This window comes from Giraffa tippelskirchi, chromosome 3, assembly GCF_054371585.1.
Source record: "Giraffa tippelskirchi isolate mGirTip1 chromosome 3, T2T-mGirTip1v1.2.pri, whole genome shotgun sequence".
Classification (NCBI taxonomy): Eukaryota; Metazoa; Chordata; class Mammalia; order Artiodactyla; family Giraffidae; genus Giraffa; species Giraffa tippelskirchi.
This window is the reverse complement of record NC_137277.1, coordinates 106806459-106878547: the sequence shown is the minus strand read 5'-3', so window position 1 is coordinate 106878547 and position 72089 is coordinate 106806459.

Sequence of the window (72089 nt, the reverse complement as noted above, 5' to 3'; positions counted from 1 at the left end):
CGACTGACTAAATCACAAGAGAATATTTTCCAATGCTGCTTTATTCCCCAAAACATCAAAATGTTACTGTATGACCTCTATGATTTTTTTTCTAAGGGGAATCTGTACATAATATGCCAACAAAGTCTTGTGTTCAATTTTGTGGGGCAGGGGGAGGGGGACAGCAGTAGATGGTTAGGGAAGATACCTTGAATGAGACTTAACTTTTAAGGACATATGATGAGTGTTTGGAGTAATATGATATATGCCTATTTTTGTTTAGAAGCTTCAAAAATTTGCTGGCCAACATCAAAATGATCAGACACCAAGATGAATGAAGCCAGGTTGAAGATATATTGCCTTAAAAATATTTAATCTACCCAGCTTTTAAATGATCACAGATGGGTAGAATTGTGATTTGGTATTGGCATACAGGTTACAAATTAAGGAATCTTAAAAATAATTTTTCCTTTTAAAATACATGTAATTAATACCATAGCCCATTGGTGGCACTAATCTAGACAGAGTTTTAAGACTCCTAGAATATAAACTCGTGCATCATAACAGATCCATATGGTGCTTTATAATGTTAAGAGCACTATGACAGACACTGTTTTAACTCTACCATAATCTGATAAAATGGGCACTGTTGTCCTTATTTTGCAGATTAAACGAATAAGGCACAGAAAGGAAAGGTGATTTGCCCAAAGTTTTACAGATGGTATATGGAGGAGCTCCGAGTAGAATCCAGGAGGTGTGTCAACTTTGATCTAGCTTCCCAGGTGGCACTAGTGGTAAAAAACCCACCTGCCAATGCAGGAGATTTAAGAGATGTGGGTTTGATCCCTGGGTCTGGAAGATCCCCTGGAGGAGGGCATGGAAACCCACTCCAGTATTCTTGCCTGGAGAATCCATGGACAGAGGAACCCAGCAGGCTACAGTCCGTAGGGTCACAAAAAGTCAGACAAGACTGAAGTGACTTAGCACGCATGCACTGTTTACTATATCATGGTCTACGACTCAATTCTTACGGGAACTGAGGGGGGAAATCTGCATGTGAAAAAGCAATGCTACTCTCAACATGTTGAAAGAAAAGATCTGAGTGTATAAATTTCAGAGATCAAAGTTTAGAAAGAATTTTAGAAATTAGTCCAGCCCTACATTTTTCTACTGAAGAAACCCCAAATGGCTGAGACTCAAAATAGCTTCATCTTCGTTCCATTCCATTGATTTGTAACACTTATCTTATAGGAGTACTAAGTCAAGTGAAAGAATCTCTCAAATATTTATAAAGCTCTGAATAATCAAGCTAGCAGTTTTGAATGCAATTTTTCAACAGGCATTTTTTTTTAATTAAAAGTGATCACATTTTATTCCTCTACTGGGTTCTGAGTCCAAGTGGCAACGCTGCCTCAAACCACAGATCCCACACTGCACTGAGGTGTCCCAGGATCACACAGGAAACTTACAAGGGTTATACTGGGTATTTTCAATTTCAGAGGGAAACATGGTCATAATTAACATCTGTTAACACCATGAGAACTGCTAGATCGAGGTAGTTCATAGTTTAAACATTAGATTGTGCTACATTCCTTTCAATGATAGCTTATTATTATAAAGCTGAGGTTTTGGCATGTGCTATAATCAAAAGGAATTGTGGCAACATAATCAATGTGAATTGCAAGTGAGGGTAGTGACATCTAACCTGATTCTGAGATTGAAGATGCCATATAATACCCACATCACATTAGCAAGCAACTGTGTCTGCGTAAGAATGAACTAAAATAGCTTATCTTTCACTATATTTGCATTCTTTTAAAAAATGGATAGTAGGTTGTAGCGAGGTGGATGAGCCTAGAAGTCTGTTATGCAGAATGAAATAAGTCAGAAAGAGAAAAACAAATATTAACGCATATATATGGAACCTAGAAAAATGGTACAGATGAACCTATTTGCAGGACAGGAATAGAGATGCAGACATAGAGAATGGATGGACATGTGGACACAGCGGCAGGAGGGGAGGGTGGGTGAAGGAGAGGGTGGGATGAATTGAGAGAGTAGCCCTGACATAAATACAGTACCATATGTAAAACAGATAGCTAGCAGGAAGCAGCTGTATAACACAGGGAGCTCAGCTCCCTGGAGGGGTGGGATGGGGCAGGGGTGGTGGGAGGGAGGCTCTAGAAGGAGGGTATATGTGTGTGTGTGTGTATATATATATATATATATATATATATATGCTGCTGCTAAGTCGCTTCAGTCGTGTCCGACTCTGTGCGACCCCATAGACGGCAGCCCACCAGGCTCCGCCGCCCCTGGGATTCTCCAGGCAAGAGTACTGGAGTGGGTTGCCATTTCCTTCTCCAGTGCACGAAAGGGAAAAGTGAAAGTGAAGTCGCTCAGTCGTGTCCGACTCTTAGCGACCCCACGGACTGTAGCCTACCAAGCTCCTCCATCCATGGGATTTTCCAGGCAAGAGTACTGGAGTGGGGTGCCATTGCCTTCTCCGATATATATATATATACACACACACACATACATACATATATATACTTGAGCTGATTTATGCTGTTGTACAGCAAAAACCAACAACATCATAAAGCAATTATCTTCCAAATTAAAAATTTTAAAATGGGTAGTATGTTGTTAGGGCATAAAATCAAGTTGTTTTGACACAACTACTCAAATAAAAAGATTTCTTCTGGTTGCTTCGGGGGTGATGTTAAAAAAAAAAAAATTCTGAGATGCTAAGGATGCCATGAACCAAATATTTGGGAATCTTTATCCCAGCTTCATTCTTTACCAGGTATGCCACCTTGAGCTCCACCTATATGTACCTCCACATCTTCATCTGTAAAATGGAGGTTATAATGGGACATGCCCTGGTGAGTAACTGTGCACATTAGTAAGTCAGTACATGCAAACCAAGTAGAAAAGAGTCAGGCATAGAACAAATGTTCTAATTTTCAGCCATTCTGCCTATAAAATAAGGCCTTAACCCAAAGCAGTCTGGTTGCAGCATCTACCTGATGTTGCTCTTAAATGCAGATGGCAAGAGCTTGGGGACCTGAGTGTGTGAGGCCCATGAGCTAGAGAATTTTCCCCCTCTATTACTTCTTTTTCCCCTGCTTTATAGGAGAGGAAATGTGCCAGAAATTTTTGGAAAAGTTTCAGCTAGTGTTGAATGTTCTCTTGGTCACAATTTCAGAAAAGGTAAGGAACTTAATGTCCCACACATATCATGAGGAGCTCTTTATGTGGCCCATCTGTTCCATAAACAGAGCTGAAAACTTTAGACCCTGTAGCTAGAATGGCAGAGTGTCTGTATTGATCATTCCTTGGAGGAAATGAACTTTTAAACAATTACTAGTCCCATACTCAAAAGTTAACTCTAGCTTTCTTTTCTTTGGACCTGTAAAGCTATACTACAGCTATATTTTGGAAATGTCACACCTCTTAAGTTGTCTTTTATATGATTTCCCCATGTAATTATTAGAAGTATATTTTAATTTTCCTTAATTTGTTTTTCTTCTAATAATTACCCTGTATCTATTCTTTACCCTGAAAGCAACATAATGACTTCCAGGTAACAAAAATTTCTGTCTCAAATATTACACAAAATAAGAAAGGATGTTCTGTCCAGAACTATGTAAATTAATTATGGCAATTCATATTATAAATCATGATTTTACAAGTTATTCCATGGCATTCTAAAACATAATATAATGATAAGTAAAAGGCAGAATGTGTTATTTGGTCACTAAGTTACATCCGACTCTGTGTGACCCCATGGGCTGCAGTCTGATAGGCTCCTCTGTCCATGGTATGTCGCAGACAAGAACACTGGCATTCCCAGGCGAAAACACTGGAGTGGGCTGCCATTGCCTCATCCAGAGGATCTTCCCAACCCTGAGATCAAACCCCCATCTCCTGAATTGGCAGGAGGAGTCTTTACTGTTGAGTCATGAGGGAAGTCCAAAAATCAGAATACAAAATTTAATATCAGTATGATCCCAGTTTTATGAAAATAGGATTAAATATATTTGTATATATACAGGAAAGTGAAAGGAAAAACAGTAAATATAGTTTTAATATTATCTGGTCAACCCCGAATATTCCTTGGAAGGACTGATGCTGAAACTGAAACTTCAATATTTTGGCCACCTGATGTGAAGAGATGACTCATTGGAAAAGACCCTGTTGCTGGGAAAGATTGAGGGCAGGAGGAGAAGGGGACGACAGAGGGTGAGATGGTTGGATGGCATCACTGACTCAATGGACATGAGTTTGAGCAAACTTCAGGCGATAGTGAATGACAGGGAAGCCTAGTGTGCTGCATTCCATGGTATCACAAAGAGTCATTCATGACTTAGCAACTGAACAACAACAATGTGGATATTTAAGAACTTTTTTCCTACATTTTGGTTTAGATATAATTATTTTGACTGAAGGAAACATGATCTACAACTGATATGGCCTAAATAGTAATATTTCATCATCACAGGTGTCTGGAGATCTGTGATTCAAGTGGTTGGTTGAGCAGCTCAATCATGTAAGTGCTCAGATCAGTATTTCTGGATTCTGTTGGCCTGTCCCTCACAAAGCAAGTTGGTTGCAGCAGTTTTAGTGCCATATTTTCAGATGACAATGTTCAAAGCATGAAGAAAGGCAATATGCAGCCCCTCTTACGCAGTCCTCTATTTTCATCAGAGAAGCAAATATTTCCCCAAAGCCTGTCAGCCCCTATATCACATTGGCTCAAACTGAGTCACATGTCCTTCCCTGGACATAAGATTACTGCATGTGTCACAGAGAAATTATGATTCATCCCTGGGAGCTAGGCATGTAGCCACTGGGAAAAAGTCAAGGTTATGTTGCCAAGGAGGATGAGGAGAACTGCTGTAGGATAGGCAATTAATCATAGATCCTACATGTTTTAATGTATTTCCCAAATAGCCTATGGTGGTCAAGTGATTTATCCAAAAATCATAATATATCAACAGAATATTATAAAATAAACACAAAGTCAAGAAGTATCAATTTCATTTTAAAATGACTTATCATAGTATAAGAGAAATAGGAAATAGGAAAACGTAGATATTTTTCATTTTTCTACAGGCATGCTAGCAGACTAGATGGGGAAAATTCTGCTATCCTATGTGGGACACTTACCTAATATCTATGATCAGATTCCTTCTTATAAATAACTGCAATAACTTAAACATCTCGAGAGTTGACAAAAGCTGGTCCCAAACCAAGAAATACTCTCAAAAACTCTGAAGGAAAAGGGTTTCTTTCCAAATACTAACGTGCCAGGAAAAAAATCTCTCAGGCTATTTAAGATAGCTCACTGGGCTGCTGAAGCCAAAAAGATTAGTAAAATGTTGGGTATCATCAGAAAACACTGTACATTTCCTGTAAAATGACTCAGTATCTTGGAATAGAATAGTGCATGGAGTTTAGGAATGAGTACTGCATTTAGAGGTAATTGACAAATAAGTGTTGGGATAATTAATTGCTTGCTGTTGTTGTTTAGCCACTCAGCTATGTCTGACTCTTTGCAACCCCATGGACTGCAGCATGCCAGGCTTCCCTGTCCTTCACCATCTCCCGGAGCTTGATCAAACTCAAACTCAAACTCATTGAGATGGTGATGCCATCCAACCATCTTGTCCTCTATTTTCCCCTTCTCCTCCTGACCTCAATCTTTCCTAGCATCAGGGTCTTTTCCAGTGAGTTGGCTGTTCACATCAGGTGGCCAAAGTATTGGAGCTAAAGTTTCAGCATTAGTCCTTCCAATGAATATCCAGGGTCGATTTCCTTTGGGATTGACTGGTTTGATCTCCTTCATGTTCAAAGGACTCTCAAAAGTCTTCTCCAGCACCACAGTTTGAAAGCATTGATTATTTGGTGCTCACTCCAGTATTCTTGCCTGGAGAATCTCCATGGACAGCCTGGTGGGCTAAGCAAAGAGTTGGACATGACTGAACAACTAAGCACACAAACTAAGCACAGAATAACCCACAGCCTTGAACTGGCATGGCTCACAACTTTTAAGTACTAGCTAAGAGGCTGGCTTTCATGTTGGTCTCCATGACCAAAGAGGAAACCAATCTCAGAGATGCAGCTAAAACTGTCAGATGATTCTGCAAAGCAAAGGTAGAAGTTAGAGAAGACTCTACAGTCAATGATGAAAAAGCACCTAAGGCAGATGTTGTCAGGAGGAGCGAGTTCCAAAATGGAATGCGATGGTAAATAAAAAATTGGAAAAGACCAATTATGTAGTGGGAAGAAACCATAAGACTGTATGAAAATTGGACAGACATTACTTTTCTAGTTTGTAGTGTTTCTTAAGGTGTAGGTTCCTGGCTTTCCTCCTGCATTTGAGAGCATCAACAGAAGTATCTGTACCACAGGAAGGAGGATTCAGGATTCAGATAATTTTATGAGTGGGTGATGCACCACTGGGGGTGGTTTAAATCATATTCTTCATTGTGTTTATTATAATTTAAAAACAACCTTTCTTAGGGTCATTATTGTTAATATTTGTTCACTTAATATGCTATGCTGTGAGGCTAGTGCAGTGATAAAGCAAAGTCCTTGGGCATGGGCAGGATCAAGGATGTGTAAACCAGCATGTAACCAGTGTAAACCAGCATGTAAACCAGCACATGTAACCCAGCATGTGCTGCGTGGTACAGTCGTGCCCCCTTGGTACGACCCCATGGACTGTAGCCCCCCAGGCTCCTCTGTCATGGGATTTTTCAGGCAAGAATACTGGAGTGGGTTACCATTTTTTCTCCAGGGGACCTTCCTGGCCCAGGGATCAAGCCAGCCTCTCCTGTTTCTCTTGTATTGCAGGTAGATTTTTTACGAGCCACTGGGAAAGCCACAGGATCAGGAATGAAGTGGACACAATTGGACCCAATGTGGCATTTGTTTGCTCTGTCCATAAGTTTGCATGGGGAAGACGTTCAAAAAACAAATAGGGTGTTATTAGAATTCCGTCCTTGGAGAAGGCAATGGCACCCCACTCCAGTACTCTTGCCTGGAAAATCCCATGGACGGAGGAGCCTGGTGCTGCAGTCCATGGGGTCACTAAGAGTCGGTCATGACTGAGCGACTTCACTTTCACTTTTCACTTTCATGCCTTCGAGAAGGAAATGGCAACCCACTCCAGTGTTCTTGCCTGGAGAATCCCAGGGACAGGGGAGCCTGGTGGGCTGCCGTCTGTGGGGTCGCACAGAGTCGGACACGACTGAAGCAACTTAGCAGCAGCAGCAGCAGAATTCCATCCTAGTCTCTAAATGTTCTTGTTGTTGTTCAGTCGCTAAGTCGTGTCTGACTCTTTGCGACCCCACGGACTGCAGCACACCAGGCTTCTTTGTCCTTCACTATCTCCTAGAGTTTGCTCAAACCTATGTCCATTGAGTTGGTGATACCATCCAACCATCTCATCCTCTGTCACCCCCTCCTCCTCTTGCCCTCAATCTTTCCCAGCATCAGGGTCTTCATGACCACAGCTAAAAAGGCAAGAAATGTTTATAATAAGACAGCCTACTCTCCTACTCCAGTATTCTTGCCTGGAGAATTCTAAGAACAGGGGAGCCTGGCGGGCTGCTGTCCATGGGGTCACGGAGAGTCCAACATGACTGAGTGACTAGTACACACACACATACACACACACACACTCTTCTTAGAAGCTCTGTTATTTAGACAGTAATTTATTGAGAATTCTTTATAAACAAAGCAAACTCTGTACTGTTTGAGGAGGTACAAATGAAAAAGGAAGAACATGTTTTTGTCCTGTACTATCTAATGAGAAGTGCAAGCTCACTAAGCTATTAAAAAAGGCTTAGTAGCATATCAAGGAAATCAGTATCTCTAAAATTGTCAGTAGTGATAGAAAGTATATGTACATGTGATCATTTAATTTCTTAAGAAGTTCATCATGTAAGTCCATGTGCTTGGGTTTAACAAAAATATAACCTAGAACAAAGTACATGCTCTGCAAACTTCTCAGGAAAATGTGGTAGAATAAATCAACTGGTTTATAAAGTAGGCATTTGTGTACTACTTCTCATATAAAACATCAACCAGAGTTAATCGTTTTATTCTATTTGAACATTGAAGCATAAAAACAATAAAATTAATGGCATGTGAATGATAAGGCTTCATGACGAGGTTACTGCCAAATTGTCCCAACAGATGTTAGTAAGTTTTAATAATGTTGGAATTTCGGTAATAATTTATTTGGCTGATTGGAGATTGTGTATAGTAACATTAAACTGATAATATTAATTACATACTTTAATTATTTCTAGGCTCTCATAGCTTTTGTTGTTACCTGGAATACCATGAAAATTCAAGATAATAATTAAATGTGAGCTTTGTTATGCTCCTTAGGGCAGGAAGTTTGTGCAGAGTGTGCTTACAAATGATAATTACAATTAACAGTACAAATCATGAATTATGCTAAAATCAGTTAAAACCACAATGATTGTCTTCTATATAAAATTCCTCAGTATAGGAAATAATAAAATAAGCCCTAGTCATTGAGTTAATTAGCCACCATTCTGATTAATTCTGGTGAGGATTTAAAGCTATAAGGAATAAGAAAATGTATGCAATAGAAAAGGCAAGGAGCATGATAATAAGTATTTTGCCAAATAAGATCTGAGAAACATATCTCATGTAGCTATATAACTGTGGGTGGGTTATAGAAAAATATTCAGAGCTTAGGAGAGTGCAGGGAGATAAAATTATTTCACCCCCCCATTCCATTACAAAAAATGTCAAACACACAAAAAATGTTCAAATATACAGAAAATTTGAAAGATGTATAGCAAATACCTATATATCTACATCTAGGTTTTAGTTCATCATATCAAATAGCATGATTTTTACTTGAAAGAATCATTAGAAAATATTAGAGAAAAGAGGAAAAGTCACTCAAGGTGGCAGTTAAAAAATTGACACAATAAATGTATCATTTATAAAAATAAGAAAAAAATTCAAATAAGATGCCATTTGAACTATTATCAAAATATTAAAATGTCACAAAATCAACAAGAAAGCACGGGATATATATGAAAGGAAATATTTATATTTTACTGACACATAATATAAGGCTTGTTGAACAAATAGAAAAGCATATACTTGCTTTTCAGAAAAAAAATCACTCAATATTATAAAGACTCAAATTCACCTTAAAAGAATGTTGAAATTATTTGTCAGTTCAGTTCAGTTCAGTTGCTCAGTGGTATCAGACTCTTTGCAACCCCATGGACTGCAGAATGCCAGGCTTCCCTGTCCATTACCAACTCCCGGAGCTTACTTAAACTCATGTCCATCAAGTTGGTGACGCTTTCCAACCATCTCATCCTCTGAAATTATTTGTAATCTTTGTTTAAAACTGAATTATTTTTACAAAAATTAATTTTAAATTTATTCAGTTCAGTCACTCAGTCGTGTCCGACTCTTTGCGACCCCATGAATCGCAGCACGCCAGGCCTCTCTGTCCATCGCCAACTCCCGGAGTCTACCCAAACCCATGTCCATCGAATCGGTGATGCCATCCAACCATCTCATCCTCTGTCATCCCCTTCTCGTCCTGCCCCCAATCCTACCCAGCATTAGGGTCTTTTCCAATGAGTCAACTCTTCGCATCAGGTGGCCAAAGTATTGGAGTTTCAGCTTCAACATCAGTCCTTCCAGTGAACACTCAGGATTGATCTCCTTTAGGATGGACTGGTTGGATCTCCTTGCAGTCCAAGGGACTCTCAAGAGTCTTCTCCAACACCACAGTTCAAAAGCATCAATTCTTCGGCACTCAGCTTTCTTCACCGTCCAACTCTCACATCCATACATGACTACTGGAAAAACCATAGCCTTGACTAGACGGACTTTTGTTGGCAAAGTAATGTCTCTGCTTTTAAATATGCTATCTAGGTTGGTCATAACCTTCCTTCCAAGGAGTAAGCGTCTTTTAATTTCATGGTTGCAATCACCATCAGCAGTGATTTTGGAGCCCCAAAAAATAAAGTCTGCCAGTGTTTCCACTGTTTCCCCATCTATTTCCCATGAAGTGATGGGACCAGATGCCATGATCTTAGTTTAAATTTATTAGAAAGACTAAATTAATGAAGAGGAATAGACAGGCAGATCAATGAAAGAGAATGGAATACTCAGAAATATATTCATGAAAAAATGGAAATTTTCCTATATGTTAAAATGGATTTTCAAAACAGTTGGGAAGAGATTCACTATTTAATAAATAATGGTTCAAATGTTTAGGCATTTGAACAAAATGTAATGTTTGCTTCTTACTTCATAACAAATTCCAGACATATTAAAAATCTGAACATGTTCTAAAAGTGTAAAATATCTATGGAAAAATTAACTCTGTTTTGGTAATCTTGAACTCTGAAAGATATTTCTTCAGATGGCAAGAAATAAGCTAAGAAGTAAAACAGGGATCAAGGTTATCCCCAAGAAAAGGAAATGCAAAAAAGCAAAATGGCTGTCTGAGGAGGGCTTACAAATAGCTGTGAAAAGAAGAGAAGTGAAAAGCAAAGAAGAAAAGGAAAAATATACCCATTTGAATGCAGAGTTCCAAAGAATAGCAAAGAGAGATAAGAAAGCCTTCCTCAGCGATCAGTGCAAAGAAATAGAGGAAAACAATAAAATGGGAAAAGCTAGAGATCTCTTCAAGAAAATTAGAGATACCAAGGGAACATTTAATGCAAAGATGGGCACAGTAAAGGACAGATGGTATGGACCTAACAGAAGCAGAAGATATTAAGAAGAGGTGGCAAGAATACATAAAAGAGCTGTACAAAATAGATCTTCACAACCCAGATAATCACGATGGTGTGATCACTCACCTAGAGCCAGACATCCTAGAATGTGAAGTCAAGTGGGCCTTAAGAAGCATCACTAAGAACAAAGCTAGTGGAGGTGATGGAATTCCAGTTGTGCGATTTCAAATCCTGAAAGATGATGCTGTGAAAGTGCTGCACTCAATATGTCAGCAAATTTGGAAAACTCAGCAGTGGCCACAGGACCGGAAAATGTCAGTTTTCATTCCAATCCCAAAGAAAGGCAATGCCAAAGAATGTTCAAACTACCACACAATTGCACTCATCTCACACGCTAGTAAACTCAAAATTCTCCAAGCCAGGCTTCAGCAATACATGAACCGTGAACTTCCAGATGTTCAAGGTGGACTTAGAAAAGGCAGAGGAACGAGAGATCAAATTGCCAACATTCGGTGGATCATTGAAAAAGCAAGAGTTCCAGAAAAACATCTACTTCTGCTTTATTGACTATGCCAAAGCCTTTGACTGTGTCGATCACAATAACCTGTGGAAAATTCTGAAAGCAATGAGAATACCAGACCACCTGACCTGCCTCCTGAGAAATCTGTATGCAGATCAAGAAGCAACAGTTAGAACTGGACATGGAACAACAGACTGGTTCCAAATAGGAAAAGGAGTACATCAAGGCTGCATATTGTCACTCTGCTTATTTAACTTATGTGCAGAGTACATCATGAGAAATGCTGGGCTGGATGAAGCACAAGCTGGAATCAAGATTGCCAGGAGAAATATCAATAACCTCAGATATACAGATGGCACTGCCCTTACGGCAGAAAGTGAAGAACTAAAAAGCCTTTTGATGAAAGTGAAAGAGGAGAGTGAAAAAGTTGGCTTAAAACTCAACATTCAGAAAACTAAGATCATGGCATCTGGTCCCATCACTTCATGGCAAATAGATGGGGAAACAGTGGAAACACTGGCAGACTTTGTTATTTTGGGCTCCAAAATCACTGCAGATGGTGACTGCAGCCACAAAATTAAAAGAGGCTTGCTCCTTGGAAGAAAAGTTATGACCAGCCTAGACAGCATATTAAAAAGCAGAGACATTACTTTGCTGACAAAGGTCTGTCTAGTCAAAGCTATGGTTTTTTCGGTAGTCATGTATGGATGTGAGAGTTGTACTATAAAGAAAGCTGAGTGCCGAAGATTTGATGCTTATGAACTGTGGTGTTGGAGAAGACTCTTGAGAGTCCCTTGGTCTACAAGGAGATCCAACCAGTCCATCCTAAAGAGGATCCGTCCTGAGTGTTCATTGGAAGGACCAATGTTGAAGCTGAAACTCCAATCCTTTGGCCACCTGATGCAAAGAGCTTACTCATTTGAAAAGAGCTTGATTCTGGAAAGGATTGAAGATGGGAGGAGAAGGGACGACAGGTTGAGATGGTTGGATAGCATCACCGACTCAAGGGACATTAGTTTGAGTAAGCTCTAGGAGTTAGTAATGGACAGGGAGGCCTGGTGTGCTGCGGTCCATGGGGTCACAAAGAGTCAGACACGACTGAGCGACTAAACTGAACTGAACTGAAGAAATAAATGATAAGTAAAACTTAGATAAGTTTGACTAATAAAATTTACAATTCTTTACATTTAGCACAAAATAGTATAAAGTAAAACAATAATATAATAGCCTGGAGAAATATAGTTGCCACAAAATGACTCTTAAAGAGTTACTTTAATAAGCAAAAACTTCCAATAAATCAATAACAAGAAGACAAATCACCCTTAGGAAGTTGGAGAAAGGATATGAGAATGCAGACCACATGGTAAGAAGTGCAAGTCACCAAAAACATTATTAAAATTTCACAGTCTTGCTCATAAATAAAGATAATAAGATACATTGCTTTAAGTCTTTTAAGCAAGTAAGTTCAATCTAAATTGTACAACAGTTAAAAATCAGGAAAATTTATATGTGCTGATGTGGAAAGCTGCCCCAAATATAATTGCAAAGGGAAAGAGCAAGTCATAGGACAGCATGTGTAGTGTAGGATTGCTTCTGCAAAGAAAAAAGTGCATAGATCCATACCTATGCATGTCAGTATATGGATACAAAGTGTATTGGGGTGCATACACCACACTCTTTATAGAGTTTGCTGCTCTGGATTGAGATTAGTTAAAGAGTAGGAGGGGAAGTTCATAAGGACCGACAATTCATCCTTTTGAATTTATTAAATTTAGCTTTTTATTTGGCTCAAGTGGTAAAGAATATGCCTGCAATGTGGGAGACCTGGGTATGATCCCTGGGTTGGAAAGATCCCCTGGAGAAGGGAAAGGCTACCCACTCCAGTATTGTGGCCTGGAGAATTCCATGGACAGAGAAGCCTGGCAGTCTACAGTCCATAGGGTCGCAAAGAGTTGGACACGACTGAGCGACTAAGAATAAAGCTTTTTATTATCTTGAGAATTACATATTTGAGTTTTTTAAACAATGAGCATTTGTTTTATAATGTAAGAATTTTTAATGTTCTGAAACATTTCAAGAAAAAGGAAAAATAAACATAAAATAATCATTGAAAAGCAAATCAATTCTAAAGCTTTTATAGTAAGAGGAAACTAACCATCACCATCATGGAACAATGCTTATGGTGTCTTAATGTGTTTGAGTTAACTGTGTAGTGACCTGCACATAATTTTCATTCCTTTGGGTGGGTCCAGTCATTTTCAGCTAATAATTTTGTTATCTTCATAAAGTCCTCATTTAAGGCACATGTCGGGCATTATTACAGATAGGTATCTGGAACCAGAGAACCCCACCTGCCAATTGTGGTTGAGACTTTGTTGCTCAAGAGGGCAGGACAGAAGCGTCCCCCTGCAGCAGGACACGTCCATAAGCCTCATCTGCCCCTGGGTGCACCACACCTTCAACTTACTGCAGGTGTTTTTTTAGACACTACAACTGATATTCATAAGAGTTACCCTTTGTTGTGTACTTACTGCATCAAATACTGCCCTAAACTCTATCACTAATTTGAATCATACTAACCACCCCAGAAGATTATTATGCTCTTTATTCTTTTTCAGTGTGCAGATAAGGAAACAAGTTAGAGAGGCTCACTAACTCCCTCAAGGATGCATATCTAGAATGAAGTTCATATTTTAATCCAGGGCTTCCTAATTCTAATGTTCAGACTTTGCCACTATGTTCTTCTTAGGGTAGTGGAGTATTCAGTGATTTTTTTGTTTTTTTGCGGCAGGGAGATAAGAAAACAACTATTGATACATGAACTTCTCTGATGACTAGAAAGGGCACTGGCAAACTGGCACAAAGCTTAACTTTCTACTCAATTTTCAAAGCTCCTGTGGCCTGGCAGGATGGTCTTTACCAATGCACAATGGCTAGCAAGGGCAGCAGGAGTACCAGAGATAAACTTTTTCGGATGCTAAGACAAAAAATGGGGTCAGTATTCTGACCCATATGCTAAGTAACTGAACACCAGGGCCTGCCCTAGTCTTATCCCCATTGGTTGGGAAGTGCTTCTTTGAATACAGAGGAGAGCAGAGGCTATCTTGGAACAAGATACCCTTGGATGAAATTTCAAGTCTTGAAAACTCTGGGCTGCTGGGTAAAGACTTACCCTAATGGAAATGATTGTACCGTGGGTTACAGACGCAAGCAGTCCTGCTTCTGATATGAATGATACCCACTGATACAGCTGATTGAGTCCCAGGATTAGGGCTCTTTTGTCTGGGTCCTTAGATGCTCAGCAGGTCTTGAGTTTGCTGACAACAGTCAAGAGGAGGTGGGTGGGATTCGCTCTGTTGCAGCTGGTCTAAAGAATTGGCTACCATGTTCTTCAACCTCAAGAAAGTGTGTGGGAGTCACATTCCATGGGCAGTTGGCAGCACACAAGGCTATCCCTTTGCATACATGTCGGCATCCTAGGGGAATTCTTGAAATACTGAAGAGGAAATATCCATATACAAGGGAGACTGGGATTTCTGTTCATCTAAACTAGAGGATGGGCTTCCCAGGCAGCTCAGTGGTAAAGAATCTGCCTGCCAGTGCAGGAGATGCACGTTCGATCCCTGGGTAGGGAAAATCCCATGGAAGAGGAAATGCCAAGCCACTGCAGTATTCTTGCCTGGAGAATCTTGTGGACAGAGGAGCCTGGTGGGCTACAGTCCATGGGGCTGCATAGAGTTGGACATGATTGAACCACTGAGCATGCACACACGCAAACTGGAGGATACTGAGTGATGTTCTAGGGCAAATTACTCACAAATCATACTGTGAAATAGCATACCCCAGATATATTCCTCATGGGATTTATGAAGGGACAAAATTTGCCTTACATTGGGATCCCCCTACTGTAAATTTCAAGGAGAAAAAATGGTATCTGGTGTCTAGGAACTGTGATCATCAACTTAATCTCCAAGCAGTAAAATGGCTTTGTGATTTGGCTCGAATTCCAGAATATTGATCACAATCAAAACATCACACATAAAGCAAACCTATGTGGAATTTAACCTGAGTCTGGCAGGCACTGGCCTGTGAGCAGTGAGTAAATGATGCCCACTGCCCAGCATACAATATGGCTTAACGGAGCTATGGAAAAGTGGCAAGTAATTAAAACCTATTTCTATTAATAACAGTTAGGCATGAAATGCCCCCACAGAGAGGATATTTTCTGGACAGTTGACCACAAAAGCTCAGAGACCTCTTTCACTAAACAACAAGCTGATATACTCCAGTATATTCTCCAATAAATTTCTTCCTTCTTAGCCGTCTCCACTCAATCCCAACCTGAAAGTTTTATGTGGCAATCCCTGATTCAAAGCATCCTCCTGCAAGCAAGTCACTAAAACAAAGACTTGTGGGACCTGGGAGGAGGGGCTAAGGGACATCTGAAGACTTTGCTTCCTGATGGCAGGATTGAACCTGTTCCCCACGGCTGGAGACGCACTGTAACCTGTTGTGCTCCACACCTTCACAAGCACGAAGAATAAGGCCAGTTTGTTTTCCGAGTTGACTAATGTTGATAGCAGCCATCCCAAATATGGAAAGGATTTACTTACTCAGCTCACTTCCTAGTATTACCAGGCACTGAAACTTGCAATTGACCTTGATGCAAGTTTTAAGTGGTGGTATATTTAACCTTTGTCTTCCACCTTTCACTTTCTTCCAGCCCCAATCCTCATTACAAACAATATGATGTGATTCCACTGTGTGCTGAACACCTATTTTTTGTGATAAGTGCAATGATAAATATACCCACTCCACTGAAAGTGTCCCATTGTGAAAATTAGGTCACGCTTGGTGTATCTGTGTCATAAATACAAATGCTACCTGGGCACTGTTTTTAGGCAATATTACCTTTTTTACTTTTGCTTGTGTAAGTCTTCATAAAGTCTTGATGGCTTTCTGCCCTTATCTCCCCCTCAACAGTGTCATGTTGAGGGATACATCCCCCAAACTGGAATTACTGAGCACTACTCTGTTTCTTTCAAGACTGTCAGGGCTTCCAATGCTATGAAACTGTCTCATCTTCTCCCATCTTCCACTTCACCCCCAGAGTCTTTCCTTCTACCCCACAGCATCCTCCTCTCCCTGCCATCTTCCCTTGACATCTTGCACCTCCCTGCCTCTAACCACAGCATGAAGCCTGGACTGTCATAGAAGCCTCACTCCAGCTTCCTGCCCCATGCAGCCACCATGGGAAATTCAGCTTCTTTTTACTCTATTTTCTCACGAAAAATTGACTTCTAACCTTTCTTGGTGGTAGGAGAAGCAAGGCACTCAAAGAGAGTTGTGGAAAGGAAGTAAGCCCTATTCAAGTTAGTAATTATTTTCCTCTGATATTTATGTGGGATTTTAGGTGTTCTTTTTCTGTTGATGTCTTTGCTGTCTTTTCCTTTTGGGTTTGGGCTACCTTATTAGTGACTTTGTAACGATTATTAGGTTGTAGTTTTTCTCAGAATATTTGCCTTTTTATTAGTTTACCCTAAACCACATCATATGATAGGAGTACAAGATTTTGTCCTATATAAATGTTTTCACATTAGCTTTGTCTCTGGATTGTTTTGGTTTAGAAAGAATTGTAATTCCGTCTCCTTTAGAAATCTCTCTCCCAACATTGCCCCTTCTATTTGCTGCATCCCATGGTTGCTAGCTACACGATTAGGCCACATAATGCAAATCATTCCCTTAATGGCTATAGATTTCACATGGAGAACTCAAACATATGTTTCCCATTTTTCTCCCTTTTATGCTGCATACTTGTGCTGAATAGTTTTATTGGTAATGGGGGAAATGCCAGAATATTTACAAGATTATAGTCACGGGAGTGTGCTGTTATTTGGGCTATGTCTGGATGATGCCAACATAATCAATCAAAACGGAAACATTTGGTCAAATAAGCACTTTTTAAATGATTAGCATAATTCTAATAGCTTTGACTATTTAACCAGCCTCAGAGTTATTATGATGTGATACAGAATAGCCCAGCATTGTAAAAACCTCTTTCTTATAAGTGAAGAAATATTGTTAGAATTTTACGTAGTTGCACCATCCCTCAGGAAAACAGGATTCTACGTCTCTGCCACAAGGATTCTGGAACATGAGAAGGTTGCTTAGCCACGCTGTGAATCAGCTTCCTCCTTCCTAAAATAAGTGTTCCTTAATCTTATTTCTTTTTGGACACCTTTGAAAATATAATGAAATCTATCAACTCCCCCCTATAAATACACATAAGAAACTTGCAAACAACTTCAATAATATAATAACTTCAAACTAAAAACAGGGCTTTGCTAAGAACTCTTAGGACAGCTGGTCTTGAGTTAGACTTGTTCAGTTTAGAATTTTACGACATCATGAACTTTCTCTTTTGTAATGCTGAGGGACTCGTATCTCCCCGGCCAATCCTCCAACACAAGCTCCCCCAGTGCCTTTTACGTGGGAGTTGTGGATATGCTTAAGCATGATGTCTGCTGCCACACCAGCAATGCTTTTGTATACACTGGCTTCTTTTGGTGAGGGGAACATTTTTAAGAGGCAAGATATATTTTAGTCCTCCCTCACAACCAGCCAGGAGTGACTGACAAGCACCACCTTCTGGAGGAAACGTGTAGTAAATGTCAGAGAAGATGATCCCTGATGGGGCTATGCTGTTCTTGGATGTTTCTGTGTTACACCATACACTGACCCCATGCACTGCAGCCCACCAGGCGTCTCCGCTCCTGTGATTTCCCAGGTAAGAATACTGGAGCGGATAGCCATTCCCTTCTCCAGGGGATCTTTCCAACCAAGGGATCAAACCTGGATCTCCTGCATTGCAGGCAGATTCTTTACCATCTGAGTCACCAGGGAAGCCACCAGGAAGTTCTTGGGTTCACAGGGCCAAATCTCTCCCTGCTTTCAGCCTCAGTCTTCCCCCACATTTCTTAAGCAATCTCATTTCCATTTATTCTAACCAAGGATGAATCTATCTTTGGCTTTTGGGAGACTTGAAAAGGCTTTTTAAGTCTAAAAATTAATTCTGTTAAGTGGAAAAGTTCTACTTTTCATTAGAGACCTCAAAGAAACAAAATTCAGATCATTTTAAGACACCGGGCTGTAGATTCATTAGAAGCTTTTGTCATGTGACTTAAATATGACTTATTAAAATGTTGGGAATACCAGACCATCTGACCTGTCTCTTGAGAAACCTGCATGCAGGTCAGGAAGCAACAGTTAGAACTGGACATGGAACAACAGACTGGTTCCAAATAGGAAAAGGAGTACGTCAAGGCTGTATATTGTCACCCTGCTTATTTAACTTATATGCAGACTACATCATGAGAAATGCTGGGCTGGAAGAAACACAAGCTGGAGTCAAGATTGCCGGGAGAAATATCAATAACCTCAGATATGCGGATGACACCACCCTTATGGCAGAAAGTGAAGAAGAGCTAAAGAGCCTCTTGATGAAGGTGAAGGAGGAGAGTGAAAAAGTTGGCTTAAAGCTCAACGTTCAGAAAACTAAGATCATGGCATCTGGTCCCATCACTCCATGGGAAATAGATGGGGAAACAGTGGAAACAGTGTCAGACTTTACTTTTTTGGGCTCCAGAATCACTGCAGATGGTGACTGCAGCCATGAAATTAAAAGACGCTTACTCCTTGGAAGGAAGGTATGGCCAACCTAGATAGCATGTTTAAAAGCAGAGACATTGCCAACAAAAGTCCGTCTAGTCAAGCCTATGGTTTTTCCAGTGGTCATGTATGGATGTGAGAGTTGGACGGTGAAGAAAGCTGAGCGCCGCAGAATTGATGCTTTTGAACTGTGGTGTTGGAGAAGACTCTTGAGAGTCCCTTGGACTGCAAGGAGATCCAATCAATCCATCCTAAAGGAGATCAATCCTGGGTGTTCACTGGAAGGTCTGATGTTGAAGCTGAAGCTCCAATACTTTGGCCACCTCATGTGAAGGGTTGACTCATTGGAAAAGACCCTAATGCTGGGTAGGATTGGGAGTGGGAGGAGAAGGGGACGACAGAGGATGAGATGGTTGGAGGGCATCACCGACTCGATGAACATGGGTTTGGGTAGACTCCGGGAGTTGGTGATGGACAGAGAGGCCTGGCGTGCTGCAATTCATGGGGTCGCAGAGAGTCGGACACGACTGAGTGACTGAACTGAACTGAACTGAACTGAACTGAAGTGGTTTAAAGTACTAACCCAGAGTGAATAGGGAAGGTACTCAGAAAAGAACCCATGCTCTTGGTAGACGTAACAATGAAAAAATAATGCTCCATTCTAGCCTCATACAAAATGAAGTGTCAAAAGATTATTTGGTTTTAAAAAATATACCTTAAATGTGCAAAATACATTTTTTGTTAAGTAGTTAAACCGGCTTTTTCAAAAGTATGGTAACTTTTTATACATGCTTTGTATTTAATTGTAAAATGTAAAATTTTAAAATAATAGAATTGCCTCAAAATTGAACTATTCATTAATATCTTCATTATAATTCACAAAACTTAATTTTTTCCATGATTTTCACAGAACCCCTTTTTACCTCCAACTTTTTTCTCTAGTCCACTGGGGACAGACCAATGCTGATACGGAAACATTTGTTCTATAGGAATTCTAAAGACATTCTAAAAGATTTGCTCCACTGCCAAATTGAAAGACCCTCTATCCTATTTAAATCCTTTAAAATTGGTTTTTATTTTTTAATTTTTTAAATTAATTTATTTTAATTGGAGGCTAATTACTTTACAATACTGTAGTGGGTTTCGCCATACATTGACATGAATCAGCCATGGGTGTACATGTGTCCCCCATCCTGAACCCCCCTCCCACCTCCTTCCCCATCCCATCCCTCAGGGTCATCCCAGTGCACCAGCCCTGAGCGCCCTGTCTCACACATCGAACCTGGATTGGCGATGGTGTTTCACATATGATAATATACATGTTTCAGTGCTATTCTCTCAAATCACCCGACTCTTGCCTTCCCCCACAGAGTCCGAAAGACTGTTCTTTACATCTGTGTCTCTTTTGCTGTCTCGCATATAGGGTCATCATTACCATCTTTCTATAAAATTTGTTTTTAATCTAGAAAAACAAGAATGATTATGTTTCCAGAGAAATGGTTCTTTTCTTCACAAAAAACACAAATTCTTAAAAACTCATTTGTGATGCATCTTAGAAGGCTTTTGAGAGTTGAGTCAGCTAGTAGAATATTCCTTTAGTCTGATCATATCCCAGAGCTGGGTTGGTTTTCCAGGGACAGAAATTGAGTACAATCAAGTTTACTGTGGAGGAGTTATAGAAATGAATGCTTGGAAATATATAGACTCGGAACACATTATTATGTTTCTCCTGGCATTTTTAATGAAAAAGTAGGTATTGACTGTTTACCTCCAGACAAAATTTCTGTCCTGTACCTAAAAATTCTCAGTCTGCCAAGTGCTATGCTTCTCCCCAGGGACTATTATTCATTCTATAGAATTTATTTTTTTAACTTACTTTCCAGATGGACATGCACATTGTTTCATTAAAGCCAAATGTGGTTTATGAAATTTGAGTATAATAATTAATCATGCCAGTGAGATTAACTTGGGTGAGGCAGACTGAAGGTATTTTCAGAGAAATCAGTAATAGAAATGGGGGGGTACTTACTATATTTCTGGCACTTCTTATGTACAAATATATCACAACTATAATCTTACTCAGTAAATATTATTCACTTTTAAAAAAATCATCTCATGGAGAGGTGAAACCTGAGAGCTATGAAATGGTAGAATATGAATCCAAGTGTGTCTGCTCTAGAGGTCACATACTTTCTGCAACACTGCCTCTTGAAGTTAAGCATTCCAACCTGACAATCTTTCTGGCTTCCAAGTTGCATAGGTTCCCCACACCTGATAACTGAAAAGTAGAGAATTATTAAGATTCTACATTGTTCATCCATGGACAATATTTCATCTTTAAATAATATGCCTGTTGGTAGCTGGCAAATACTTTTTACTCAGTACTATTTGTCAGCCACCTCAGATTTTTATAATTTTTTTAGCTGAAAAGTCTTAAGTGCCAACACACAGCAAGATATAGCCCATCATATCCTTAGAAGTCCATTTATAACTAATTCTTTGAAAGTACAATGACAAAAAGAGAATCGTAAGTGCAGCTAAACTGACAGGGTCTCATGATGAGACAAGAACAAGAATAATCCAAGACAAAGAACTGGTTCAAAATAATGAAACCAATGATAGAGATATTTCAAACCACTTTAGAGAAAGGAGGAAAGCCTTACATACACTGGAAAGATGAACTCCAGCAGAAAGAGATCCCTATCCCGCTTCTGTCATCACGTGAACATCTGGGAAAAGGTGATCGTTACTTCAGGGCAAATGATGGAGGTTGTATTGTTTTAAAAAATAGAGACTCGGCTAAAGAGAAGGAAGTCTGCAGCCTGCCAACAACCAGTGCCCAGAAAAGGAACAGATGTAAACACAGAAAACTGTTCAAATTTGCCAGCAGAACCTATCAGCCCATCAGCCAGCAGTCAAAGTCCAGAAAATAACCAGAAATACTTTCCTATAAACAAAGAGAATTGAGAAAGAGATGAGAAACTAACAGCCACATTTTGAAACTGCTGAAAAATGAGAGGATGTGCTAGACACTCACGCAGACCAAAGACACACGTGTCACAGAGGCAGTGTGGTGAGTAATGCAGAGGTGGGCCAAGGCGAAGTGCCCCCTCTCTGAGGTCTGGGACCAAACAGACCTGAAGGGAAGGGCATGTGAAATGAATGGGCACGGATGCCAGAATCATTCACACACTTCGTCACAAACAATGAGGAAATTTTACAAAATTGCATCCCTGGGAATGGCTTAAAAAACTTCAGCATGTCTGTTTCTGGCGTAAGAATGCAGAATGTTCACAAACTAAAAAACAAAATTATTTTTGTTGGGAGATTTCATGTTGTAACATTGTAGGTTTCAGTTTCCAAGTTCATTACTCAAGGACCACTTTTCTTCTGCTAAGGTATTTTGCTTTGGTTCTATCTACATAGATAGAATTGGAATCTGTTGGAATCACCTGGATTCCTACAGAACCTCGGTTAGCTGAGAAAAAAATTGATAAGTTTTTATTTTTATTTTTATTTTTTTACTCATTTAAAACTCAAAAGAAGAATTCTCTAATAGAGTTAAATGGAAGCATTAGAGAGCACTTTAAAAAGATGTTATAAAAATATAACTCAAAACTGGGCCTCTCTGTGACCCATCTCAGCATGTGTCATACACAAATGAAACATCCAGAAAGATACTGAAAAGCAATTTAAAGTGAAGTCTCGTGAAGAGGCAGCAAAGAGGTCTGCGTTCACAAGACATAACACAACTTCCTAAAAATTCTCTTTCCCAGAAGTGCTCATGGCAGAATTGATGCCCTGAGTAGTTTTCTCCACACATGTTCAATCTTTCTGTCTCCTAGCTGAACTGATGTTGGCTCTTCCCTCTCCAGTTCTCCCTCTGTCTCTCCTCCACCTACCCTCCCTCACACACATTTACACCCAGAAAAGAAGAGCAATTACTCTTTGTAATGAAAGGATATGTGACTTCTTGTGGAAATAAGTTTCACTCTTTCAGCTCTGTCACTTGTACATCTGTCTTTCATACCAGATTAGAACACCAGAAAGCCAAGAACCACCATGACCTCTTCCATGGGGGGAGGGATGTTATAAATATGCATTTATTAGTGATTTTTTTGTCTTTGTCATATAAAAAAGATTTAACCAAATGCTTAGCGAGATCTTTATACTTTTTCCCCAATACTATTTAAATCACCAACTTAAATAGCTTTCATTGAGTCAAATTTTTAGAAAACAGATACGCTTGATCCATACAGATTCAACTCTTTGGCTTTTTTTCTTTTTAAAATTTTTGTTGGAACACTTCTCTGATGGCTCAGTGGATAAAGAATCTGTCTGCAATGCAGGAGACACCGGAGATGAGAGTTTGATCCCTGGGTGGGGAATATCCCCTGGAGGAGGAAATGGCAATCCACTCCAGTATTCTTGCCTAAAAAATTCCATGGACAGAGGAGTCTGGTGGGCTACAGTCCAGAGGGTTGCAAAAAGTCAAACAGGACTGAGCAACTAAGCACAGATAGTTGCTTTACAGTGTTGTATCAGTTTCTGCTATATAGCAAAGTGAATCAGCTATATGTATGCATACATCCCCACTCTCTGGCTTTTCTTAGGATATAAAATTATTTTATGTACTTTCCAAAAGCACTGTCTCGTTGTGGGAACTTCTGATACAGTAAGAGATAATGGCAGACCCCTATCTGTTTTTCAATTTAGTGCTGGTTTTATGTAGAGTTAGCTGAGAAGAGATGTTAGCGACAGGAAGTGCAGAGTGATGGACAATAAAATCAAGGACTCCTGAAAGGGGAGGCCTAAGTGAATAAGACAAGTTTGTCTTCCCAGACTTGCTTGCCTCACCTGCTTTTCTGGCCCTTCTCTCCTCTGCTAGGCTCACTGACAGGTTGGATTTCTCAGGCTCCCTTGCCTGCTGGTTAATGGCCAATGGAAGTCATTGGTGGGTGGCTGGAGATAGGAGGAAGGGAGAACCGGAGCATGTCTCCTACTGCCACTTACTTCATTTAGGTAACAAGTCATCTGGTGGCCAGATTTTCCCAGAACTAACAAGAGGCCATTTATCATCATTAGTCACTCTACTTTGGGTGACTATGTGCACATTTTGCCAAATTTGATTATGGAGTGCTGCCACCGATCCTATTAGGGTTGTGACATGATCCATGATACATGCATCATACTGCTTTTCTAAAATCTGAAAAGCTGTGAGTTCTGAAAGTTATGTGCCCCAAGAAGTTTCAGATATGGGAGTGTGGACATGTAGTTTGCAAACTTTGATTGATATTTAATTCACACACACACACACACACAAAATCAGGCATGTAATTGGACATTACTTTTGACTTATCCTGTTGTCTTGGCTTTTCAGAGAGAAAAATGCAACAGCCTAAAACCTGCTAGACCAACTATGAAGGATACACTTGGAGGTTATGATACTTATTCTGCCAAGATGAGTCCATCACCCACTGCAATAGAAGATAAGGCAAAGTTTTCATCTGGGGGTTAAAGAGATTGATAATAAGGTTTCTTTAAAGGGAGAGCTGCTAGACATTCATTCTTCCCCACTCATGGAGGACATGAGGGGCACCTCCCCCTCACTTCAATGCAAGTGAAGGTGGCTTCAGGAGGAGAGAACTTGACTTCTGAACACCTAGAAGATGTGAGGACTGAAATCTGACTCATCCTCAGAAAATGTCAACGCACAAGGCTGTATGTGGAATGTGTCCTGTTTGGTGGCAGAGGGAAGGGACAGGTTTGAGTTGAGACAAACCTATACTTCCACAGTTTGGAAGGGCAAGAAAAAAACTGTGCTTGTTGTTCAGACATCAACCTTTAGGAGGCTGTCCTTGAGAGGACTCTGCAGGGAGGGGTGAGGAGACCTAAGGAGAAAGATGGACTAGGCAGAGCTTAAGTGCTGCCAGCAGGTGGGAGGAGGAGTCAAAAAACACCCAGGTATTTAGGGGTATTTTTGGATACCCCATAGGTCTCCAGTGAAATTGTCCAGTCACATAAGACTGATCTGACACATTAGGCTTTTCTGATGCTATACATTTTAACTAACCCTAGAAAATAGGAGATGAACATTGAGTATGTACTAAAGAGAAGACTGAATACATCTCTCTTTTGTACTGCAAGTTTCCTAGCTTACAGGAGTCCCAAACACGGGAGAAATTTTAAATTGAATGACAGTATAAAGTGGTATTGCTCTGGATTAGGCATTTTAACACCAGAAATAAGAAAAGATTACTTGTTTCAAGGAAGGCCCATGAATAAGTGACAAAAAGCAATGTCCCATAGGTCCTATCTAGGCAGTGTTTGTGCAGGCTGCTTACAGCTCTGGGCTGAGGTGAGCGCCGTGACCATGCTGAGCGGGAAGATGGATGTGCCATGACCATGTGGTAGATGCGAGATGGGAGCAGGGCAGAGGCAAACATGTCATGTACCTGTCATCTTTTGGTTAGGAAGTGATAAGCAGGTTATGGACTTGATGCTATCTCTCAGAACCATGAGAGCCCTTTGAGGGAGTCTGAGATAGGACCTAACACACAGTAAGCACTCAATAAATTCTTGCTAAATGAGAATAATGTGAGCAGTGGAACAAATCTACATACCTCATAGTCTAAAAGATTCTTTGCACACCTGACCACAAACTTCTGCTAAAGAGGAAAATTGCCTTTAATACATCAGTTGGATGTAAAAATAACCATCACTAGCAATAGCTTGACTTGCCTAAAAATAAAGCAGGCCTAGTCCATACAGCCTATGTTTCCCTGGACCAGACTCACCAGAGGAGTTCTCATTGAAGAACGACTAGTAACTCCCCAGCTATGATCTAACAATAAGGCTGGCCCAGTATTTAGACAGGGTCTCTAAGATGAGGCAACCAAGGTAGTAAGACACCAGAAGCAGAGCTGGGTGGTTGAGGTACCCTGAGCCCTTCTCCTTAATGCCCCTTCCCCCAGCTTGCTGCTGGGGCCTTGGAAACAGCTTACACACTGACAGACCAGATCCTTTGTATCACTAAAAATACTCACTAAAGAGACCATTTCCCTCTCTCAAATCCATCCTGTACCCAGTCATCAGGTATATCTTCCAAAAATACTCATTGTCTGTATTTCTTCCTGCTTAAAAATTATTCAGTAGCTGTTCATTGCTTAGAATATAGAATCCAAAGTCCTTAGTCAGTTACTTGGAGATCTCTACAAACAATATTGGTTCAACCTACTTCTCCAGACTGAACTTCTGCTCCAGTGGTCCAGTCCAGGTGGAGGTACACCACATTCTCTAGGTATTTTTTATGCCTCCTCTTTATTCCCTTTGCTCATGCTATTCCTGCTAACGGAATCACACTGCCTCCTTCTGCCTGTTCTTCTGCCCATCATTTGAAGCCTGTCTCAAACACTGCCTCCTTGGTAAAAGTTATCACACCCATTCTACTGGGATTCGCAAGTCAGAAGTTAGCTTTCCCTTAGTTGGTGTCATGTTTTGGTTTTTTTTAAAATAGAATTTATTATATATTTTCTTGTATTTTAAGACGAAAATGGCCAAGATCCCTACTAAACATTTGCTTCTTATGGCCATAAACCATGTTTCATTTTTCTTTATAGTTATTGTACCTGGTGCAACAGGGTTTGTATGTAGAGCAATAAGTAAATAATTTAAGAATGAATTAATGGGAACTTCCCTGGTGGTCCAGTGATCAAGAATCTGCCTTGCATCGCAGGTTTGATACCTAGTCCGGGAACTAAGATCACACATGCCATGGGGCAACAAAGCCCATGTGCCAACTACTGAGCCCGAGCTCTAGACCTGGAGCTACAACTAGAGTGTAGCCCCCACGTGCAGCAACTAGAGAAAGCCCATGCCTTGTCGTGAAAACCCAGCAGAACCAAAAAACAAAAAATAGTAAATCAATGTTTAGAGTGACAAAAAGGTTTTAGAATAAGAGATAGTGATTGCATAATATAGTGAATGCATTAAATGACACTTAATTGTTTCCTTTTAAATGTTTAATTTTATTCTACTTGAATTTTACCTACTTGAATTTTTAAAAGAATGAATTATGATTAAATGAACTATTATACCTTTCTAGCATTTAGCTTTCAAACTGGAACCAGTTTTCTCTGCCTTCTTCCACTTTTCAGAAGAGAGTAACATGAACATGTAATTGCATTTCCATATCAGCAGCGTGTGTGCGTGCTCAGTCACTTCAGTCATTTGTAACCTCTTTGCAACCCTATGGACTATAGCCCTCCTGACTCCTTTGTCCATGGGATTCTCCAGGCAAGAATAGTGCTGTGGGTTGCCATTTCCCTCTCGAGGGGATCTTCCCGACCCAGGGATTAAACCTGCGTCTCCTGCACTGGAGGTGCATTCTTTATTGCTGAGCCACCATCAGCAGCACGAATGTGCTCTAAAGCCAACTTTCCTCAGTTTCTCTCTTTTAGTCAGATTATCTTTGCAGAGTGGTGGTCTCAACAACCCCAGTGAATGGATGGCTTTATTTTCTACATCCCACATCTCCACATTGATTGACTCAAGCCTCATTGGCCTCTAGCCAGACTCTCTGAGGGAGAACTTCACCAACTAACGTAAGAACAGGAGAACAGGTTTGAAGGTATCTGCATTTCTCTTTAGTTTGAAAGAAAGTTAATCCAGGAATTCATAGACCAGGTATTTTTTCTTATCTACTGGTGCAAATTATTGTCAACTACAAATCCTCCTTGACAGAAATGCATCCTGAGAGTATGATATCTTTTACCACAGAAGATGACATTTTAAAATGACATTTAAACAAAATATTTAATGTGGTTTGAACAGATTTTGAGTGGCATCATTTCACCTGCAGTGGGAATGCAGCCACCAGGAATGATCCCCCTTCGAATGCTGATAGAATGGATAAAGCCCTGATGTCCACCGCTAGTTTCTCCCTTTTCTAATATACTCTGCATAATTTCACCAGATTTATCTTTCTCATACACTCCCATATCCAGAAACATTACTAGCTACTTGTTACTTACCCACAAAAGCCATAACTCCTTAGATCAATGGTTGTTAACTTTGGCTGTACATTAGAATCACCTGGTAAATATTTTGAATGCACTGATGCCTGCATCATCTGCATCAGAAATGCTAGGCAGTGAGGTCCAAATATTGGTATTCCCTTCAAGGGTCCTCAAGTGATTCTAATGTACAGCTGGCTTTGAGAAACATCATCTTGGACAATCTTTCATAAACTCTGCATAAAAAATGGCAGGGGCAGAGATGTGGGATATATGACAAAAAATGGGTAAGGAAAAAAGAGAAGATGAACAAACAAAGGAGAGAATTGAGCAAATTACGATGTTGCTCTAAATGTCCTAGAATGAGGAGGATAGAGTCTTTCCTCTCTGACAACAAACAGAAAATGAGCCTCATGACCAGCAGTTGGCAGTTAACTTCTTTTATCTTGGGTTCTGGCAGAAGCATCAGAATGCAGCCTTACTGTGGATTCCCAGTACATCTTTGAAGGCCACTGTTACCCTCCTGTGCCTGTATGTCCCAAACCTCTCTAGGGGACTGGCCCCCTGAGAGGCATTGTTGCAAGAGCCAGGCTTTCTGGGCTGATCATTCTCCTACCACAGAAAGATACAGAGGTGACAGTGTTCTGTCGACCACAGCCTCTCAGTAGGCTCCTTCCTCCCTGAGGCAGAATTTGGTCACATAGTCTACCTGTTAGGATTTCTGTCCCAAAATAAAATTGAGCATCTTTAAGGGCATGAATGATGCTGTTAAGCATGGGCAGAGACATTCTGTGTCTCTTAACTCCTTTATAGGAGGGATTCATGTCTAAGTTTTGCTAAAAAACCAAGAGTGGGCTTTATCGAAGCACTTTATGACTGTGCTTTTGAAAATGTTTTCCTCTAGTCATCATTATGAGGTAATGTATTAGGTAATGTCTTGAAAAATAGCCAGAAGGCTAAAGTGTCAGCTTTACAGCTCACATACCTGAAAATAACAATGTTGGTTTATTATTTTTATACTACAATATCTTTGGAATGTCTCATAAACAGAAATTAATGGTGACAACTCTCTGTACTTAAACACAACTCTACCAACACTTGATGCTAAGAAAAGTCAAGGCCACTAACTGAGTACTTTCGAGAAGAATTTCTCATCCTATCATTTCATCTAGGGTACATTTCTGGCCTCTTCTCTCTCAGGCATCATAGCCAAGGTTTGCTAAAATTTCAGTTACCCAAGGTCTGCTAAAATTCACAGACAACTCTTCATTCATATTTTAAAAAGAATTTCAAGCTCTGTTCCCATATTATCTTCTATCAGAATTTCAAAAAGCAATAGAAATATGACTTCTTATATCTGGTTCTAAAAACAAAAAGACTGGCTTGTAATGTGAGAGTGCTAGCAAAGAAATAAACAAATCATTTTAAAATCACAAATGTAGTTTTAATTCATTTCTTTTCTTTCTTTTTATTTATACTTTTATCTAAGTGATTCAGTGCTAATTGTTATTTTCTGGAATTTAAGGAGCTATTAATAAATGAAAAGACAACACAATGTCTGCACGATCTGGATTTTAAAAACATTAATTTGGTTTGGTTCTGTATAGAAATCACTGTAGCAAGAAAATCAAAATTTGGTTACTTCTTCTAAATAACACCTTTTGTTATTTTAAAATAGATTTTTAAAATCAAACAATATTGATCAGTAAAATATAAATTAAGCATTTACTATGTACAAAGCAATATCTTATGTGTTCAAATACACATACAAAGTAGTATCTCTATAGTCCTAGATTCTAGGAGATTGACATCTAATTGTGGAGATGAATTTATTCTCCTATGGAATTTCAATGAACCGTCAATAAAACTGCAAAATAAAATTTAATGTTCTCATACTACATTAATCAAATCATTCATTTCCATGAATGTCCATCTGCTTGGGGTTAGGGACTAGGTTACATTCACTTTCTATACCCAGTGCCTCATATAAATAGCTAATTCACATGCTGCTGCTGCTGCTGCTAAGTCGCGTCAGTTGTGTCCGACTCTCTGCGACCCCATAGACGGCAGCCCACCAGGCTCCTCCGTCCTTGGGATTCTCCAGGCAAGAATACTGGAGTGGGTTGCCATTTCCTCCTCCAGTGCATGAAAGTGAAGTCGCTCAGTCGTGTCCGACTCTTCGCGACCTCATGGGCTGCAGCCTACCAGGCTCCTCCGTCCATGGGGTTTCCCAGGCAAGAATACTGGAGTGGGGTGCCATTGCCTTCTCCTAATTCACGCGAGGTAATATATATTTATTGAATCCACTGGTAGAATGTGTGTATATATCAGACACATGTACAGATATGTACATATATACATGAATATGTGCAATAGATATACACGTATATAAACTATTTAATTGATATTTATTTATGTAGGACTTGGTATGTGTGTAAAATTAGAAGGAAGTAAATTACAAATGTAGTATAACATTTCCATCATGCCAATGTTGAGAAAATGGAGCCTTGCCCAGTTTATCCTGTGATGTTATAGTGCAAGTCATAAACTATGAAACTAGGTTAGAGGGAATTGGTTTGGTCTGTATTTCAACTGAATCCTCGGCATAATAATGTTCTTTATTATATTTTTCTGGACACACTTTTAAAGATTTTATCCATGAAGCAGATTTTGGCACTGATGCTTTTATAGTTAGGTCCTAAAGACTGAAATGAAAAGAAAGGTAACCTCCATCCAAATATGTATTTCTGTTTTACACAGAAATGTACCATAAAACATGTAATATATATATTTTTATTACCTGAATTACATATTGTGAGGTCTAATTTATTTCTTCCAACATGCATGAAGGCAGATGTCCTTTAAAATCTGTACATCATGAGAATGGAATGTGTTCAGAAATCAGCTGAAAATTTTAAAAATGAGAACTGTGCAGCTGTGTCCATGGGTTTAGGCTCAGCAGGAGAGGGCAGGTCCCCTTCTGGCCGTCCTGCAAGTTCTGATGAGCTCCCCAGGGAGTCACAGACAATACTCCCTGTACCGACAAAGCCGCACGCAGGTTTTGAGCCAAACAGATGCAGGTGTACAGTAATAATAAGATCTTACATTTGCATAGCACACTATAATCTGCTTCTCACTACAATCTTTTGAATGAGGCACAAAAGATATTTGTTCCCAGGTTATAGACAAGGAAACCAAAGTCTCACAAGGTTGAATGGCATGAGATGATAGAAAAATGTATTTATATTAGTCTCTGTCCCTGTTCCTGGCACAGAGCTTCTAAAACCCTTGTAATGTCTGAAGTGATAAGAGCACTAAGAGCTTCTTTAGTTCAACATTTGGTTTTTGATCTGGTTCCTGACCCCGAGCTCCTAAATCCCTTGGAATTTCCTTGGGGACAGGAGTGTCTTTTGTTCTAAAGAGGTGACTTTGGGTAGGCTCCTGGATGGCTTTTTTTTTTTTTTTAACTTTTTATTTTGTACTGGGGTATAGCCAATTAACAAACAATGTTACGATAGTTTCAGGTGAACAGAGAAGGGACTCAGCCATACATATACATGTATCCATTCTGCCCCAAACTCCCATCCCATCCAGGCTGCCACATAACATTGAGCAGAGTTCCCTGTGCTATACAGTAGGTCCTTATGAGTTACCCGTTTTAAATAAAGCAGAGTGAATATGTACATGTCCATTGGATCATAGAAAAAGCAAGAGAATTCCAGAAAAACATCTGCTTCATTGATTATGCCAAAGCCTTTGACTGGGTAGATCACAACAAACTGTGGAAAATTCTTCAAGAGATGGGAATACCAAACCACCTTACCTGCCTCCTGAGAAATTTGTATGCAGGTCAAGAAGCAACAGTTAGAATAGGACATGGAACAATAGACTGGTTCCAAATTGGGAAAGGAGTATGTCAAGGCTGTATATTGTCAGCTTGCTTATTTAACTTATATACAGGGTACATCATGCGAAATGCTGGACTGGATGAAGCACAAGCTGGAATCAAGATTGCTGAGAGAACTATCAATAATCTCAAATACGCAGATGACACTACCCTTATGGCAAAAAGTGAAGAGGAACTGAAGAGCCTCTTAATGAAAGTGAAAGAAGAGAGTGAAAAAGCTGGCTTAAAATTCAACATTCAAAAAACTAAGATCATGGCATCCGGTCCCATCACTTCATGGCAAATAGATGGGGAAACAATGGAAACTGTGACGGGTTTTATTTTCTTGGGCTTCAAAATCACTATAGATGGTGACTGAAGCCATAAGACCCTTGCTCCTTGGAAGAAAAGCTATGACAACCTAGACAGCATGTTAAAAAGCAGAGATATTACCTTGCTGACAAAGGCTTGTCTAGTCAAAGCTATGGTTTTTCCAGTAGTCGTGTATGGATGTGAGAGTTGGACTATAAAGAAAGCTGAGCACCGAAGAATTGATGCTTTTGAACTGTGGTGTTGGAGAAGACTCTTGAGAGTCCCTTGGACTGCAAGGAGATCAAACCAATACATCCTAAAGGAAATGAGTCCTGAATATTCATTGGAAGGATTGATGTTGAAGCTGAAACCCCAATACTTTGGCCACCAGATGCAAAGAACTGACTCATTGGAAAAGACTGATGCTGGGAAAGATTGAAGGCAGGAGAAGAAGGGGACAACTGAGGATGAGATGGTTGGATGGCATCACCGACTCAATGGACATGAGTTTGAGCAAGCTCTAGGAGTTGGTATTGGACAGGTAAGCCTGGCATGCTGCAGTCCATGGGGTCGCAAAGGGTCAGACATGACTGAGCGACTGAACTGAACTGACATGTCCACTGGATGGCTTTTCGATGGGGGCTGGTCACAAAGTCACACTTAGCTTGTAATTTTCAGTCTCATCCCCCAACCTCTAATTGAGAGGGGCTGGAAATGGAGTTAATTGATCTATCATGACTACATGGGAGAAGGACATGGCAACCTACTCCAATATTCTTGCCTAGAGAATCCTGTGGACAGAGGAGCCTGGTGGGCTGCTGTCCATGGGGTCGCACAGAGTCAGACACGACTGAAGTGACTTAGCAGCAACACATGACTACATGATGACCCTCCTTAAAAATCCCCAAAGTATGGGGGTTGGAAAGTTTCTAGGGCTGGAGAACAAGTAGAGGAGTGTGAGAGTGGTGCTATCAGAGATGGCATGGGAGTTCCGTGTTCTTTCCCATATGTACCTTGCCCTAAGCATCTTTTCCATCTGGATGTTCAGCTGTATCCTTTATCATATACTTTTAAAAAATAATTAACTAATTAGGCTGCACCAGGTCTTAGTTGCAGCACACAGGATCTTCAGTTGTGGCATGTGGGATCTAGTTCCCTGATCAGGGATCCTAACCTGGGCCCTCTGCATTAGGAGCACAGCGTTTTAGCCGCTGGACCAGCAGTGAAGTCCCTATCATATCCTTTTATAACAAAGTGGTAAACAGTAACTGCTCTTGAGTTCTATGAGATGCTCTAGGAATTTAAATGAACCCATGAAAGGGATTGGTTTTCCCTCATAGCCCAGTTGGTAAAGAATCTGCCTACAATGCAGGAGACCTGGGTTCAATCCCTGGGTCTGGAAGATCCCCTGGAGAAGGAAATGGCAACCCACTCCAGTATTCCTGCCTGGAGAATCCCATGGACAGAGGAGCCTGGCAGGCTACAGTCCACGGGGTCATAAGTGTCAGACATGACTTAGTGACTAAACCACCACGACTACCACCAAGGAGGTTATGGGAACCTCAGATTTATGGCCAGTTGGTCAGAAACACAGGTAACAACCTGGATTTAGGATTGACATCTGAAGTGGATGGGTGGGGGTGCAGTCTTGTAAGACTAAGCCCTTAACCTGTGGGATATGACACTCTCTCTAGATGGAAAGTGTCTGATTTGAGTGAAACTGTGGGAAGCCCAGCTGGTGTCACAGAATTGATTGGTGTGAGAAAAACCCCTCACACATCTGATATCATAGATGTTGTGAGTGTGGTAGTTGTGTGAGAGTAAAGGAGAAACACAGGAGGAGGGCTGAGTTTTTCCTACTCAAGTGGCTTACAAGATCCTATGGTAGGAAAGGGTAAAATTGGAAACAGGATCTGTAGATTTTAGCAAATCTCCTATAGAGGTCAAAGAATGTAAGTGTAGTCTATTTCCTGGCTAAGTGATCTGCAAGTTTCTGAAGCTCTCTGAGCTTGAGCAGCCTTGTCAATAAAATAGAATAAAAATCTCTTAGATTATTGCTCTAAGATGAAATAATGTGTGAAAACAGTTCTGTCAATAGCAAAGTACTGAACTATTCAGAGTTCAAGTCATACTGACTCTTCTGCTCCCCTGCAAATAATAACTACAGATTTCCAGAAGCATTCAGTTGTTTTTTTTTTTTTTTAAATGGGTGCCCAGTCTATCATCTGCAATTCTGAAATCCCCAAAGCTCTAAACCCAAAAGTACTTCTAACTCATTTAGCAATGAAGTCTTACCTGAACTGACAAGTCCATTTATTATCTTGTTTTTTCTTATTTAGTCTGAATAGCCATTGTTTCACAGCAGAAATGTCAATATAATTACAAGGTTATGAGTTTCTGCCTCCTACCTGTAGATGTTCTGCAATGATTGATAGCATAGTGTATTATCTCTCTAAAATCCAAACATCTTACATCTCAGTGTATATCCGGTCTTAGAGATTTTGGAGGGATCATGGGATTTGTAGTGTGGAGTGGATCCCACTGATGCATTTTAGAGATCACCCAATAACAGGATCCCACAATTCTGGGTAATGACTGTGTGGATGTCAGAGGCTGGGTGTTGCTGGGGTCAGCTATCGGTTGGGCGTATTCCAGAGCAGACGTAGGACATCCTTGAGGGTGTCACACACATTCAGTCTTGAGCTATAGCTTGACCCCTGGCCCTCAAATTAATATGATCTTTGAACGATTCTCCTTAGAGCCAACACATCCAAGTGCTAGAACCAGAAGCCATGGTAGAAAATGGATGAGCAAAGACGTTGGTCAATGCAGATCTGAGTCAGAATCCCTGACCTACGATTTCCCGATTCTGCATCCTGGACAAGTTTGTCAAGGTTTTTAAATCTCAGTTTCTCACCCTTGAAATGGGAATTTTAATAATGTTTTAAAGGCTGTGGTAAGTTTTAAATGGCACAGCGTATGTAGGAGTGCTTTATATGATGACTAACCGATACTAAATGTCCAGTAAAGGGTAGATTCCATTTTTTTTTCTTTGTTGGCATTTCCATTAACAGAAATCTCTACCGTAAGGCTATTTGTGAAGTTTTTCTTCAAACTGCTGATTGTTTTGGTTCTTAATTAAAATAGCTGAGAGTTGTTATTTTTTTTCCTTGAATCTTGGTCTGGATCTGTGCCATTCTAAAGTCCAGAAAGTTGAATTTTTGGTTTAATTCCAATATTACTCTGCCAAGTTATTATTATTATTATTATTATTTTAGAAAACAAACTGCTTTAATAATGTATGAGGTTTATAATGCACGTGTCTCACAGTTTGCAGGAAACAGAGCAAAATACCCCTAAGTGATAAAGTGTGTTTACTGTAGGTCAACTAATTACATTTCTCAATCCTAGGATATTTGAAATTTGATGGTTGGCTCTGGTCTGTACCTTGGCTGTGATTTATTCTGAAGGCTGGAGCTCAAGATAATAGCACATGAGCCTTGGCATGACTAATTCACATAGTTTTAAATAGGTCTTCAGTCAAAAAAGTTTTCTCCGAAGTTTAATTGCCACAAGTCATAAATGCACAAGGATAGATTCTCGAATTTCCCCCTACAGTTGTGCTGGGCAGCTCCAGAGCCCACTCACAGGCCATCAGGGACCCTCACAGTGACGTATAAATATCGCTCTCAGCCCCTTTCTTCTTCAGTACAGGAGTATATATTGCAAAAGGAAGGATGGTGTGTTTACAAAGGTGTCTGTAGGCCAGTGGCCTGAAGGACCATTCAATACATGGATATATAGTCACAATAAAATTTAAATCACAATAAAACAAAATAAAACTCACTAATGTGGTTTCAAGGAAATCAACACCAGGCAAAGTTAAGACTGCCATGCGAACAGGAAAAGTTGTATTTAAAAATACAGGAAACTCCATTGTTGCCCTGCAAATAATTTCATCAGTACCATCTTTCTAGATTCCATATATATGCATTAGTATATGATACTTGTTTTTCTCTTTCTGACTTACTTCACTTTGTATAACAGGCACAGAAATAGGGAACAGACTTTCGGACATGGTGGAGGGGGAGAGGAAGGAAAGGGTGGGATGCATGGAGAGTAACATGGAAATACACACTATCGTATGTAAAATAGATAGCCAATGGGAATTTGCTGTATGACTCAAGGAACTCAAACTGGGGCTCTGTAACAACCTAGAGGGGTAGGATAGGGAGGGAGGTGGAAGGGAGGTTCAAGACGGAGGGGACAGACGTATACTTATGGCTGATTCATGTTCATGTTTGGCAGAAACCAATGCAATACTGTAAAGCAATTATCCTTGAATTAAAAATAAATAAATTTAAAAAAATATAGGAAACCACGATACTATATGGCCTCAGAATAGGAGTCTTAAGACAAAAATGTGTGAACTGTAAGGGAAAATAATGCCACATCTTAAAATGTCTATTTTTGTCTAATGTCTGTAGAACAAAAAGTACCAATAAAGTTAGAAAACAAGCAACAGACTGGGATATGATATCTGTATACAACTGCCAAAAGATTAGTACTGAGGAAAAAAAGTAGTTCAATAGATGAATAAGAAGAATGAATGAGGAAAATGAGGAAAAGATGTGAATCACAGAGGAGGAAAACTTACTGGCCAACAAATATATGAAAACATTTTCCAAGTGACCAATAACTAGGAAAATGCAAAGGCAAACAGATTTGGTGAAATTTTTAGAAGTCCAGCATGTTCTGGGATGGATCTGGTGTTTTTTGAATATTGAAGGTTAAGCCAGCTTTTCCACTGTCCTCTTAGAAAGAGAGAAAGTGAAGTCATTTAGTTGTGCCCAACTCTGCGACCCCATGGACTGTAGCCCACCAGGATCCTCCATCCATGGAATTTTCCAGGCAAGAGTACTGGAGTGGGGTGCCATTTCCTTCTCCAGGGGGTCTTCCTGACCCAGGGATCAAACCCGGGTCTCCCACATTCCAGGCAGATGCTTTAGGTTGTTCATATTTCTCCTGGCAATCTCCACTGCTAGATGGCAATTCCATGAGGGTAGTACACTGTGTCTATTTTATTCACTTCTACATTCTCAGAATGTAAAATAATATGAAGCACAGGGGGCACTCAAATTTTTTTCAATATTGAATGAATGTCTGTTTTCCAGTTTAATTGTGTATACAAAACAGAATACTAAACAACAATTAAAATATATGAATTAGGGTTCTATGTACCAACATGGAAATTTTCTTAAAACATAATGTGCAGAAAAGTAGGTTGAAAATAGATATCATGATACAATTTTCATAAAAAGTGAAAACATACCATATATGCCTACAGATTACTAATATATACTATGTATGCATAATAGTACAAAAGGATACATACCAAACTCTAGGAATTACTGGAGTTAACCTCTGTGAACACAGCAGGGGAAAAGAGAGAAAGAGTGTTATGCAGGGCTTTAATTGTGTCTGTAATATTTATTTGGGCTTCCCTTGTAGCTCAGATGGTAAAGAATCTGCCTGCAATGCAGGAAACCAGGGTTCAGGCCCTGGGTCAGGAAGATCCCCTGAAGAAGGAAATAGCAACCCACTCCAGTATTCTTGCCTGGGAAATCCCATGGACAGAGGAGCCTGGTGGGCTACAGTCCATGGGGTCACAAAGAGTCGGACACGACTGAGCAAATAAGAACATAATATTTCTTTTAAAAAATGACACTAGTATGGTAGATATGTTAGTACTCAATAGATTTGCATAGTGGATATAGAGGGGTTTTTATATTTTGTATATTCTTGTATGTTTGAAAGGTTCTATAATGTATATGTAATGTAAAAATACTATTACTTAATGAACAATTCACTTTGTGCTATATAGGCAAATATTTGGAAGAAGTGGAAAACTGGGGTCCCTGAGATTTGGGGCTCTTCTTCTGCAACACAGATCAAAGTCTTCTTCTCCATTACCTCATTTATTTTTCCTAAGTTTTAAGAGGAAAACTGGGTAAGTTTATCACTGATGGACGTGGGCTCTCCCTGTGCCGCTGGAGCAGCTCAGAGAGCTTCGGCTTCCAGAAGATGTCTCCTAGGGTTCTGTAATGAACAGTTTTCTCCTCTTCCTGTCCAGTCCCTGCATCCTGGAAGTCCCACAGAGTTTCCTCCTCTGACTTCTGGGACGCACTGGCGCTTGGCAGGAGCAGAACGGTCACTGACACTGGGCTGCAACTGCTTCGATCCGGACACTGGGCAACATGCATGTCAGCACTGCGTCCCATTCTCTGATGCTAAACAGCCCTTTCTGTCTTTTCACAAATTCTTAGGGGAGGAGGAATTGGAGGCTGAAGTTAGGTTGTTCACTTGTGTGCTTGTCTCAGCCAGAATGGCATCTGGCACCAAGCCTGCCCTTTAGTCAGATGGTATTGTTTTCTGTTACACACATGCGCACACACGTGCAAACACACACACACACAGAGCAGGAGCTCGTCATTCAGGCCATTTGTCTCTATGCCTGGAAGTTACACTGCACTGGCCAAAATTACGTTTAACCACACTCTGAGGTATATGCTCAAAACATATGTTCATTGGCATCTATAAAACCATGTCAAAGGAGGTTCAGTGTTTTTTCAAGATGGCAGCAGGATGGAATTAGTAGGTGAAACTCTCTTCAAATGACATCTACTATCTTTAGTGAAAAGAACTTGCAAATTGTGGTGAGAGAATCCGTTTAACCAACTCACACAGAGTATCTGGAACATTTCTACTGGATCCTCAGTGAACCATTAATGCGACCAGGACTTTTCAAATCTCCCCCTCTCCAAACACCTAAAGATGGCTAGGATGAGCATAAAACTCAACCCTCTTCTTTCACCCTTCTGTGGTTCTCTTCCAGGTTAAACACTTCCCAGAATGCATTAAGACCTGCCCTCTCACTCTCTATAGTAACTCCAGAAATTTCAGAACTATTAGAACAGAGACTGATAAAACTATGGCCCCATGAACACAGCAGTGCCCATTTCTTTGCAAATTGACCATCACTATTTTCATACTACAATGGCAAGGTTTAATAGTGCTGAAACCATACAGCTCTGAAGCCTAAAACAGTCACTGTCTGACCCTTCAGTGAAAAAGTGTGCTGACTCCTTGGTAGTAAAACCCCATGGCTGGCAGGACTGATTCAATTGCATATCACGGCCAAGATTTAGCAAGTCAAAAAGATGCTTGTATTCAACTTATACAGGTTTATATCAGGTAACAGCAAAACTGAGAGCCAAATGACCTCATGTTTTTTAAATATTGCAAAAATCAAAGATGTACTCCTCTATCGCATAGTCCCCTTTCTTGATTAGAAATTGTTCCCCACTGCCCTAATATTATTTTCCTCAGTGTTAACAAAGAAATAGCACCAGACTTTAGCTTCTCTGTGACTCATCCTCTCTGCTCAAGGTATGGTTGCTTCCTAGACTTGTCACCCCACACCTGATGACTGGGGGCCAAGACGACCATGACACTTCCATGACACTGGCTCAGCCCAGAGTGCCTGGGAAGGATGATGACACGTGCCTAGTTTTTACAGGCAACACTCACAAGCTTCCCCAAGCTCTGGGTCATCTGTTCATCACCAGTTTGTGGCTACTCTGGTCCCTCTGGTCTTAGAAGAAAACTTCAGCTGATTCTGACTGGACACAGAAGATGCATAATACACTTTTTGTGTGTTTATGCAAATCTATGAGTTCCAAAACCACCTAAATGATCCAAGTTACAGGAAAATGTCCATTTCAAAGAGCTCCCATCCATGACCTAATGTAGTTAATGATGTTGGTTTCCAGACAGATAGTAACTACTTATATTACATGCACAGTAATGTATTTGGCAAAGTTACTAATGCAAGAAGAATCTGCTCTGGGCCATGTGCTTCATAGCAACTGGACTGAGAGCAGGGGACTGCAGTCACTTGACTCAAGGCAAGTCACTCAACCTCTCTGAGTTTCAGTTTGACTCTGGAAATGAGTCTGGACCGAATAAGAAAATCATCTTCCTAGTCTACTAAGCACTTTCACAAGTGTGCTCCTGTGTTGTTACTCTATGACTTTAGATAAGTCATGTATCTCCACCATAATTTGATACCATTCAAAATAATGGAACCAGCTTGACAGCCTAGAAATGTCAGGTCCAAGTACAATTCTTGCTTTCCATCCTGTTCTTAAAATGAAGATATTTCAAACATTAAGAGTATTTTGAAGGTTTGGATTTTCTTTTCTTTTTTATTATCATTAACCTATTGCTTGCCTCGTCCTCCTGGCACACTCCTCCTAGGTAACTGGCCTCGGCTAGTTGCTGCCATTGACCTAAGATTAGAGCAAAGCTAAGAAATCCTGGCAGTCTGTGTAAAAATATCTCCAGCCTCGGTGCCCCAGGCCTAGCTGAACTACAGCCCGATTCTGAGAATCACAGAAAGGCTGGAAAGATGCTGCAGTGTGCGTGAGCAGTTGGTGCTTCCCTCTCCTCCATTCAGTGAAATGTGTGGCAAGAGTTTTACCCATCTGAGCCCCTCTCTTTCTCAGGCAGCTGTGTTAATCCTGGTGGAGACTTTGTGGTGAAAACCTCAGACTCTGCTCTTCATTTTCAGAATTCCTGGGACGCAACCAACACAGTTTCTAACTGAATGGACACAGGAGGGCAGGTTGTGGATTCCAGTGTATATTTTTGGGATGAGGATGGTGGTGTATGAATTTGTTCCATGTTGGAGTGGTGAACAGAATGTGGAGGGGTCAGGACACTCTCTGTTGAGGCCCTTCCAGGTCACCAAATATTTTCTCTTAAGCCCAAGTGTACAGCCAGGCTTGGCTCTCCTCTCTGGATATTCTCAGCTGGTTGTATTTGGACCTCTGTGGGAGTGTAGCTGAGTAGTTGGTACTGAATGACTGGCATAAAAATCCTCTGGGACAATGATTAAAGAAAAATGTAATATCTCCCTGCCCAGCAGTTGAGAGTTTGATGTGGAAAGAAAACAAGTTAAGTTCCAACTCAGTTTCTTGTCCAGTAACATTCTGCCAGTCAGGCCAGTCATCCAATCCCAAGCACTTAGAGACTTTAATGTACTTTCGGTGTTTTAGAAATTAAGTATAGGAGTCAAAACATCAGAAGGTTTTGTAAGATGCTAAGTCATAGATAAAAGCAAGAATTAAACTGTAAAAACACTAATTGTTTTTCATATCACTTCTGATGGGTTAGTTTGCTTTATATGTCTTGAAAGAGGAAAAAAACGTTGCACTCCAGTTAGAAAACTAAGTAAGCTGCAGTGCATGTGTCTTACCAAACATCAACTCTGAGGATATTTTTTAAAATATGAACTTAAAAAAAAATGAAGTCAAATAGCACAGAAACATTTTTCAGAGCACAACACTTAAGCAGATACCCTTGGATTGGTTTGATAGACTTTCATTAGGGATAATTAGGTTTCCTGATTGGTTGGGTATGGACCTAACAGAAGCAGAAGATATTAAGAAGAGGTGGCAAGAATACACAGAAGAACTATACAAAAAGAATCTTCATGACCCAGATAATCACGATGGTGTGATCACTCACCTAGAGCCAGACATCCTGGAATTCGAAGTCAAGTAGGCCTTAGGAAATATCACTACGGACAAAGCTAGTGGAGGTGATGGAATTCCACTTGAGCTATTTCAAATCCTGAAAGATGATGCTGTGAAAGTGCTCCACTCAATATGCCAGCAAATTTGGAAAACTCAGCAATGGCCACAGGACTGGAAAATGTCAGTTTTCATTCCAATCCCAAAGAAAGGCAATGCCAAAGAATGCTCAAACTACCACATAATTGCACTAATTTCACACACTAGCAAAGTAATGCTCAACATTCTCCAAGCCAGGCTTCAACAGTATGTGAACTGTGAACTTCCAGATGTTCAAGCTGGTTTTAGAAAAGGCAGAGGAGCCAGAGATCAAATTGTCAACATCTGTTGGATTATTGAAAATGCAAGAGAGTTCCAGTTCTGCTTTATTGACTATGCCAAAGCCTTTGACTGTGTGGATCACAACAAACTGTGGAAAATTCTTTAAGAGATGGGAATGCCAAATCACCTGACATGCCTCCTGAGAAATGTATATGCAGGTCAAGCAGCAACAGTTAGAACTGGACATGGAACAACAGACTGGTTCCAAATCATGAAAGGAGTACGTCAAGGTTGTATATTGTCACCTACTTATTTAACTTATATGCAGAGTACATCATGCAAAATGCTGGACTGGATGAAGCACAAGCTGGAATCAAAATTGTCGGGAGAAATATCAATAACCTCTGATATGCAGATGACACCACACTTATGGCAGAAAGCGAAGAAGAGCTACAGAGCCTCTTGAAAGTTAAAGGAGAGTGAAAAACTTGGCTTAAAACTCAACATTCAGAAAACTAAGATCATGGCATCTGGTCCCATCACGTCATGGCAAATAGATGGGGAAACAATGGAAACAGTGAGAGACTTTATTTTTGGGGGCTCCAAAATTACTGCAGATGGTGACTGCAGCCATGAAATTAAAAGACCCTTGCTCCTTGGAAGAAAAATGAACAACCTAGACAACATATTAAAAAGCAGAGACATTACTTTGTCAACAAAGGTCCATCTAGTCAAAGCTAAGGTTTTTCCAGTAGTCGTGTATGGATGTGAGAGTTGGATGATAAAGAAAGCTGAGCACAGAGGAATTGATGCTTTTGAACTGTGGTGTTGGAGAAGACTCTTGAGAGTCCCTTGGACTGCAAGGAGATCCAACCAGTCCATCCTAAAGGAAATGAGTCCTGAATATTCATTGGAAAGACTGATGTTGAAGCTGAAACTCCAATACTTTGGCCACCAGATGCAAAGAACTGACTCATTTGAAAAGACTCTGATGCTGGGAAAGATTCAAGGCTGGAGGAGAAGGGGACGACAGAGGATGAAATGGTTGGATAGCATCACTGACTAAATGGACACGAGTTTGAGTAAGCTCTGGGAGTTGGTGATGGACAGGGAGGCCTGGCATGCTGCAGTCCACGGGGCCGCAAAGAGTCAGACACGACAGAGTGACTGAACTGAACTGATTGGTTGGGACCCAAACAATATTCATCTTTTTCAAGTAAAGAAGCTTCCTTTTATTCTTCTTGCCTTCTGATGTTGTGATTCCATTTGAAGAAAAGTTAGTTCCCACTGCTAAAATAACTAGAAAAGCATTGGCTTCAATTATTTCTGAGGATCCTATGGCCTCTCTAGCTGGTATGATGCAATGAAAATGGAGGTGAATCGGAGAGAAAAGAGTGTGACAGCCACTATTGGCTTTTTACCTTGTTCCTAATTCCCACTTCACCTCAGTCCCATATTTCCATGCTGGCAGATCTCTGACTTTGTTCTGATGTCTGGAGCAGCCATGGGTTCAGGGATAGAAATTATCTACAGCCCAAAGGTGAATCTCTATTGATCTATGCCATTCAGGAGAGCCTCTATCTCTGGCCAGTGATTACCTAAAGCATGGACATGGCCTCTAAATTTGGCCTATGTAGAGACAGAATCTACCAGGAGTATTTGAAAAAGACTCCTTGATAGAGAGAAGAGATGCAACAGAAAATTTGTTTCCTTTGCTGGAACTCTGCATAAGAGAAAGTTATATAATTTGTGTGTGTGCATGTATGTACATGTGCAGTCTCTCAGTCCCGTCTGTCTCTTTGTGATCCCACAGACTGTAGCCCATCAGGCTCCTGTGTCCATGGGACTTTCCCAGCAAGAATGCTGGAGTGGGTTACCATTTCCTAATGCAGGGGATCTTACTGACCCAGGGATTGAACTTGTGTTTCCTGCATCTCTTGCATTGCAGGTGGATTCTTTACTTCTGGGCCACTACAGAAATCCCTATAATTTGTGGGACCCAGTGAAAACTTAAAATGTGAAGATCTTCCTTTCTTTAGCTGTCTCTCTCTCCACCTGTCATGGTGGGTAGTATTAGGTATTTAGGCTTGAAACCCTCATAGGCAACTGGAAGACTCGCCCTGCAACTCAGCATGCAGAGCATACATTACCCTGACCCTCCCCACACCCACCTCTAGACCCCTGCTAGAGGTAAAGGATGGCAGTAGTTGTTGGGCAGGGGTCGGGGAGTAGGTGGTCTAGAACCTGCCCAGTCCAAGTTGTGAAGTAGGACTGTGTATGAGTTAAGGCTCCAAGCTCTTGGTGCATATTCCTTTGTTCTATTGAACTTCACTTACCAAACAGAAATTCAAAGTAAAATCGTTAAGAATTTGCAGATGGAGACCACAGAGCATTAGCCCACACAGAAGAGATTCTTCTGAACCTGGCTTCAGGAGCTGTATTGAGTGCAGGCTCATGAAGTTGGTCTTCATGGCTGCATGTACTACCTGGATCTATCTCAGCCATATCGAAACCACTAGCAAAACATGGTCAAGTTAGAGAAGAAAGACAAAAGCACCCAGCTCCTGGATATTATTAAGCTCCTAAATTAACCAACCTTAGAAAGTGCCCATACTCAAGAATTCTATTTATAGGAGGTAATAAACCCCCTGTTTTACAGGACACTTTTACTTGGATCTTTCATTAGCCACAACTGAAAGTATTCTAACAGGAAAGATCACATGTTGATCAGTCTACAAAGGTAATAGAAAGAGGTAATTAAGCTAGAGGAGTTTTCATCCCACCCTTTCCTTCCCCCGCTGTGTCCAGAAGTACGTTCTCTATGTCTCCATCTCTACTCCTACCCTGCAAATAGACTCATCAGTACCATTTTTCTAGATTCCATATGTACGTGTTAATACATGGTATTTGTTTTTCTCTTTCTGACTTTGCTCTGTATAACTGGCTCTAGGTTTGTGTATCTCAGTTCAACTGACTCAAATTCATTCCTTGCTATGACTGAGCAATATTCCCTTGTATATATGTATCACAGTTTCTTTATCCACCCGTCTGTCAAAGGACACTAGAACCTGTCATACAGAGTGAAGTAAGTCAGAAAGATAAAAACAAATATTGTATATTAAATGCATTTATGTGGAATTTAGAAAAATTGTACAGATGAACCTAGTTACAGAGTGGAATAGAGACATAGACTTAGAGAATGGATGTGTGGACACAGTGGGGGAAGGGGAGGGTAGGACAAATTGAGAAAGTCGCACTGACAATATATATGCTACCACGTGTAAAATAGAGAGCTAGTGGAAAGCTGCTATATAACACAGGACACAGGGAGCTCAACTCGGTGCTTTGTGATGACCTAGAGGTGTGGGTGGGAGGGAGGCTTAAGAGAGAGGGAATATATGCATACTTATGGATGATTTTTATGCTGTTGTATGGCAGAAATTAATGCAACATTGTAAAGCAACTATCCTCCGATTCAAAAAAAATATTAAACTAGTTACCATAGGACTCGGCAATTTCACACTATGAGAACTGAAAACATATGTCCACATGAAAACCTGTACCCAAATGTTCATAGCAGCATTATTAATAATAATAAAAAGTGGAAAGAAAAAAAAAAACTAGAGGAATTTTCTTCTAACATTCAAATCCAGAGCCACTCCCCTAGAGAACACTTTTCCCGCTTTTCCCCAACTGCTCTGCAAAACATGAGAGGACCAGTGTGTTCTTTGGAACCTAAGCAGAGACCATGATGACCTCACCTCCACTCCACCCCCTCACATTTCTCCACTCTTAGAAGGCTTAACAAGTTCAAGTGGGCAAGTACTGGCAAACTATGACATGATGAATAGATACAACACCCACATTGATTTTTAGGTACACGAGAACTGAGATGATGAAACAAGGTCACTGTGAGCTTCAGGGATAATTTGAGGCAAAATTATAAAACACATGAGGCTTGTTCGGGGCTCACCTATTCTGTAACAGACTTTTCCATCCTTCATACACCCTCCTTCGGGTGAATACCTTGGGTTCTAGGTCATTCTTGCTTGATGTGCTAACTAATAAATTTAAGGCACCATTTTACATAAAGGTTTGATTGACTAACACCTAAAGTTTCTACAAACTTTGTGATTTTATGATTCTTCACTAATGGCTCTGTGTCCCTCCCACATGGAGATCCTGAGACAGTAGACCTTTGATGACCTTGAGAAGTTCCAAATCCATGAAACTCCCTCAAACTATAGGGTTAAATATCAACAACACCCCCTGGGAAAACAGCTTCAAGGAAAAGGTAGTATGAGAGGAGGGCCCTGAAGGATGTAGATTTGACAGCTTATCTGGAGGGAAAACCATTCCCCCCAGAGATGCAGGCATGCAGGCATAGATTTTTCCTTCTGCCTGCAGAAGTGGGATATAACGCTTAGAAGCATCTCACCCCCATCCTCAGGAATGGTCAGGCATTAACCATGCTTCTCAGACGCTTCTGGACACAACAGTCAGGGGAGGGGTCTATAAATTATGCATCTTACAGGTTACATGGAGTGGAATAGCACTCCTCCAAAATATATGTCCTCCTAGAACTCAGAATGAGACCTTATTTAGAAATCAGTATAATAAGATGAGGTCATTCTGGATTCAGATACGCCCTAAATCTTAATTCCAATAACTGATGTTCTTAAGAAGGTATGTGAAGATACACAGGGAAGATGGTGATGTAAAGATGGAGGCAGAGAATGGAGTTATGCTTCCCAAACCAAAGAACACCAGGACCCACCAGAAGCTGTAAGAGGCAAGGAAGAAGTCTTCCCCAGAAGATTCAGAGGGAGCATGGCTTTTGCCAAAACCTTGATTTTGTATTTAGAATTTCTAGAACTGTAAGAGAATAAATTTCTGTTGTGCTGACCCATCTGGTTTGGGGAAATTTATTACGGCAGCCTTAGGACACCAATACACAGGCCTCCTCATGGGTGCCACTGACTTCATAGAATGACAAGGCTTCGGAGCTGACCACTGACTGGGTTGTGAATTTCAGAAGGGGAAATGGAGGAGGTTCTACCTCAATAGAACATCTGATCACCACTTTGGATGCAGGGGTCAGGGCCTGTATTTCCCTCTAGAATGAAGCCATGAGGTGATTGGTATTAAACTGGATGTCTCAAAGGTCCACGTTCCTGACTGCTGCATGCCTACACATATGCCTCTGGAGCTCTCTCACTCCTACCTTTTCACCACAACCCTCTACCAAACAAAGTCAGGTGACAATGCCTTCCTGTTTGAACCAGGGGGTTTTTTCAGTGACATCAGTCAAGAAGGCTGGAAGTTCCCACCATACTAGATGAGCAGCCCTTGGTGGACGAAGCTCATACATTATTCAGAGGGGAAAAATGTGGGCTTTGACTGAACTTTGAAGGAGCAAGTAGCTATTCCGGAGGAGAGTGACCTATTGTTCTACTTCACAGAACACAAAGGGCAAGCGGCATTCCTCACAGCATAGCTAATGGAGTTCGCACAGACACTGTGATGAACTGGCCGGCAGACATCTTTTACCAGCTCTGAGGTTCTGCACAAAGTGCCCTGTTGCTGATCAGAGGAAGGATGTTCACACCTTTTCTATTTCTGTAAGGTTACAACTCAGTGATACTCAGGTCAGGAGTTTCTAGGCAAAATGGTGTTGTCTGTGAAGTATGTACTTGTCAACAGCACCAAGGTCCCCTTGGAAGGGCCTCTAGGCAGGTTAGGTTGACATTTACACCACTGTCTGGCCCATCCTTCCCTGAAACACCAGAAACCTTTTCTGCATGGAGGAGGAAAAAGACAAATGGTTATGAAATGTAATTTTTTTAAAAAAAAATTCCAAACCATGTGTTTCTTTGAAGCTAGAAAAGTGTCTTCTAAAAACAGGAGAAGCAAATTCTGATCAAAAGGATCAAGGGAGGGTGAACAGAGTTCTTCCTTTGTGGCTCAGCTGGTAAAGAATCCGCCTGCAATGCGAGAGACCTGGGTTCGATCCCTCGGTTGGGAAGATCCCCCGGAGAAGGGAAATACTACTCACTCCAGTATTCTGGCCTGGAGAATCCCATGGACTCTATAGTCCATGGGGTCACAAAGAGTCGGACACGACTGAGTGACTTTCACTTTCACTTTCCTCCAGATCATTTGCAAGGATTCTGAATTGATTCCCGGTGAAGGTTCTTTTAATCAGTAACTCAATTTTAAATATTCTGGAAAGAACACAGAACAAGCCCTGAACATGCAAATATTTATTTAAACATTATGTTACCACTGTGGATTTCAATAAACACTACAAAAAAGTATTATCTTATTTATATTTTCTTTGGCAAAAAATGTCTCAATCTGTGGATTAATTTGATCAGCCAATATTAAATTGGCTCACTTTTCAAAGGTAGGAAACTGTTCTATTAAGAAAATAATACATTGATAGTACAAATGTGATTCATAAAATTCCATTTTCTTATAATACATATTTCTGGGTGTTTCAAATTAAATAGTTCAATTCAACTCATGTAGTAATTACAGAAAGACAATAAAATTATTATTACAAAATTATTTGTAAACTTATCTAACAATATCTATAATGCTTAAGCTTATTATGTAAAGTATATTTTAGGAATTAGGCAGTATTTGGGGAAACTACATGAATTATTCCAGGTCACCAGAGTTGCTTAATAAAACAATCTTAAGCATTTTTAGGCATAAAACTTGTTTATAATTCAATGGCTCATCCAACATTACAATCTTTCATTCAATCAACAGATACTATTGACCTCCTACAGTGTTCCAAGTACTGTGTTGATAACTAGGGATAGAGACATGATTGAACCAGATGCAGTCATTCACATGACCATCTGAATCAAGAAATATGCTCCCCAAATTAGCAAAGGATCTCTCAAGACTTCCCTTTGATGATATATTTGAACTCCTATACTGAAAGATAAATTATTATTATTCTAAATCAAAAACCAGTCATTATAATTTTATATACAGTTTTTTAAGAACATAATTTGTTTGACTTCATAAGTGTTCATTACTTAACTAATTTTAATTTTAGTTATAATTACTTTGGAAACCTTAAACAAAGTAATGAACACGTATGTAGTCTCCCTATTGTGTGGAATCATATCTATACTCTACCACTCAGTAGCTTCTGATGAATAACTAAACAGCCCTAAACCTCAGTTTCCTCATCTGTAAAACAGAAATGACAACGGTCTGTACCTCATAAGGTTGTGGTAATGATGAAACAATTGAACAGCTATAAAGTGCTTGGAATGGTCCCTGGAACATAGTAAATTCATTGAAACACGTTTATTTGACTCTCTACAGTTGAGTTAATGACATGGCTTTAATAATATACAATAATATGAGGGTGAGCAAACAAGCAGGTTGTGGATGAGGCGTCCTGGCCTCAGCTTCAGGAGAACTGAGGTTGAATCCTAGTACTGCTGCAGTAAACAGTACTTATTTGAGTTGGGAAAATGTAGTACCTGCATCCCCTTTCAACTGTCCACTCCTCTCTCTGTCACAGGAACTCAGCCTGCTTTCTGCTACTATGTGACAATGAGGGAATTAGACCATATGCTCTCTAGCACCCTGTCCATCTTCAAAACTCTGTGAAACTGTTACTCCAACGGGACCACAATTCAGGCATGGAAAATGTTTGGTTAATGAACCATTTGGTTAGAAATATATTTCTTTTCAAGCAGAATTTAAGACATGTTGAAGGATGCTCCTCCCATTGAGACTTCCTTCTATACATTAAAACAAGGTAGATGTTCAGGGTGGTGAAATGGATCTTGACATTTAATTTACCATTCCAAATGAATTTTTCTTTAGCATCCAGGGGCTTAGAACTTTTCTGGATGAAGAATTGAGGTGTTCTGATAAAGTGCCAAATATGTATATACTTCTTTGAATTCTTCACAGTGCTTTTGTATCTACTATTTCATTTTTTTCTCTTTTGACTGTAACTTTTTCGGAAAAATTCTGCACAGGAAACCTGATATCTCAGGTTTTCTATCAATTATATCATTGATCTCTGAGCAGCAGATGACTTAGATCTTTGGATCAACTTTCTTATGTGTATGCCTTTCTTTAGTGAGCATTAATTTTCTTTTAAGTTACTTGGGAAAAGTTAGATTTCAAATAGTCAAGTTGCAGTTATAAAAGGAAATATGAGTTACACACCCAAGCATATTCTTGTGACTTAGCAACCTTCGTAAGCAGCAGTTTTAGTTCCATACACAGATTTTTAATCACTGGCACATCCTACTCAAAAACTATACATTAAGGACTATATAATTATTTGAAACATTACCATGGTATTTAGATATATATATAAGCAAACAGATTGGGCTAAAAAGAAACATACTTGCAGGAAGACAAAAATGTTCAGTTATCCTACACCGCCTTGAGATTTTCTTATTAAAAGTCCTTAAATTATTGTGACACATTTAGGACACGTCTAAAATTTTAAAAACTTAGGGAAGTTTCAATTTAGTAGCTTGGCTCTGTTTTGACTGAATATCACTGTGCCTGTAAAATCTAACAAATAAATTGTTAAGTATCCATCACAATAATGAAGGGAAATATTTAACAAAAAGAATGGTCAATGCAGTCTTCTACCTCACAAATTATCCTTTTTCAAATAAGATAACATTAAATCCAACCACTCTGCCAGCAGATATGTATGGACCATCTGTTACATTCTTTTACCTATGCAATACCTCCTGGATTAAGTTATGGTATCTGTCTGTGGTGGTTTGTTTTTAATATGGTAGGAGACGTCATGGATTAACACACAAAACAATCCCCCCAACTTCATTACTATCACCACAGCCCAAGACACCATCATCTCATACCTAGATTTCTGGGTGTCCCTTTTGCTCCTGCTCTTGAAGATCATGGCATCTGGTCCCATCACTTCATGGGAAATAGATGGGGAAACAGTGGAAACAGTGTCAGACTTTATTTTGGGGGGCTCCAGAATCACTGCTGATGGTGATTGCAGCCATGAATTTAAAAGACGCTTACTCCTTGGAAGGAAGGTAATGACCAACTTAAATAGCATATTTAAAAGCAGAGACATTACTTTGCCAACAGAAGTCCGTCTAGTCAAGCCTATGGTTTTTCCAGTGGTCATGTATGGATGTGAGAGTTGGACGGTGAAGAAAGCTGAGCGCCGAAGAATTGATGCTTTTGAACTGTGGTGTTGGAGAAGACTCTTGAGAGTCCCTTGGACTGCAAGGAGAGCCAACCAGTCCACCCTAAAGGAGATCAGTCCTGGGTGTTCACTGGAAGGACTGATGTTGAAGCTGAAACTCCAATACTTTGGCCACCTCATGCGAAGGGTTGACTCATTGGAAAAGACCCTGATGCTGGGAAGGATTAGGAGCAGGAGGAGAAGGGGATGACAGAGGATGAGATGGTTGGATGGCATCACCAACTCGATGGACATGGGTTTGGGTAAACTCCGGGAGTTGGTGATGGACAGGGAGGCCTTGCGTGCTGCAATTCACGGGGTCACAAAGAGTCGGACACGACTGAGCGACTGAACTGAACTGAACTGAACTGAACTGAACTTGCCTTCCTACAATCTTTGTTCCTCATAGAAATCAGTGATCATCAATTGCACTTAACATAAAATCTATCCTGTTTAGCTTAGTGAAGGAGACAGAGAGGAGAGGAGGATGAGGAGAAGGAAGAGAAATCATCATGCTATTTTTCCTAGCTTCATAGTTTTCAAATTTCTTCCTAGTCTGGCCCTGCCTACTTCTCTTATGTCAATTCTTATCACTTCTCACCTGGTCCAAGTACAGGCTATCTTCTCCCACCAGAAGTAAGTCCCATAAGAGTATGTGTCTTTTCTTGTCTTGCTCTCTGTACCTGTATTGTCTAGAATAGTAGCAAGCATGTAGGGGGCAGATAATAAATATTTGCTGACAATGTGAATGACTAGAAGAGTATCATATCCTTTCTATATTGTGATATGTTAAATTTTCAAACTGTGTGCAGGCATTGAAGAATAGGATAGTCTTTCATGGGCTTCCCAGGAGCTACTAGGGGTAAAGGACACCCCTGCCAATGCAAGAGACACAAGAGACAAGGGTTGAATCCCTGAGTCAGGAAGATTCCCTGGAGGAGGGCATGGCAACTCACTCCAGTATTCTTGCCTAGAGAATCCCATGGAAAAAGGAGGCTGGTGGGCTATACAGTTCATGGGGTTACAAAGAGTTGGACATGACGTGAAGCAACTTAGCACCCATATATGCATATTTCTTCATAAGGCTATATATATAACAAATTCAAAAAGAAAATAATTTTTTAAAGTGAGATGGATAGTAGACATGAGATAGACCTAAGAGTATTTCAAGACTTGAGATGAACTTTAGAATAATAATTTGAATTTCAACTGGTGAACATAAGGAATGAAGTATAGCATTCTCAGTCAATAAAAGGTCAAAAGTGAGCCAGGAGTGTGATCAAACAGTGGATACAGTTAAAGGAGGCCAATATGGGGGCCAAAGTGACATATCCAGGCATTCAGACTGAGAAAGAGTAGAGACGGAATTGTAGTGAGAAACAGCCAATCAAAGGACTTGAACAGATTATCAGAGAAAATCAGAATTGATTAAGGAGGAAAACAGAGAAGATGAAATGTTTTTGAAGAGACAGCCATCATGACAAAAGGGGTATTTTAGGAAGACTCCTCTTGTAGCACACGCACAGTGAAATTAAGGATGTAACTCTAGGTAGGAAGACTTGGCTGCCAATTTGGGACTAAGGTGATAAAGAAAGGGCCATATAAAATAATGGGGGAGAAAAAGACAAACCAATGGGGAAAAAAGAACTGATGGTGGGAACTTGCATGAGTGAGAAGGGAGAAAGACAGTCAAAGCTAAGAAGACACCATGGGAACTAAAAAATGTTCTTTCTTCAGTCCAACAGGAAACTGGAGAAATGTGAAGCCATATTTTTCAAAGGTCACCATTCTACCTCTAAACATAAGGGCTTCCTGTGTGACTTGGTTTCCTACATCCTCTGTATTTAGACAAAGTCAAAGTATGTCCCTCTAGAATCCTGTTATTAGAATAGGCTCTTTTGAAGTCTTTCAGTGAATTATCCATCTATATTTATAGATTTTCTAGGGCTTCCCTGGTAACTCAGGTGGTAAAAATCCGCCTGCAATGTGGGAGACCTGGGTTTGATTCCTAGGTTGGGAAGATCCCCTGGAGAAGGGAATGGCTACTCACTCCAGTCTTCTGGCCTTGAGAATTCCATGGGCTATATAGTCCATGGGGCTGCGAAGAGTCAGACACGACTAAGCGACTTTCTCTATTATCAATCACCATAGAAAGTGTTTCAGTAGGCATTCATAGGCTGTGTGTGATGAGCATCCATTAAGGTGTCTTCCAAGTACCTCTTCTCTGCCTCCATTCACAGAAGAGGGACTGGCTGGTAATACCTGCCTGAACACTGAAGTGGACATCTAACTCAAATTATGCAATCAGAATCCTGCCTTGAGACTTTCAACCAACAAACAATAAGGAGAAAGGAACTGGCCCATGTCCATTCTGGAACTCTAGAGAAAAAAACCTATGAATTTGGAATAGCTTTATCTCTATCCTTTTTAATGTTTCATCGTTCAAGTTTTCTCTGATGTCTTAGAATCTCTCCACATTTCTTTTGCATTTTCTTAGCTTTTTAAAAAAGCATACAACTCAAACAAACTTAATCAATACCTAGAGTAAAATATATTCAGAGCTGGTATCAAATGTAGATGCAGATGTTCCTAGTGGAAATAATAAATGAGAGCAAGACAAATATAACTTGGGAGCTTGGAAAGAAAGCCTGCACACTAATAAGATCCTTCACAAAACTCATCTAAGAGAGACAAGCAACATTTGATTCATGAACATAGAATTAGATTTCTGTTTGTCTTTCTCCTCCCAGATGAGTGATATTTTTGGTAGGAGATTTTTTTTTTTTAACATTTCTCCATCTTATCACCTCCTTCCTCAAAGGGAAATTTACAAACTTGGAGGCTGTAGAACAGATCAGCTGGGGTCCTATTTTCAAAAGTGGAAGGGTGGCATGCCATTAAAGGAAGCTGAGAAACTCGGGAGGACAAGATGACACATTCTTACAGGAGAGGTTAGATTACCAGAAATAATATGTGAGTTGAGACAGAACAATTTAACTAAAGGTGTTGCTAGGCTCCCCTGGTAATTGGGATTCTAACAGCACAAAGGCTTATTAGCAAGGTTACAATGCCCACTCTACCACAGGTTGAAAGCATATGAAAAAAGCAGAATCTATTTTTGTTAAGTGGTATCTGGGGAGGTTTCTACACAACCATAATAACAGTATTCAGTTCATTAACTAAAATACTTTCGCATTGTGGTTGATTTGTTTTGTGTTCTAGTTTACTTCAGAATATTTTGACACACTCATAGAAGTAGGCTAAAGAAGCTTTTTAAAAACTAGGAATCCTTTTTATGGCTGAGTAATATTCCATTGTATATATGTACCACATCTTTATCCATTTATCTGTTGATGGACACTAGAATCCTTCATAGTGTCATTTACTTCTGACATGAAGCAAGTCAGAAAAAGAAAAACATACATTAACACATGTATGTGGAATCTAGAAAAATGATGTAGATGAACCTAGTTCCAGGGCAAGAATAGAGATGAAGACGTACAGAACAGATGCGTGGGCACAGGGAGGGAAGCAATAGGTGGGATGAATTGGGAGATTAGGTTTGACATACATACACTACATGTGTAGAATAGATAGCTAGTGGGAACCTGATGTATAGCACTGGGAGCTCAGGTCAATGCTCTGTGATGACCTAGAGGGGTGGGATGGGGGGCAGGGCAGGAGGGAGGTCTAAGAGGGAGGAGATAAATGTATACACATAGCTGATTCTCTTCATTGCAGAGCAGAAACTAACACAACACCGTAAAGCAATTATATTCCAATTAAAAAATGAAAATTTTTTAATTTTGCGAGACAGAATAAGAGACGCAGATGCATAGAACAATTTTATGGACTCTGAGGGAGAAGGTGAGGGTGGGACGTTCTGGGAGAATAGCATTGAAACATGTATATTATCATATGTGAAACAGAACACCATTCGATGTTCGATGCATGAGACAAGGGCTCAGGGCCGGGGCAATGGGATGACCCAGAGGGATGGGATGGGGAGGGAGGTGGGTGGGGGGTCCAGGAAGGGGAACACATGTAAACCCATGGCTGATTCATGTCAATGTATGGCAAAAACTATTACAATATTGTAAAGTAATTAGCCCCCAACTAAAATAAATAAATTTATAAAAAAAAAAAAAGAAAAGAAAAACTATAAAATAAAAAATAAAAATAAAAAAAAAGAAAATAAATAAGGCCTACTATAGCATCTCCCTCCAAAATAAGAATCAGCAAGAAGGGGACTAGGAGTATCAATTCATTTGTTCATTCATTCAAAAATATTTGTCAGCCTCCCAGATATCCTGCTAGAAAGGCATTTTATAGGTTGTTTTTGTTTTAAGTATGCAATTCCTGCTTGCATTAATCTTGGGGAAGAAAACAGTAAACAAAGAACCACAAAAATATGATTATAAATTATGACAAGAAAACTGAAGAAAAAGTATGCGGTATGTACTTTTCATTATATGTTGTTTTTGTTTTAAGTATGCAATTCCTGCTTGCATTAATCTTGGGGAAGAAAACAGTAAACAAAGAACCACAAAAATATGATTATAAATTATGACAAGAAAACTGAAGAAAAGGTACACAGTATGTACTTTTCATGATATGAGATACTGATAGCTGCTACTGCTAAGTTGCTTCAGTCGTGTCCGACTCTGTGCAACCCCATAGACGGCAGCCCACCAGGCTCTGCCGTCCCTGGGATTCTCCAGGCAAGAACACTGGAGTGGGTTGCCATTTCCTTCTCCAGTGCATGAAAGGGAAAAGTGAAAGTAAAGTCGCTCAGTCGTGTCCGACTCCTAGTGACCCCATGGACTGTAGCCTACCAGGCTCCTCCGTCCATGGGATTTTCCAGGCAAGAGTACTGGAGTGGGGTGCCATTGCTTTCTCTGATACTGATAGAGATTTAATCAATAAAGATAATTAGGGAAATCCTCTCTGAGGAAGACTTGACTCTGGAAGACTGTGTCTTAAGCCAAGAAAAGGGGAGGAACAGAGTGGGTTGTGGGGCAGAAAAATGGCATTCCAGGGAAAGTGAAGAGCATGTGCGAAGTCCTCGTGAGAGGAAAGCACTTAGTGCCTTTTAACAAATGAAAGGGTCCAGAGTGGCTGGCCCATAGTGAGGCAGGGTGGCACGCCATTAGAAAAAGTGACGGAAAAGTGAAAATCTCTCAGTCATGTCTGACTCTTTGAGACCCCATGGACTATACAGTCCAGGAATTCTCCAGGCCAGAACACTGGAGCAGGTAGCCTTTCCCTTCTCCAGGGGATCTTCCCAACCAGGGATTGAACCCAGGTCTCCCACATTGCAAGATTCTTTACCAGCTAAGCCACAAGAGAAGCTCAAGAATACTGGAGTGGGTAGCCTATCTCTTCTCCAGAGGATCTTCCAGACCATTAGAAGGGGCTGGAAAATTGAGGAGGACAAGACATCTAGGTCCTTAAGGGCTAGGCTAGGGATTTGGGGTTTCATCTTAAATGTGAGGAGGCCCCTGAAGTGGGGCCGTATCACAACCACCCACTTATGATATGGGTATCATTTAAATGTTATAAAGACAACTCAGACTACTGTGTTGAGAATAAGTAGATCAGAGGGTCAACAGTAAAAGCAGGGAGACTAGTCTGAAGGTCAAGGCAGTAAGTTCATAGGAAGGATGAGAACTATCAATGGAGCACAGTGACTGCAAAATGATAGCTAAGTTTGAAGGTTAATTTTTCTTTAGATCTGCTGGAGTCACTTACTGCTTGACTTGGGAAACTGCTGCTGCTAAGTCACCTCAGTCGTGTCCGACTCTGTGCAACCCCATAGACGGCAGCCCAGCAGGCTCCGCCGTCCCTGGGATTCTCCAGGCAAGAACACTGGAGTGGGTTGCCATTTCCTTCTCCAATGCATGAAAGTGAAAAGTGAAAGCGAAGTCGCTCAGTCGTGTCCGACTCTTAGCGACCCCATGGACTGCAGCCTACCAGGCTCCTCCATCCATGGGATTTTCCAGGCAAGAGTACTGGAGTAGGGTGCCACTGCCTTCTTGGGAAACTACCTACTTTAAAGAGGCATACATACTATTGATGGTCTTCCCGGGTAGCTCTGCTGGCAATGCAGCAGACCCCGGTTCAATTCCCGGGTTGGGAAGTTCCTTGGAGAAGGGATAGGCTACACACTCCAGTATTCCTGGGCTTCCCTGGTGGCTCAGACGGTAAAGAATCTGCCTGCAATGCGGGAGATCTAGGTTTGATTGCTGGGTTGGGAAGATCCCCTGGAGGAGGGCATGGCAACCCACTCCAGTATTCTTGCCTGGAGAATCCCCATGGACAGAGGAGCTTGGCGGGCTACAGTCCATGGGGTCACAAAGAGTCAGACACAACTGAGCTACCAAGCATTGTACACTACTGATACTAAGTATAAAATAGGTAACTAATGAGAACATACTGTGTGGCACAGGAAATTGTACTTAATGCACTATGGTGACCTGAATGGGAAGGAAGTCCAAAAGGGAGAGGATATATGCATAAGTGTGGCTCATTCATTTTGTACAGTAGAAACTAACACAACGTTATAAAGCAACTATAATCCAATAAAAATTAATTAAAAATTAAAAAGTATAATAAGGATAATTATATGGTATTCCTTCAGTCACTGTTTCATTTGAGGTGGTTTTGTTTACATTTTTAAATAATTTTTTAAAATATTTTCTACAAAAAGTTTAAAAATCCAAATGTGCATAGAAAAAGAAAAAAAGAAACCGATATTATTTAGCAGTAGAAGTATACTCACATACACACATGTATTTATATAAAATGTGAAGTCACATTTTGTAGACTGTTTTGTCACTTGTGTTTTGCATTTAGCAACATGCTATAAACATGTTCCTTTGTCAAGATCTGTAGATCTCATTCTTTTAATAGATAATTGGCCTTCTTACTGTATGAATGAATCACAATTTCTTCAGTAATTTTTTGACTGGTAAGCACTGAGATTGTTTCCAGTTTTTCATTATTAACAGGTAATGCTGCATTTTCATTATTACAAACAGTGCTGCGGGGACCATCCTCATGCATTTCTGAATACATTTAAACACATTTTTTAGGAAAGTTTAGATACAATTAACTACCAGGAATAGAAATGCTAACTCAAAGTGTTAATACATTATATATATTTATGACTGCTGGAAAATTGCCTTAAAAACTGTTTGTTTTATTTTCCTCCTGGCTTTACTATAGCTTCAAAAACTCTATGGACTTTCATCAATCTCATAAAGTAAACATGATAACTCACTGTTGATTTAGTTTGTGTATCTCTGATCACAGAATGGTGGAACATTTTCTATGTGTTGATAAACTACTTCCGTTTCTTTGTCTGAACTTCTTATAAGGTCCTACTCCCTCCTTTTAATTGCATTTTTTTGTTTTTTATTATTTTGTGGGAACTATTCATAAACTGGGGGTTTCCCGGTGGCTCAGCAGTGAAGAATCTGCCTGCAATGCAGGAGATATGGAGATGCTGATTCGATCCCTGGGTCAGGAAGATCCCCTGGAGAAGGAAATGATAACACATTCCAGTATTCTTGCCTGGAAATCTCATGCACAGAGGAGCCTGGCAGGCTACAATCCATGGGGTTGCAAGGAGTCAGACACAACTTAGTGACTAAACAACAACAATTTACGCATTTAGGGTATTATTAGCCCTTTGATTAGGATATTTGAGGCATATATCTTCTGATGTTCTTTTGTCTTTTCATGGGCTTTTGTCCCTTATGGGCTGTTTTTGTAGTAGAGAAGTTTTCATTTCGTATTTTAGGGAGTTAAATTTTGCTCCTTTTGTAAATCTTTTGACTGTGAGGTTTCAGGAGAAAATCTCCCCTACCTACCACTTATTAAAATACTTCAGAACAAGGAGATACATGTATAGTGTGTTGATTGTCCTAAAGGCTGGCTTAGTAATTCTGAAAAAGAATTACAAGCATGAGAACATTGAGTCTAGTTATTCCAGTTCTCCTTAATTCTTAATTATCATGAGCATAGAGTTAGTTCTCTCTCATTGATACAATTTTCTATTTATAGACACCTTTTCACTGAATTCTATCAAAGACCTAACCAAAAAGTCCAAGTTAATGTTATCTGAAAGTCTTAAGAAAACCTACTCTTGTTTCATGAGAATAATTGCTTCTATTTGCATGGGATGTTATGTACTCTGGATTTTAGAAATGCCTGATGACACAGACAAAAGTCCCTCTTACAATCTAGTGATAAATGTCACTCGTGGCTTTTGTCTCCAGTCTCCAATTTCTAAACTAGTTCATATCAGGATCTCTCTCCATCTATTTAGACTAGTGACAACTGAACACAGACTATTAAATCTGTGACCAACAAGGAAGTAATTTAATTTGATGTTAATTCAAAATAAACAAAAATAATTTCCACTGCTTTTCTCTTGATATGCCAAGTGAATGAATTAGAAACAGTATCAGGACTTTTGCTGTAACTGCATTGTAGGAATTCTTCAAAACATGACCCCTCATGCTCCTGATTTCATGCTCCTCAATGTAAAACGCTTCTAGACAACACAGAATATCCTTTACCACTGCCTTCCCTTTGATTATTCACTGCAGAGTGGCAAATATATTTCAAAGGTTATAGGAGACTGTTTGATAAATGTAATCAAGTCCTAAACATTCTTGAAAGCAAACAATGCTATTCGCTTGACTCATTAAAGGATATATATATATATATACACACACACACATATACGCACACACTATATTAAGGATGTATATACTAAAGTATATATATATATGTGTGTGTGTGTGTGTGTGTGTGTGTGTGTATACACTAGAGTGTGATTAGTTAGAAACTCGAAAACTCTTGAGTCCTCACGAAAAAGTATTTCCATGATTCTACTAGCAAGCAAGCAAGAAAGATAAAATTTCCATCTTCTTCCTCTTTGATGATTTCATTCTATTTGTGTCTCAGTTGTATGTCACAGAAAATTCCTAGAGTAATACGTCTAGGACACACACACAGACCCAAGTGTCTCAGTGAAATAAGTTTGAAAAATATGGGAATAAAACTAAAAACAAAGAAACGTTATCACCAAAACAATTTTCAGGACCCATAAGATGATGGTGCCGTTTTTAATCTCTAAGACTCTAAGTTGGAATTCTGTTTTTTTGCTTTCTTATTTCTCAACAGAACTTATTTCTCAAAAGAATACAACAAATACCTCTGAACATTGCGTGGATTTTAAGAACAACAGAGTTTGGACATGCTGACCTAGGACATCCATTTGCCTTAAATACACCAACTGCATATCTCTCCTGTAAAGACTAGGAAAAAAATTAGCTTTTCCATCCTCTCCTTTGAGATTCATCCCAGGTCTGCCATGCTACCTACTGTCTGCTCCACATCACCCTTTAATTTCTTCTCCCTTCTCCTTCTCTTCATTTGAAACTACTGGGCTTTACGCCTTCACTGGACCAGTCCAGTTGTGTACGCATATGTTTCATTGCCTGTTTTATTGTATTTACTAGTGGTTTTTATTTTTATGTTTTTTATTAAGCTATTAATATCTCTAGATTAAATAAAAACCCCTTCTCTATTTTTGGCGTACTCTTTCTCTATCCTCCAGCACGGGGACACACACAATCTAGAACAGTTTTCTGCCCAGAGTTGATTCTGGAAAATGTAGCTGCCTGCCGTTATCTGAGAGCAACGTGCAGGTGCGGTGTAGGATGCATGAGGATGAGTCTGCATGTGTTGTTGATGGTGACTGCCTCCAAGGGCAACACCTAAAGCAGAACAGAATCGATATTCAGCAGAGTCATTTCTTTGGCAGCTGAAACGAACCTGCAGGAACTCTGCTGTCACTGATACATTCTTGGATGCCTGCAACTGTAAATCTACCCGCCCACCTGCACAACTCAAGGGAAATAATTCCCTCAGCTTTGAATACATCCTCCTCACAGTGAGTCAGATAACAAGCCTTAAGGGACACGGGAATGAGTAATGAGAGACCGAGAGAACTGAATCCAGATGGTATTTACAGGACCTTGTAGTGGGCAGGGTGTAAGAACAGTGTTCAGGCTCATGTGTTGCTCTTGATTATTCAATTATTCAATTTTTTGCCATCCCCTATCTCCTTCCTTTATCTCATCATCACCAGACAAGAAATCCCCTTTCATTTGAGTAGCTACATAGTGAGATGCTGGTTTATCAAATATTCTGATTCCTGGGTCCTGCCACAATAGTTCATTTTGATTCACAGGTATCCTAATTTTTACTTAAGCCTTTGGAAGTAGGTCCCTGGGTGAATCACAAAGATATTCAAGGGTTTGCAATGACAGGAGATTCATTAGAAAAATCAGTTCATCATTCAAAGTGTTACACACACAGACACAAGCTGAAACTGTTCTGACCACATACCAGAGAAATTGTTAATCTGGAAAAAAAATCTTATTTCCGCTTGTTTACTTTCTCTGTGTCATTCACACAAAAGTGAACTATGAGTGAACCTTTTTTCTATGCAATTTAGTTGATGTCTCTTTTGTTGGATAATCATGTAAAATGGGAACTTATTTTCAATTAAGTAGTTTTTATGTGACAATAATAAGCCTATCATTGCTTTTTAATTTTCAATTGAAGTGTTCTCATCCCAGAGGAGGCTCTGGTTCAGAAGGAGGGATTATTGTTCCTGCCTGGAATTCTCTTGGTTTTCATCGGAAATGTGTGCCTCTAAACACTGACCCAGCTCAACCCCACTTAGTTTCTCAGGGAAGATGAGCTCATATCCTGGCAGCATGGTGTTCTGCACTGCTCTCTATGGGCCCAATAATCTGACCATTGCTTGTGTATAAAACGAATCTCAGAATTTTAGATTGTACAGCTAGCTAACAGAGGCGGGTACTGTCTGTGCGGGGAACACTGCATGATTCATATTTTCTTTGAAAAATTGAATTCATATTTCTTTGATGTGTCAACAGTAAGGACTGGGAGCTGATTGCAGACTCTTTGTACAAAACTAGAAGGAGAAAGCGAGAGAGAGAGAGCAGGAAAGCAAGTGAGAGACTTCTCTGAGATCAAACAGGGAGAACAATACTCCCAGAAAATATCCTATGCTGAGTGCATAGCCCTCGGAATGTAATAGTACAATCTAACAATATGAGAAAAGAGATAGTGTGAGAAAATGTAAACAGAAATAATTACTCTTGGATAGTGAGGGAAGTACATGAACTTAGGGCACTGAGAGCATCTGAACATCTGTGTGATGCAAGAAAACAAGTACACACTAAGTGAGAGAATGTGTAGGCAGAGGAAGATACTGTTCCCAGAGTATTTGGTGCCATGATGAGAGGGCTGTATTGAGGTTCTCTTGTCTTCCCTCTCCTTTCTCTGTTGTCATTTTTAAGTGATCCCACCAGCATCACTCCAAAGATGCAAATCTCAGTTTATTCCTATGCCAAACAGACATCAGCTCTGTGAAAATAAAAGGTGAGAAAATGAGCTCTATGTACAAATAGTTCTTCTAACGCCATTAAAAATAGACAGTCCAATTGTAGGGTCCTTAAGGGGAAGTGGGTGGTAGGTGGCAGGTGGCTGTCCTCCCAAGGATGCAAAAAGTTTGAGGAGGAAATTAGAAGAAGGAAGGAGGGTGATTCATCCTCTTTCTCTTTAGGAGGGGAACTTTCTAAATGATCTGCGTCTCACTGATTGCCATAGTTTATGGTTCCATCAGCGTCACCTTGTAATTCATTTAGGTGACATGAAATTAAAAGACACTGCCATGAAATTAAAAGACTCTTGCTCTTTCTAAGAAAGGCTATGACAAACCTAGACAGCATATTAAAAAGCAGAAACATTACTTTTCAATAAAGGTCCTTATAGTCAAAGCTATGGGTTTTCCAGTAATCATGTATGGATATGAGATTTGGACCATGAAGAAGGCTAAGCACTGACGAATTGATGCTTTTGAACTGTGGTGCTGGAGAAGACTCTTGGACTGCAAGGAGATCAAACCAGTCAATCCCAAAAGAAATCAACTCTGAACATTCATTGGAAGGGCTGATGCTGAAACTGAAGCTCCAATACTTTGGCCACCTGATGTGAAGCGCTGACTCATTGGAAAAGACCATGATGCTGGGAAACATAGACAGCAGGAGGAGAAGGGGACGACAGAGGACAAGATGGTTGGATGGCATCACCAACTCAATGGACATGGGTTTGAGCTAGCTCCAAGAGATGGTGAAGGACAAGGAAGCCTGGCGTGCTGCAGTCCAGGGGATCACAAAGAGTCAGACACAACTGAGCAACTGAACAATTCATTTAGGAGTTGAATCACAGTACTTTATTCTCCTAATGACCTCACTTCGCTACAGGCTTCTGGAAGCTTCAGTGGACATGTTACTGAATGGTCTGGGTCTCTTCGTCAGTGATTTTGCAGTCAGGCCAAGGCTGGGACAGAATCTCAGGGGGACTCAAGGGAAACCAGCTCCATGTACTCCTGCATCCATGAGCACTTGGTGAGGAGAAAGAGGAACTCATTGTTCCCTCTGAGACCACAGAGAATCCGAACATTTCATGAAGAACTCCAAGATGCTCCAAGGCAGCTGCTGCCCCACTTCTAGACAATGCATGCTTTCTCTAGCAAGGCTCTCCCAGCAATCAAAAACTGGCACAGCATGGGCAAATCAGCATCCTATCTGAGAAACAGAACTGGGAAAATGGATCAGGCTGAATGCAGAAAATGTGAGTAGAGTGGTGAACCTGAAGGCACTATATATAACATTAGTTCCTCCCAGCTGAATCAAATGCAATTCTCCCGCTGAGGCCTCAGTTATTTCCTTTTTTTTTAATGGTGCCAGGAATGACTGGATGCCCCAGCACATCAGTAGCACTGAGCTGTTCTTACTGAAGTCTGAAAATATGCTTATTAAATAGAGTTAGAAAGAATATCTAGCAAGGCTCCCTCCCTTGCTTTCCAGGAAGCATTTCAAAATGGCGGGGGTGGGAGCCATCCCAAATTATAGAACATCATGCTGACAGCTCTAGCATCTTTGCTTGCAAAGACCTCATTGAATGTGACAGGCTGGAAATCTAGGTGGGATAATGAGGCACAAACACAGTATTTTCAAGGGTGTTGGCAGCTATTTCATGGTTCTTATCCCCTAAGGCAAGTAAGCTTCCCAAATTCATCTGTCTATTTTCATATATTTTCTTTTTCTTCATTGTTCTTCTCCCTATATCTAATGCACTGACATTCATTGGGTTGTGCCAGATTTCAACTATATACATCCCTCCAGGAAATAAAAGATACTCAGACTCCTGGACCATTTGAACTAAAAGTGAACATCTTACTAGAGAATATGTGATGAAAATAGTTGTTTTCTAAAGATAGTCTCATGTAAGATGTATGCCTTGCTTTATTTAGGAATTTATATTTTATTTGAAATTGTCAATGTTAACTTGTATCAATACTTTACAAGCATTTTAATTAAAATAGCAAATCATCTAAGACAAGTACATATGATATTTCTTATTTTAGAAATGGGCTATATACGGTAAGACTGAAACTGTATATAATAAGACTAGTGTGGACTGAAGCAGGATTATATAATTGAGATGTCCCAGTTTTCTGCAGAGGTTGACCTCAATTACACATGGGATGAAGTCTTAGAGTTTGCAATTTCCCTGATGCACAATTAAGAACAATTTTACAGAGTAAATATAGAAAAATTATATTCACATGAATGCAAAGGGAAACAGATAAACCAAGAAGCTTATCTTTTCACTTTGTAGATAATCTCTTAAACATATTTAACCACACAGTTTTGTTGTTCAACAAACTAAAAGTTTTACTTGTAAGATGATACCAAATGAAACTTTTTCCCCCCAGGTAAAGCCTTTTGTTATCTAAACAGCCGCCATGGATCAACCACACAGCCTTTTTCTCTTTGTGTGATAGTAAGAGCTGGAAGTTGAAAGAGATCCCTGATTCACCTGGAATTTTAGATACTCCTGTACTTTGTGGGGAGAAAGGCAGGACTTAGTACAATGAGTAAGAAATTTTAAGTTAGTGGATTTGAGTGGATGATCCATTTGCTGCCATCTTCAGCTTCTCCATCTATAAAATGGGAATCATAACTCCTTTCTGAAAGGGTGCTGTCTGGGATACTCTCTGAGAGACCTTCTCTGCTTTCTCCACTCTATTCCTCTTTCTCCTTTTCCTTGCTCGATTTGTCACTTGCTCTTTTTTTTTTTTTTTAATGTACTTTTTCTTCTGTCTCAAGTTTTGTTTTTTTTTTTAATTGGAGTATAATTGTTTTACAATGTTGTGATAATTTCCCCTCTACCACAAAGTGAATCAGCTGAATGTATACATATATCCCCTCCTTCTTGGACTTCCCTCCCTCCTCCCATTCCACCCAGCTAGGTCTTCTCAGAGCACTGAGCCGAGCTCCCTGTGCTATACAGGAGCTTTTCACTAGCTATCTATTTTGCACATGGTAATGTACACATGTCAACCATAATAGCCAGGACATGGAAGCAACCTAAATGTCCATGAACAGATAAATGGATAAAGGAGATGTGGTACATACATACAGTGGAATATTATGCAGCCATAAAAAGCAAACAAATTGGGTCATTTGTAGAGATGTGGATGGACCAAGAGTCTATCATACAGAGTAAGTCAGAAAAAGAAAAACAAACATCATATATTAATGCACATATGGGCATTTCCTTCTGGCTCAGGAAAGGGGATTTCCAGTGAGTGTGTGTAGACAGGCAGGACAGAAGAACAAATACAGAATACAGGAGTTGTTCCTAAGGAAATCATTGTGCTGACATGCCCCCAGATCCTTGATGCTTAGTTCTGCTGACCTCATGATGAGCCTCATTGCTTCCTTCACCTGAGGTTTGGAAGGAACCTGATTTTTCTACCTCATGCACTCTTTGTGTTGTGTCTTCCTGAGGATTTCCTAGACAACGCTGAATGCAGAGAATGATGTTTTATAGGAACATTGTATTTTCTCATTTCCTCACACTGGGAAGAGAGAGAGAGGAAGCAAGTTTTTTGGTGTCTCTTCTAATAAAAGCACTAATCCCACCATGAGGGCTCCATCCTCATGACTCAATTACTACCCAAAGGCCCTGTCTCCAAATACCATCACATTGGCACAATGGGGATTCGAGTTTCAACATATGAATTTGGGGGAGGGGCACACAAACATTTAGTGGAAGGCTATTGCACAATAAATATGTGAAAGGGCTTTATGAACTCTAAAGTATGGTATTAGCTGAAAGTGTTGAAATTATAATGAATGAATAAAGTCAGACTTAAGGCTAATAATAAAAGGAGATAACCTTCATTAAGTGCTCACTTCATGCAAGTCATTATATATAATATCTCATTTAGTCTTCAGACCTGTCTGGAACACCATTATTATTACTAATAGAAAATATCCCCCAAAGTAGATCAATCACATCCAGATTGTGTGTTTTGGAAAGGACACTGAAATAAAAACATTTCTGACATGTTAAACCAAGCAGAAACACAAAACAAAACAGAGAAAACACAAAAATATGAGGAGTGAAAAGATGATAAAATCACAGAATGGCAAAGATAATAAGAGAGTTGAACTGATTGTTCACTTGTACATACTCCATTAATGAAAATAAACCTGGACACTTTGCAGCTAGATACAGATTACCAAACTCAAGCAGCAGAGAAAGTAGAACATAAATATAGGATTAACAGTTGCTAATAGTTGTTACCTCTGGCCAGGGGAGTGCAAGGGGGCTCCAAGGAGACCTAGCACATTTGGGTCTGTAATCACTCAGTTTAGTTCAGTCGCTCAGTCGTGTCTGACTCTGTGACCCCCTGGATTGCAGCACGCCAGGCCTCCCTGTCCATCACCAACTCCCAGAGTTTACTCAAACTCATGTCCATTGAGTCAGTGATGCCATCCAACCATCTCATCCTCTGTCGTCCCCTTCTCCTCCTACCTTCAATCTTTCAGGGCCTTTTCAATCATCAGGGTCTTTTCAAATGAGTCAGTTCTTCGCATCAGGTGGCCAGGGTATTGGAGTTTCAGCTTCAACATCAGTCCTTCCAATGAATATTCAGGACCGATTTCCTCTAGGATGGACTGGTTGGATCTCCGTAATCACTAGCACTAGTTTACTCTTGCATAAGTCTTCTAATCAGGGGCACATATTCAGGCACCAGTTTTAATTTTTAAAACACATATAAAGAAGTTGCTTGGCACTGTCACATAAAATTTGAGTTTTAGCTTCCTTTTAGGACAGCTATTCAAACTCTGAAAAACACTGAAAGTGAAATGAGGAATAGAAAAATAATTGCAACACAGTTGCAATCTGAAAACAAAATTAAGCCCCCTTTACTTTATGCCATGGACGGAGGAGCCTGGTAGGCTGCAGTCCATGGGGTCGCGAAGAGTGGGACACGACTGAGCGACTTCACTTTCACTTTTCCCTTTCATGCACTGGAGAAGGAAATGGCAACCCACTCCAGTGTTCTTGCCTGGAGAATCCCAGGGATGGCGGAGCCTGGTGTACTGCCGTCTATGGGATCGCACAGAGTCGGACACGACTGAAGCGACTTAGCAGCAGCAGCAGCACTTTATGCCACAGGAAAACTTTTACTTTGTTTCAGTCATCTGAGTTGAGTTATGTCTGTCTGAAATTAGTTCATATGTAAAAGCATTCTTTAGTGAACAGATAAATTCCTCAAGATCTGCCTGCAGCTCTGAAAAAAAAAAATCTCTCTGTTCTGGGAATAATTGTTTGGTGTTTATATGTTCTTTTTTCACATTTTAAAAATGTATTTTATGATGACTTTAAAAGATAAAAAAACAGTTAATTGCATTTTTACAAGGTGCTTCAAGAGAGGCCTTGAATTCCCCGCCCTCCTCCATCAGGATCACCATGGACTTCTAGTAGCTGTAAGAATAGCTGGTTTTCATGTCGTGCTTACATTTTACATGCTTTCCATTAGCATCCACTGGCTGTTATAAGCACAAATGAGTAGAATCCTTTGGGTAGGGTTTGGGGGCTTGTTAGGGGTGGGGAAGATGCTCTCTCGGTCAGTTCAAGCAACCCACTTTGGAAGAGAACTTTTCCACCTTCATAACCTATGATAACCAGACAATTAATTAGCCTGGGTGAACTAAATAGCATTAGTGTTCACTGATTGGGCAAAGGATAATCAAAATATTGACTTGATTATTCAGAGGAAATAGCTATTAAATATTTAAACAATGTGCCAAACACTTTATATGTATTTCTTAGCTGGCCCTCATAATCTACTAGAAAGGATCTATTCTACTTTTTTTTTTTTAATGGATAAGCAAACTGAGGGACAGAAAACTTAAACAACTTGCTCAAGGTCATACAGCTCCAGGTCAAGCTGGAATCTGAACTTTCCAGCCAGTTGAGCTCCAAAATCTCTACTTATAATTCTCTAATGGTCACTATGGGGGCTTCCCTGCAGGCTCAGATGGTAAAGAATCTGCCTGCAATGCAGGAGACCAGGGTTTGATCCCTGGATAGGGAAGATCCCCAGGTAAAGGGAATGGCAACCCACTCCAGAAACTCCTGGAGAATTTCATGGACAGAGGAGCCTAGTGGACTACAGTCCATTGGGTCGTACAGAGTCGGACATGACTGGATGGCTAACACTTTCACTTTCAGTGGTCACCAAGCATTGTCCTTGTGCTCAATTGCTCAGTTGTGTCTAACTCTTTGCAACCCCTTAGACTGTAGCCCGCCAGGCTCCTCTGTCCATGGGATTCTCCAAGCAAGAATACTGGAATGGGTTGCCATTTCCTCCTCCAGGGGATCATCCCAACCCAGGGATTGAACCCGCATCTCCTGTGTCTCCACTGCAGGTGGTTTCTTTACCACTGAGCCACGAGGGAAGCCTCACTATACATCAGGATAATTTTATTTCTGTTACCTAATAAAGAGATGATTCTTCCCACCCTATACTGCTGTACACGTATGCCTGTCTTCTGAAATAATAACATTGCAAAATTATCACAAATTCAAATTAGCTTTGAAGACAACAAATGACATAGAACATTCAGAAAAACCCAGTACCAGGTGATATCAATTGAGGTTCATGAGTCGTGACAGTCAACACAATACCGTATGTGAGTCATTAGCTTACTGGAATGTACATATCAGCTTCCTGGCACACAGCCATCCTATATGTTTTCCATTTTGCTCACCTCATTGCAGATGGGCTTGTTTTATTAAGCGAGATGCCTGAGTGTACAATCAGTAACATGAAAATAGAGCCTGGCAGTTGTCTAGATTACAGAAGTTTTTATGTGGCCCATGCATGTGCCTACAGACACCCAGAACTCAACAGCAAAAACATCAAGACAACGCATACTGCTTAGAAGAAATTTGCAATTATTAGTATCACCTCTAAACTGACTGTGAGTTGGGGCCCAATTTAGACTTAGTCACATCAGGTTAGAATACTGATGGGATGACACATATTAAAAAAAATCAGCCAGAGTCTAATACCTTTCTCATGCATTCATTGGTAGTGCGTATTTTAATACTTTTCTGGTAGAAGTACATACAACATAAATTGCATACAACACAAATGCAAATGGAATGGAATCAGCATGAAAATAAGCCTTATGTTTTAAGTATTTTGAAAAACTTATTGAAGAAGATGAACTTTAATTTATGACCAAAGTTCAGCAAATCAAGGTTTTGCCTTTCAGAGAATGTAGAAAAACCCACAGACAACATTTAATCTTTTATACATATGAATATCTTTCTGAATGTCTGTGGATATATTGTGTGTGGTCGTGTATGAAAAATATTCTATGAAAGGAGAGGAATAAACCTCCTGTCGACTAACTGCAGGACACTATGACAGAAATATTACAAAACTACAGGTAATCTGATCAATAATTCTCTGAAATAAGTAACAATATATTTCACAGTAATATTCACAACACAAACACACTCCCTGCAAAGTAGATCTTATTTCTAAATCTCACTTGGACACAATCCAAAGGAAGTGACTCCTTGAAGTTAAAAAAATAACTGAATTATGGATTGATTTGGCCTCTAAGTAGAGTCTATGGCATCATGATGAAAATGGCAGTGCTACTAAAGTGAAATTTTCCATGTGAGGTTAACAGTGCTGTCATCCAAATGTAGTGGATGGCTGAGAAGACTTTGCACACTATAAACACGTTGGGCTCAAATTCCAACTCTGCCTATTACCCTGTACACCCTTGGCTGAAACTGAGTCTCCACTCTTTCCTTGTACCTCCTTGCTGATCTCATATAATACTGAACTCTGCAATTCCATGAGGTCTGACCCAGACCTATTGGGAAAGCTCAAGACAACTGCTATCTCCAATGCCAAGAAACTCCCCAAAGTAGGGCAGCTTCACACTCCTTTTGGCCCCCTGCCTCTCCTATCAGCTTCCTCCAATCCATCTTCTACGCTTGCTGCCAAACTCAGAGTTCCGATATGAAAGATCTAACCATGAAACCCTGGCTTAAAGCCCTTAAAATGCTTCTCTAGTGTCTACAAAGTAAACTGTAAATGCCTTTACTTGGCATACAAAGAACTTCAAGATCTGGCCACTGCCGAAATGTCAAGCCTCATCTGTCATTTCCTGCCTTGCTCTTTGCAAGCCAGCAATATTGAACTACTTAGAGATCCCTGAACGGACCAAGCTCAAGGCTGGCGCCCTGCCTTGACACATGCTCTCCCTGAAATAGTCCTCCTAGATTGTGTGCCTGACAAATTCATTCATTCTTGAAGCCTCAGTTCAAAAGCTACCTCTTCTGAGAAAGCTTCCTTGACTCCCCAAGAAGCTGACTGTGTCACTTCTTTGGTGATCTCACTCAGGTTTGTGCACGCATCTTTAAAGAAATCATCCTAGTGCTCAATGGCACATCTCTTTGCCTATTTTTAAGTTACATAAGGGCAGGGTCATATCTTTCCCTTTTTCATCCCTTGCAATTGGATATAGCCTGGCATAAAGTGATGCTCAGTGCATGTTACTGAATGAGGAAATGAATGAATGACACATAGATGCTCTGCTCTAATGAACAGTTCAGCAAGTAGAAACTGTTCAGACTCTAAGGATTTGATTGAGTATACAAGGCAATGTGTGTGAGCTAACTAACTTTGAAAGAACATTTTATAACTGACTGACAGACCCATTTTAATGGCTTAGCAGTCATTTCTTTGCAATGAAGGTTTTGAGAGATATTATTCACTCAACCTGTCCAGAGTCATCTGATAAAATCACTTGCAACTGACCACAAAATCAACTCATGAATACCCATTCTCTGGGTGATCACTGCTGTCCACTACCTCGGCAGTGAAAGAGAAGCAGTACAGCACAGTGGTTAAAAACACACATTAAGGGCTTTAGAATGAATCCTTACTCTGTCACATATTCTTTATACCTCTGGATGAATCCGAAAATGAAGGGCACTGATAGTACCAGTCTCAGAGGGTTGTTGTGAAGATTCAATCAAGTATGATATGTAAAAATTTCTTAGAATAGTTATCACATAATAAGAAGGAAATGGCAACCCACTCCAGTATTCTTGCCTGGGAAATTCCATGGACAGGGAAGCCTGGCGAGCTGCAGTCCATGGGGTTGCAAAGAAGTGGGACATGACTTAGCAACTAAAACAACAATGGCAAAGCTCTAAATAAGTGTAGTTATTATTATTATCCTTTTGAAACAACCTACCTTATTCCTCCTGACCTTCACACACATCAGACGATAGCAGGTCTG